The 60,948-nt window shown below is 43.4% G+C and overlaps 2 protein-coding genes across 2 annotated transcripts; one reads left to right on the top strand and one right to left on the bottom strand.

Moving 5' to 3' along the window:
• Window positions 1-1,867: 1,867 nt before the first annotated feature.
• TOGARAM2 (TOG array regulator of axonemal microtubules 2) lies at window positions 1,868-33,422 on the top strand. Its single transcript, XM_064445484.1, is given in 19 exon segments — window positions 1,868-1,892; window positions 2,178-2,309; window positions 3,251-3,367; window positions 3,818-4,053; window positions 5,632-5,804; window positions 7,043-7,089; window positions 8,902-9,092; window positions 10,029-10,182; window positions 11,375-11,539; window positions 13,631-13,772; window positions 15,359-15,464; window positions 17,193-17,428; window positions 18,630-18,788; window positions 19,865-19,982; window positions 20,917-21,020; window positions 22,365-22,569; window positions 23,747-23,963; window positions 30,210-30,296; window positions 32,585-33,422. Coding segments are annotated over 19 exon segments (2,859 nt in total). The 3' UTR covers window positions 32,830-33,422.
• An 11,494-nt stretch (window positions 33,423-44,916) lies between these two features.
• PCARE (photoreceptor cilium actin regulator) lies at window positions 44,917-53,059 on the bottom strand. Its single transcript, XM_064448604.1, has 2 exons — window positions 49,290-53,059; window positions 44,917-45,046 (listed from the first exon to the last, which is right to left on the bottom strand). Exons 1-2 carry the CDS (start codon window positions 53,057-53,059, stop codon window positions 44,917-44,919), a joined length of 3,900 nt encoding a protein of 1,299 aa, XP_064304674.1.
• Window positions 53,060-60,948: the final 7,889 nt, after the last annotated feature.

The raw sequence follows: 60,948 nt of genomic DNA, 5'->3' as shown, positions 1-60,948 counted from the left end.
ATTTATCTAGACTAACAAAAAGCGTGAAAGTCGGAAGTGGGTTAACTGTCTCAGCTAACTCCAGCCTTTCTGAAATCACTTGCTTTACTACAGATGAATGCTTTGACAGCTTTTGAGCAGAGATAAATCTCTTGGGCAGGGGGTGGAGCAGTACAGGGCCTTGCTGCAATATGAACGATTTCTATTGAAATTTGCTTGAGGATACCATTTTATCTGACTGTAAGCTTTATTGATAGTAGGGTACCTAAAGTCCTTGTACAGACATTCTTTGTTATTTGTTTTAAGCTTACAGAACACATTAATAGGGACCTGCCTTTGCTTCTTCCATAGAGTGCAGAGGCATTTTTCCTTCTGTAATAATTTAACAGAACTGTGTCTGTGATTGATCCTTCTGGCTGTATTTAGCTACCATGTGACAGTTGTTCTGTTTGCAGAGCTTTAGGGGCACCTATGAGTGGATTTTTAAAAGCAGTTCACACTGGCATCCTTCTGTACTCACTGAGGTTTATAAGACTTTTACTGCTGGCTTACCATTCTGACCTCTTCTCCTAAGGTACGCTCTGCAAAATCCCCTCTTACCTCTCGCTTGGGCCATAAGAAATGAATAAGTTTAAGGAAACACCCATTGTTTCGGTTGTCACACTGGACTTGCCCCATGAACATTACAGCTCCTTGTTATTAAATGTACGAAAGGATGCTCCTGCTGCAGCAGCAGCACTGAGTTCAGTGGGAACAACTTCAATGCGCTGCACTGTGTCCAACAGCCGTGGGTGTGGCAAGAGACTTGCCCCTGCTGCCATGCTCATACAGCCATGAAGAGAGCAGCTGCTGGGATCCAGTTAGGACGGTCTTCCTCCAGCATTTGGACTTTCTGGCCATGATTTTGACAGAATGTGGAAAATGCATAGTTTGAATATATTTTTGTGTTGGTTTAACACCTGTTAAACTGGTCATTCAACTTGACCAGTTTTGTATGCGGGAATCCCCTGTAGGCAGGGCAATGCCAGGCATCACTGACTGTCACTTGCACTAGCAGTGTTATTTTTCCATGTAGGCTCCTGATGCTGTGGGGGAACTCACCAGCAGCTGTATCAGGCCCAGTGACCAGCAGCACATCGGGTAGACTCTCATCTGCGAAGAGCCCGTCGTCCCCCTGCCATGGCAACACAAGATGATTTTGCAGCAGGTAAAGGGCTGCAGCAGACTGGAGACTTCTTCAGCTGAGCCTTGTTGCAATCCCATTCCTGCAGCCTTTGCCTGGAGGATGTTCACCTGCAGCAGCAGTGCCAGTGTCCAGGAATGCTGCTCGGCTCAGGGAGGCAGAGCGTGTACAAAAGCTGCATTCAGAGTGCTGATCACGAAACCCTGGAGATGCTGGCAAATGCAGCAGCTATTCTTCATGCTGTACAAGTGAGAACCCAGCCTTAGAGGCTGGATAATGGGGAAGATATTGGCCAGGACAAGGGACAGGGAAACACACTGTGTGTAATTTTGAATTTTCAGGAACAGCCAAGATCAGAAATTTTTTGAGGCAGGCCATGTTTATGTTGGTTTTGGGTGTCTCTTCAGTAAAGAAACCAGGGAATAAACCCCTGTAACAGTGAAGCAGAACAAAGGAGAATGTTTGGGTAGACAATTTATATCCTACAGATAGAGTAATCAAATAAGCCCAGTGAATAACTGGGACATGTAATGCAGCATGCAAACCTTCTTTTAGTTATAACTCCTGGTGATTAATTGTTTATGTCCTCATATCTTCTTTGTTGTTAAGAGAAATAAAAACCCAACAAAACCCAGCCCAAAATCGAGCAGGAATTACAGAATAAAATGACTTTAAATCTAGCTTTGGAAAGCGTCTACTTACTAGATGTTGTCAAATTCTAGAGACCATTGTGGGTTTCCTACCCTTTGAAAGGAGATGAAAGAAGTCCTGCAGTGGTGGATGGGCAATTACATATGCAAAACATATGCAAATTTGTAGAACATTCAGCTGTCAAAGTGCTGGAATGCAAGCGCTCACCAGGCAGAATACTGAGAGGTCAAACAGAACGTTGCAGAGGCTGGGACTGCAGGGCACCACTGCCATGTTAGTCTCCCATGGCAAAGGGATGTCTGTTTTTCCCTCTCCATACCAACTGCTGTGAATTTGAGTCATCTGTAATGTCCTTATTTTAAAGCTAAGTACCATGCCCCAGTTGCTGTCTACTGTTGGAGCATTCCCAAATTCAAACCCAGACACACAGCTCTATGAGGCGCAATTGTTGATTTGAACTTGCAGTTTTGTGGCAGCAGCTGGACTACTGAAGAAGGTGAGGATGGAAAGGGGTTGACTATGCAATGGCAGCCTTGTCCAAATGAAGAAAAAATGCCTGATTCTGGGGAGAAATGGTCCTTGGAGGTCAGTCCTCATGTGCTGGCTCTGTGTTAGAGTAGGTGGCTGGCAGAGTGCTGCAGGTGATCATGCCTTCCTCCAGTGGTACACATGCCATCACTTCTCTCTATCATTAGTTTATTATGCTTTCTCCATTATTGGCAGTAGCCAAATCACTACTACTGGCAGCTAGGACAGGGACTGTGGCCCAACTGGCCATAAATTGGGCATGGTAATAAGATGTGAGTTCTGTTTCTATCCTTGCTATCAATGTGTGGTCTCACCATAGGTAAATTCCCAATTCTTCTTCTGTTTGCCCATCAGATCTGACCTTGAGGATGGGAGAGTGCTGTAAAAACACTGGCAAGGTCTGCCTGCTTGCTGAGATGTCTTTCCGTTTTCCAGAAATCCCAGTAGCGCCTTGTGGGTCTTTACTAGTAGTCTTCACAGAACCCAAGTCCTGAAATGGGAATCTTTTTTTCCTCCTCTTACCAGTGGGGCTTTCAATGTCTCTCTCCTGGCTTGCTAGCTCAATGCTGTTCAGAAGAATTAAACTGATGCTAGTTTTATGAAAAATAAAAACAAACGGATCTTCTGAATTATTAAAAAAAAACCTTTAAATGCCTCACTCATTAGATAGGTTGCTTGTAAAGGTGTGAGGTCAACTAACTCACTTCTGTTTTACCTGATCTATAGCTTCTTTACAGTCCATATTAACAAACCATTTGAAGATGCATCTGAGTTTTTGGGATGGCAATAGAGTTGGGAAACCTCCTTATCCAAGGGCCATTTCTCCCCTGGGTGGCTGGGTCAGCAAGGCTAGTGTGCACAACCTCAGAACTGGGGATGGAAGTGATCTGTCCCACCTTTCTTATCAAGTCTTGATGCAGGACCCCCAAGAGAAGGATGTGAGCAGCGTTGCCCTGGAAACCATTCCGATTGAGAACAAGCTAAAGATGAGGAGGACACCTGAGGGCCTGTTAGCATCGCGGAGCGGTAAGGCAGGAGCCTGCTTGCTCTCCTGTGGGAAGAAGGGTCCTTTCCCAGCTTAGAGAGCTAGCACACATTCCCAGTGAACAGTTATCTGCATGTGTCCCCCTGATCTCAGTCCCCTGCTCTCAGTCCCCTGCATAGCCCTCCTGTTGTTGTGGGGCAGGGAGAGTAGCAGGAGGGTGTATGTACAGGTGACTTATTCTGGGTAAGCTCAGATCCATGGGCTCCCTGTTGTCTGATGGGAGCCCAGTGGTCCAGGGTGTTCCTCTGGTGGCTCTGTGGAAGTGGATAAGTGTTGCCCACTGGCCTGCTTCAAGTGGCTGGGAGCATGAGCATGTTTCCTTGTGCAGTTATTTAGAAGTTTCCAAGATATCTGTTCAATGAAATATCTACCTTCAGATGATGTACGTTTGCAGTTCTATTTCTATTATGCTTCGTGTCTCTGCTTTGCAGGCCTAATTGACTGCAGTGACCCTCAGGGGGCTACCATGAAGCCAGTAGTTTCCAGGTCAGCTTCCCAGAGTTGCCTGGTAACCTCTGAGCCCATGCCTCCCATCCAGAACAGGCGTCCTTCTTCAGAGCCCAGCAGGGTGAGCAACGGAGAGCTGGAGCATGGGGAAAATGGCACCAGCTGTGATGACAGCGATGGGAATAACGAGCAGCCAGTGTCAGACGGAAAAGGATATAATGTAAGGAAACCAAGCCAAATCACGTGTGGGGCATCCTCAGTTTATTTCTTGTAGGCAGAGTTTTGAGATCTTCTTTCCCTGTGGTGTGAGCCCAGTGAAGCATCTGAGCCAGGGAAGAGCTCAGCTGGACATTGCATTTCAGGCTCTCTTTGCAACATGCATACTGCAGACTTCGTGTCCTCAGTGTATATCAAAAGGAGAAGAGGTTTTCGAATAGTTTCTGTGCTCTCTAGTGGCTCCTGCTGTGTTCTGTGACTAAGAAAATATCAGCAACCTGTGGGATCAACTAAATGTACCTAATCTGGTCAAGTATATCCTTCTACAGTTAGTAAAATACACATATCTGTGAACCAACTGTACATTGCTGTTACTGTTGCAGACACACCAGTGTCTTCGTGGCTTTTTATATCAGATCTGTCTAGTTTACATGGAAAAAGATGTTTTCTGGAGCAGGCAGTCCTGAAAACTCAGCTTTAGTTTGTCTCAGCTTTTGAGTTGTACAGCCATATCCTTCTGCACAGTTATCTCTAATATTTCTAGACTTCACCAGCCCCTGCACAACTTTATCCTCTCCCATGGGTCTGCCCAGGGGTAAGTGATAGGAACTGGCAATTCTGGCCATGGGGCATAGAGTCAATACCCCATCCACTTGATTGCCTGTGCAGGAGGGGCAGAAGCTGCAGTTGGATTGGTTTTGCTGTGGTGGGCAGGACAAGGCAGATAAATAACTTTTGTAAACAGGATAACCAATAAAAGGCTAGTGTACTTCATTTCAGCCTTGCAGATACAGGACCAAATGTATCCCTGACATTAAGTCTGTTGGTTTCACCGGTGTTTGACCAGGTCCTTATTTGCCTCTTTAGCTGAGACAAGAATGATGGGATACTAAGGAAGAGCATGCATCTTCCCCTGCTCCCTCCAACCCCCTTCCTAGCCATGGCAGGGGGAGCCTGAAGTAATTCCAGCAGGCAGAGAGACCTTGCACAGAGCAGCAGGGTAGAGAGCTCTGCTGAACTTAATAAATGACAGTGAGGCTGAGAGGATGAATTGTGTGGGAGCTGGAAAGCACCAAGCATCCGGGAGAGCACATTAGCATCTGGGCTGAAAGGCTGGTGGGGGATTGTAGGAAGGGCAGAAGCAGAAAAATTATGGTCTTGAGAAAAGCAGGTTTTGTCAGCATGCAAAATGTCTTTGTGGGGGCTTGGCTGCGGTTCAGCAATGGCTGGTAGGCACTCCAGGAGCAGGGAGAGGATAGTGATCTAAACTCATTCCCATACCATCAGAAAGGCTAACAGAGACAATGGCACCCCAGAACATCCTTATACCAAGCAGATGGATGCCAGGTGGGAATGTAGCCACTGCCAGAGCAGTGAGTGAGGGAGAGAGCTGGCAACGGCATGTGACATGGTCTCTGCCTCACCACTTCCCCTTCCATTGCCCATCCTAGGCCAAGCTGCCCCATCAGTTTGGCTTTTCTTTTCCTGTCAAGTCCTACCTAAAAGCATAGCTAAACTTCTCATGGTATCAAAGGGGGAAGGCTGGATGCTTGAGCTGACCACTACCTTCTACTGTTCCCAGGCTTCCCTGCCACCCTTGTATTGCAGTGGGGATGGGAAGAAGTCACTGGGAGTGGTTTTAATTCCCCCTATCCCCAAGTCAGAGAGACCATCTGAAGGGGATCCTGGCAGCGAAGCAGTGTCTCTCCCAAGCTCCCCCAAGGACCTGGTTTTCCAAGAGACCCTGGAGATGAGGTAAGCCAAGGCGTCTGTTTGTCCGACATGCTGTTCACCTCGTACTTCTTGTATTGTGAGGTTATTTTCCACAGTCAGCTCTCTAATATATTTACGGAAACTTCTGTGCTTTCACCATTTTGCATATCTATGGTGATCCAGCATAATGACAAAACATACACTCTAAGAGCAGGGGCGGTAGGGGAGAGGAGGAGGGAAGACTGAAGAGGACTTTAAAAGCAGGTCCTCTGCTGGACTCTGATACTGATTCATTCTGTAATCTTTGTGGTGCCATTTGGGGACTGTATTGCAGGGATCTGAATACAGCATCTGGTTTTGTGTATGATCTTTGTCTGCCTGTTTCTATACCTGCAAGAATATGTTAGGGTAAATACTGACTATTGTATAGCCATCTGCAAATTCAGATGCTGCTTCTGTAAATGTTAGTTGTAACTTCTCTGTGTTTGGGCCTTCACTGTGAAATGAGAGCCCAGATAAATTTCAGTTTATAGATGTATAATCCTATAGGTGTTTAATATTTACATATGGTTTTAAGGTCAAAGGGGGCAAGGTGTTAGAGGACAGTTATAGGGCTGTAACTAATGGAAAGATATTTGCTTGGCTATGCATGGGGAAATCTAGCTGTCAATCTTATCCTAGCTATAACAATAAATAGGGAGTCATAGAAATATAGTTCCAATTTAAAAGCTTCAGCAGGGCTTTTAAAGTGCAATCTGAATATACTTACCTACTAGTTGAGTTGGAAAACCCCTTTTTCTTCTTGAAAGAGCAGGGAGGTGTAAAAACATTATCAGGAGGCAGCAGTGGTATTATCATGTGTAACAAGATACTGTCATCAGCTGAAGTCATGACCAGGCAAATTAGGCTTCTGCAACAGTGTAAAGGTAGCTCCCCTCAATACAGACTTATGCCTGGCTTAACATTTCTTGCTGCTTCAGAAAGGGTGTATGTAATGGTGAGAACCACTTAGCTCCAAAAGGAGAGACAGCAGAATTTAATAGTTAAGGCCCAAATTGAAGAATTACTCCTGTGTTTCAGCTGGAGCTTGATGAGCTCTGTGTGACTCCAGCAACTGAAAGTTTAATGGCAATTAATCAGCTTTGTGTATTGTTGGTTTTATGGGCTGCATTTCCTCCTTCATAAGAATAACCACGCTAAGATTGATTTCCTCCCTTAATACTACCCTCCCTTCTTTTTCCTATCTCCTCATATATTCTTTTGTCCTAATTTTTTTTAAGGCCAAGATCAGGTAGCGGAAGTGAAGATGCAACTCTTCAATATCTAGGTAGGTACGCAAGGCAAGGCTATCCTAAAGTAACCATGGGAATCCTGACCCATAGTTCGGTTGAAAACCATGCTGTAATTTTTTTTGATTTCTTGATGTGCTTACATGGCTCCCTCAGAGCCCAGTCACTGGGAGATGTGCTCTGGTGATCCAGTGAAAATGATTCCAGCATCAGATTATGTATGGCAGGAGCTGGAGAGGTACCTTGGGGCCCCAGAAATGCACAGAAGGAATAGAAAGTGTTCCTCTACCTCACACTCATACCTTTTTATCTCCCTGCAAGCTCTCTAATGTTACAAAGGTTAGAGAAAAGTGAGGCCTTTCACACGAAATGAGAAATGTTCCCACTCCTTCCTGCTACACTTGAAGGAGAAAACTTTCCCTTGGAGCAGTTTCTGAACTGAACCCTTTGAGATCTGAAGTAGATTCATCAACATTGCCTATTTTTGCACTGGGAGAAACAGTGAAACCTCATGTGATAGGAAGTCCTTGTGAATTTTCCATTTACAGAGAAAGAGACTTAACAAAGGATCCAGCCTATGCAGGATCTGAGCTTTCTGTCCTCTTAAAGCACAAGACTAAACTAAATACTGAGTAGCGAACTGAGGTTTGCTTTGTACAACTCATTTACCTCAAACCACATGTGCTAGGTTTATGATTACAAATCTCTTCCCCCTACTCTATCTGCATTTGTCAGTATTGCAAACTGAGGCTGGGGTAGGAGACGCCTACTGGCTTCTCCCCCATCCCTGCCTTGCATTATCACTAGCAATAAGAGTTCTGCAAGAAAAAATGCAGTGTCTGGTGCATCTGTGTCAGCCAACACTTCCAATTTGAAAACCTGAATGACACTGTTGCTGTCCCTTTGCCATCTGTGCGTTTGTATCGATCGGAGAGAATTTAACAAATAATTTTTGCTGATGCAGAAAAAAGGATAAGATCCGCTAGTCCCTCAGCTCAGTGTTAGCTCTGCCAAATAATGGGCATGCCCCATAGGAATGATTCCTTTATTGCTGGTATGCAGGTAGGAAGCTGAATGCAACTAGGAAGAAGTATTGCTGAGTAAGTAAGGTGACATTTTTGCTGGATACAGTCTGGACTAAAAATGAGCTACATCATTAAACCATGTCTGTCTCTCTTATTTTTGACTTGACCATTCCACTGGGAAAAAAAATCCTGATTTAAGAAAGTTATTACATTTTTACTTGGCTATCACATGATTTTGTCATCTGTGAAGCCATGTAATGATTAGTTCTCTGAGTTCTAACAGCTCTGCTGGAGAGTATTTCAGAATGATCTGCACTGTGCTATTCCCATTAAGAAAAATCAACCTTTAGTCAGGCTTCCCAGAAAGTGGGCTGATCTGCTACAATTTAGAATGAAACTCCTTGGGGAAAATTAATCTCTACTTCAAGAACACAAGAAATCCGAAGCTTTTCATTAAATGACCTCTAAAATATTCCAGCAAAGAGGAGGAAGTGTTGATTCTTACCTCTACAAAGGCATATAGCTATTAAAATCTAGTTCTTTTAGTAACTGGGAAAAAGAGGATGTTTACTAAAAGCAAAATGGATAGGAACAGATAAGAATCTTTTTGGCAAGGTCTATCTCAATCTCTCTGCTCTTCTCTATTAAACACAGCTGCTCCCAAGAAACCAAGGGCTGAGGCCTTTATCATGCAGTAAGTTTGGGTCTGATGGCCAACAAAGTAATGTCATTTCTGCTAGTGCAATACGGTAGTACCCTGTCTGTTTGGAGAGGTGATATGTTCCTTGCTGTTCTCATACACAGTCTATATCTGTGTCTTATCAGAGCTCCAGAGTGTGCAGCCCGTCTTGCCTCTTCTCCAGCATCATGCTTTTGGAGGCATGAAGCCTGCTGGACATTTATGTGAACGTGTGCCCCAGCTAACAGGCTTCCCTCTCAGCCAGGCCAACAAGATGGACTATCCCGTGAACCCTCCCCTTCTGAGTGATGACGACTTGAAGGACAGCAATGGAAGGGTAAGGGCTAAGGACAGGTGTTTGTAGGCTTCCCTTCAGTGCTTAGAACAAATTGTCACTAAAAATCATAGTCGGCTTCTCCTGGGGAGTGGATTCTCTTGGGAATACATTTGATAGCTACAGAGCAATTGCTTGAGTATTTTCACTTGTGCAGAAGTCACTGGTTGGGAGAATATGCTAAGGTTGTGCAAGAAGCATTCTTTATGTATGAAGGCCAGTTTAGAGCAGATCTGAATGGCAGAGCAAGTTACACATAGGTGAACATGTGCAAAGTGCATGCTCAGAAGCACACGAGCAAATATTATAATGTTGAGTGTAAGCAAGGCTGCAAAATAAAATGGGAAAGCTTGCTTTTCCTTGGTTACCTTTCTTGCTGTATCTCACAACCCTCTCATTCTCAATTTCTCTATTCTGCATCAATGTTTCTCCAACTTGTTTTCACATGACTCCTTTTTTGGACTCCTGTGTTCTCAAAGAGCAGCTGAGTCCTTCAGAAGCAAGGAAGAGAGAAGTAGCTGCAATTACTGGCTGTGAGTGTTAAGAAACAGCAAATTACCTCTCATTGCTGGTTATTGCAGATGGTTTTTATTCCCCTGCCTTGGCCTGTAGGAACTGAACTGCCTGTTCACTGGTAATTTGAGCTCTTCATAAGTCTTGGAACACTCCGATGACTCTCTTGGCTCAAGCAGGGCTTCCTGACATAGATTGAGAAACCATATCTTGGACTAGCAGAAGGTTATGGCAATGAAGTGTTACACATCACTGGGTGTAACTGTATGCCAAGGTGAGGAAAGGAGGAATTCCTCTGAAACTATTGGGATGTATACGGAGCTGCATTAAAGAAGGTGACACTCTACCACTGTGTTCCCGATGAGGTGTTGTATATGGTTTGCATATCTTTCTCTACGGTCCATGATGTATTTCCATTGCATCTAGATCCATATTATCTTGTCAAAATCAGCTCAGAAGAAAATACACCAGAAGCGAATGAGAGAGTTGGCACTTCTGCGTAGAGAGAGGGAGAAAGAGAGAGAAAAGTCTTTGCACCTCACTAGACACAGTGGTGACCCTGAGGATGCAACCAAAGAAAGTAAGTGGTTGCTATAGTTGTGGGCCTTTTTGTTCACTTGCTTGCTATTTGCATAGTGTTGCAAATGTCTGTGAAATCAGACTGGAAGGCTGTTACACTTGTATCTGAGTGGAAGTTAGAATAGGTTTTATTTCTGTTTTCAAAAGAAAAATACAGAGGCATGAAGTGTCTTGCTTGTGGCACACACTGAGTCAGTCACAGAATATCACCTTCTCCCATTCTCCTATAAAGTCTTTCAGACTAGATAATTCTGTCTTGCAAACTACACTGGGTCTTCAAACTCTTTAATTGAGAGTAGCCTCCAGGAAAGGTGAATGAGTGAGTCCAAAAGAATGCTTTTCAACCAAGGTGCAACCTCGAAGAAACAAAATTAAACTATTTCTAATTAAAGCACAAAAGATCTTGCTCACGTGATAGGACAGATTATCCTGCTCACACCACTCCCTGCTGAGGAGCTCACACTGCAGAGCTGTGCTGGAGCCCTGAGCCAGCATTTATGCTTTAACCACCCAAGCAAGCAGCGTTATTGACTTAATTGAAGCTGACAGGCTCCGACTGTACTGCTGCACATACTATCATGAGTGCAGCAGCAGGGAACTTAAGAGTCAGCACTCAGCCCAAGGGCATCGGTCAGTTATCTGCTCTTTTCTTGCTATTGTTTTGTGAAGTACTGGTGAGGAGTGCTGAGGTCAGAGCCCCAGAAATGTAACTTTCCTATCCAGCCTCTGAAACAGGAAAGCAAAAGAAAAGTGGTATGAGTTTTCCTCTCATTTCTTAGGGAAACCATGATTGCATTTGGTTTTAAACTAAAAGAGGGTAGATTTAGACTAGGTGTAAGGATGAAGTTTTTTATGATGAGGGTGGTGAAACACTGGAATAGGTTGCCCAGAGAAGCTGTCGATGCCCCATCATTGGAGGTATTCAAGGTCAGGTTGGACAGGGCTCTGAGCAACCTGATCTAGTTGAAGACGTCCCTGCTCATTGCAGGGTTTGGACTAGGTCCCTTTAAAGGTCTTTTCGAACCCAAACTATTCTATGATTCTGTGATCACTGTCCCACGTTAGTGTGCGACTGTTATGCTTGGATTTGTCTGGGACAACAAAGGGATGTTATTCAGCTCCAACAAGATTTCTATCCCTTTCCAAGCCTGTCCAGCACTCTCCACTTACAAGGTCCTTTTTGGTCTCTGCAGGCTTTGTTCTACCGCCTATCAATGGGACAGCTTCCGTTTCCCATAACATGAGCAATATACGCAGAGAGCGTGCTGGTACTGCCCTGAGGAAGCGGGTCAACAGGCCCTCACTGCCCAGCATCCCCATCATCAGCCAGGGTGGCAGCTTCCCGCGCAGCTCCTCAGGTAAGCCCACTCTGCTCCAGCCCCTGCACCAGCTCTTTCCTTGTACAAGGAGCACAAACTGCCTCATTCCTCAACCACAAGTAGGATCTTGGGCCCAAAGCCTGTCCTGAGGATTGAGACCAAACATGCTTTGGACCCACTCTAGCTTGGTGATACTGGAGCAGTTGGTTCTTACAGATCCATTGGAAAGTTGAGCTGAATAAAGTAGTGGTAAAGGTTTAAGCTCTAGCTTTTGCCCATACTGATAGTCCAAAATATAATACTGGTCCCAGGAGGCAGCTGTAACTGCAGGGCTGAGCTCCAGTGCAGCCTGGCAGGGTGTGCTCACTGTGAACGTATGTGTACCACCATGATCAATTAGCCACCCATTGCCTCGGCCCTCTGCCTGTGCTGTTGTCTGGCTCTCCAGCCAGCTTTTCTGCTATCACAGCAAGGGTTTTCTCTGCATAGAAATTAGTGACTTGGTACAATCATGCTGTTGCACCTAGAAGTGCTCAGCGGCTTCTAGCCTCTCTCATCCTACCACCTGTGGTGCAAACTGGGAACAAGCAGTGCCTTTTCTGTCACCTCACTCAAATATGGCAGCTGTGCGTAGCAGATGACATACAGGAGAGGCTGCCTGGTGCTCCCAGGCTGCTTGCTACCTGCGAGAAACATACAGCAGCTAGTGAATCCATAGTGATTCTCATCTTTCCTTTGTGGGTAGCCTACCTTGTGTTATGACCCAGAGTAGTGTGACTTAAGAAAAAGGGAGCTAGAAATTATACTTTGCATTGTCTTTCCTAGCGATGCTACTCTGATTTTCAAAACTGACCAGAATGCTCCATTCATATTGAATATGGATGTGTATATCTACATACTTGTGCAGTGGAATCACTGATGTCAGTGACAGTGATATCAGTGACATTCAAATTAGTGCCCATCTAATATTTTGACTTTACAGTTCTTCCATACTCCATACTTTATAGAACATGCAAGGTAGCATAAAAACCCTACAGAGTTCATAGCAGTTCATCTAGATTCTGTGCAATATTTATACTCAATACTTTTAGACAACTCAGATATTTTCATCTACACTTTAGAAAATGAGCTTTTGAGTGCAAGACATGAAATTTCTTGACCTACGGTGCTTTTGATGAAAAATAGGCTTCATAACAAATGCATTTGTCATCTGAATTTTCTTATACCTTGTATATTTATCATCAAGAGAGTGTGTTTGCCAACAATTTGCATCTATATTTACATATTTTTATTCTCGGTTCGCATTTGGAAGGCACTTTTGTCACAACTACCTAGAATAGAAATTGTATTTTTCCACAAGAGAAAGCTTAGGCATTGCACAGTTTGCGAACAAGTACATTTGATGACATATAAATTTCACCTCAGCATCTTCAAAATATAGCCAGTGGGTACCTCTGAAATAGTAAATATTCATAACACTTGGAAAATAGCAAAATCCATGAACTACTACTTTCCCAAGAGTATGCTAAAACGTATGTACACTCAGCTGCCTGCTGTCTAGAATACTTGAAGTAAATGGAAACAGAGGCACTGTCAGATTTAGAGGGTCAGGTATCACTGTTCCCCGGTGGTTGCTCCTTAGGGATTTGCTCAAGCCCAGCAGGGCTCAGTTGTTCAGGCTTGGTGCTCACTGTAGGCAGCTGGGATTGTTTCCTTGGAAAGTTACAGTGTGCCTCTGTCCCCAGTGCTCCAGGTAACAGGGAGGTGGTACAGAGAGCTATGTGGACATTTCAGGAGCTTACTCCCAGGGTAGTAAGTCTTGCTGGGTGGCACTGGCTCCCCATGAGTGTGAGCTCTGTGGTACTATAAATCTGCAAGCTGGCTGTGGTACCTATATAGGCTTGGGAGCTGTCTCTGTGTGTGCAATTTTCAGGTATACACAAGGAGCTGGTGCCCATCTGGGGGTGACTGGGAGATAGCTGGGTGCTGGGCTCAGCAGGGAAGTCTCTGAACCAATGCCAGTTCACACCCATATGTAATCTTGGCTGGGAGAGTGGGTTGCAGTCTGCTCAGTGGTGGAGTGTCTTGCTCTGGGGTATGCAATGCTGCTATCTGATCCTATCTTTACAGCAAATTCACTGTCGACCATTGGTCTGGACTTCCTGGAGTGGGGAGATGAGACAGAGTGTGGGGACACCCAGGAAGTCAGACCCTTCCCTAACCCACAGCAGGGGCTGCTCAACGCGCTCACATGGCTCAGCAGTGATGACTGGTAAGAAAGCACCCTGTTCACTTTGTCTCCCTCTTAGTGTAAAGCCAAGTTAGAAACATTTTTTTTCTAGTGCCTCTGAGCCCAGATAGCCCAGATGTCCAAAGGGAACCAGTGAAACCACTCCAGAGCAATGACAGTGTAAAGATGTGAGGGCAGCCTTTTATTTGCCATGGTCAGTAGCAGTGCTACAGCAGGTTCATGTTGCTTCATAGCTTTGCCTTCTGCTCCATGTAGCTGCAAATGAAATCTTCAGGGAAGAGAGTAAGTTGTGGAACAAGATGATTTGCTGGCTGAAGCCAGAAGCAGGATGGAAGCAGTCTTGAGTTTAGAGATTTGGGGGCCTCAGGTCACCGGCCCAGGTGGGATTGAGTAAGGATTTACCTCTGACCCTCTTGCTTGCAGCAGCAGGAGACAGGGCTTCCCTGTGACCTGCTGCACGAGTCCCAGCGCCACCTACATGGAGTTCCTGTTTCTGAGAAATGGACTGAGATGCAATGCAGTTGCTCAGCCTGTCATTTCTCCTGAAGGGCTCATGGCAGAAGACAAGGAAAATAAAAAAAGAATCCTTTAGGAATCTTGCACTTTTAGAATTAAACTTTTTCCTCCTCACTGCTTAAAATGGGCTGAAGATGTTTTGTTGATAACCACAGTGTGTCCTGAAATTAGACACAGCCAGGAGGAGACTACAAATTTCAGGTGATATTGGTTGTCAGCATACACTCACTAGGGCTCCATTCACAGTGGGATAACCATGAAAAAAATCTTACTTGTACTTTCACTTTGTTTTGCTCCCTCTCTTCCCTGTTACTGTTTGGTGCCCTGTGAGGTGCAGAGAGCTGCTGCGGGTGTGAGGGGTCCAGGTTACACTCAGGAACCCTAGTGGGGATGGGTCCCCAGTCTTGCCCTGCAGCCCTGGTGAACCAGGGACTGCATCATGTGCCTTCATGTAGGTCATGTCCTTCACAAAGAAAGGGCTAAAAGATGTGTGGTTTTGCTACTTTTAAATAACACGTTGCTGTTGTAGTTGTTATTTTAAGTAGGGATTTTCTGGAAAATCCAGCATTTTGGCTATTCTTTCCCAGGTGTGGAATCTTTTAGGACATACTGCTTTTTTGGGGGGGGTGGGGAGGGGACATAGAACTAGATTGCAGAGTGCAAACTCAGCTATGGAGTGGCACTGCAGACTCTCACTCCTGAACTGCCTTCTGGGGATGGTGAGGAGGGAAAATGCCCCAGTAATAGCCAGGCAGGACTGTATCTCGGGGACAGGGTCCAGAGAGGGTGCAAGAAAGAGAAACATGGTACAGTGTCACAGCTTCTAAGAAGCAGTGACATAGGGACTTTTGTGCCAAGGATTTTGGAAAGGCTGTCTTGTTTAATGGCTACAAATTAACACATTCACTCTGAAAACATCTATTTGCATTTTGGATTTCTGTATGCTTTTGACCGCATAAACGAGTTCCACAATTAAGTGCTGTATGAGAAGCACCTCCCTTTGTTTGAGCAGACACCCTGGTAATTTCCGAGGGTGCTGCCTAGTTCTTGGGTGGTGAGAAAAATCAATCATTTTGGTAATTGCCTTTCAGGCAGCAGAAGGCGAAGGCGCTCTTCAGCATCAGACGCCTGGCTATCTGCCATTTACAAGTCCTTCTCTGCCGACGTCATGATGTTTCCCTGGCAGTTTGCAAAGAGGTAAGAACATTGTGTTTAATTGCATCTCATGTACCTATGTACATAGAATAGATATGTTCTTGTTCATTTACATGTGTGCTCAGTGTCTGCCTTGATTACTATTTCTAGACCTCATCTTTCTAATAGCTATGTCACCTATCTATATGATCTCTCTGTACATGTAGCTATATTTACTAGTATGTAGGGCATCTGTCTCTCTCCTCTTTGAGCTAGGTGTCATTATAATGCAATATACAAATGCAGAATCTCAGTCACTAAACAGGTGATTTGCCACAGCCCAAATCTCTGCCCAAGCTGTAATTAAACACTGCAGCTTTTGCCTCCCAGCTTCCTCCTCCTCCTCCTCAGCATCTTGGGGGATTGACTGCAGGTATTTACTTTCCAGTGTTTCCTGATTATGTCTTCTCCTTCTCCCTTTTTGCATGCTTTATGCTAATTTGCCCATTCCACTGATCTGTTGCCTCTGTGCACCAGTGGAATTTTGCACTGCAGGCACTGGGTGTGTGGAACATCCTGGCTGTGGGGTTTGCAGGGCAGTCATGCACAGCTTCACTGTCTCATCTCTCATTTAACAGAGAGGTCTCAGCCTAAGCTCCTTAATAAAATCTGTGGCTATATTTCCAACTTGGCACTTGCCTGTGGCCTGAGCCAGCTGCCTTGTACTCTTAATACATGATTGTCGAATATATTAAATTTTCCTTTGCTCACAGAAGACAGTAAGACTTAAATAATTTCCATGAAAATCAGTCCTTCTATCCAATATTTAATGATGTCAGAGGCTTGAATGCCCCTTGTGTTGTTGGACTCTTCAAAACTTTCTGTTTAGATATGCAGGACTCAGATTCTCCCACTCTGAGATCAGGGTTAGAGGAAAAAGTCCTTTCAGCTTAGCTCATCTGATTTTATATCACTTTTACATTTCTGAGGAAATGTCTTCCTTTTTGTTCTACATACTCATGTGCAGAGACATCTTTCAGCTTTCATTTCAGTCCAGTCCCAGGTTTTGCTTTCACAAGCAATTCTAGCACTTATGTTTTTCATTTTTACTAGCAGGCACAACTAAATCTAGCAGAAAGGACCACTGGCCTGTCCAAAGTATCTTTCAAATGAAGCACATGACTCTCACATGCTTCTTCCTTACCCCTGGGGGAGGGCCTTTTGGAAGCAGGGATCACTCCAGAGCCGCAGTGAATGCTGTAAAACCCCACTGATCACAGCTGTAATTACATGTGATCTCCAGGATCCTTCAGTGCCTTGAGTCCAACAGCTAGGGTTCTTCTTAGTAGACAGAGCAGCAGATGGACTCAAGTCCCTGCTGTGAATTAGTCTGTAGACTTAAGCCCGTATTTTCTGTTTCCTTGTTGAGTGTTCAAACTGTCAGTGCTGCAATTTTTAACTGGAGGAAACTACTACTTTTCCTCTATCTTCTCTTTATGAATTGTGGCTTCATAGTTTAAAAACAGCCGTTGTTTTAATTTTTTTTGTTTGTTTTCAATAGAAGGGCCTAAAATCAAAGCAGTGTACGTTATAGGCTAAGTAGCACACTTTGTTCTAGGTGAAACAATACTTTTTAGGCCTGCAGTCTCATTAAAACTGTATTGTATAATGGGTATTATACCAGTATTACTGCACACAGTGAGAAGCCTTCTTGTGTCCTGGGACGTTTGTCATGGGGAACTGATTTTCTTTACAAGGTGGTTCTTACATTTCCCCTTATGACTTCACCAGGTGAACAACCTCCGCTCGAAGGTGTCTCGCTTTGCCATCAGCACTCTTGGAGAGCTCTTCAGGACCGTGAAGAATCACATGGACCACGAGGTGGATGAGGTTGTTCGGGTCTTGCTCCAGAAGATGGGGGACTCCAGCGAGTTCATTCAGAAAGCAGCCAATCGATCCCTGGGGATCATGGTGCAGAGTGTGACTCCTGCACGAGCAATGACTGCTCTCATGGCTAGTGGAATCCAGTATGTCATTCTTCTCTTAGTGATATCCTTCACCTTAAATTGTGTGGGTAGGGGGAAGAGATGGGAGGCAGAAGGGCAATGATGGGAGGGAAGGGTCCTTTCTTCTGCATCTTGTGTGCACTTGGTGATTAGATTCTCTGATCAGCCTTGCTCCCTTCCTCTTGTCATCTACTTCTGCCCTACTGCAGCCTATTTCTCACAGTCTGCCAGCGCTGCCTAGACATGGTAAATGATGGGGAAGTGAAAGTCCCTGCAAAGGGTGGTGACACAGCCTTGTGGCTTTGCAGGAAGAGGGACAATGGTAATTCCAGCGGTGAGCGCCCTTTGATATTTCACAACACTAACCACAGAGGTGCTGGAAAAAACATGCATCATCATTATGCCATTAACTTTAGAGAAATAAGGAGGCTAATTGATGGGACATGGAGCACACAAGGAAGAACCCGCTGGGTGCTGCACAGCCTGCTCAGCAGGCACAGCTCCTTCCGAGAGGAGGCTGTCTGACTGTCATGTCCTTAGAGCTCCACTTTTGATTCAGATTGACGTTGCGTGTCAGCCTTGAGATGGTGAGTCACTTAACAGGCACCTTCACAGGCCGACTCCCATAGGATAGCTGAAGCAAATGCTGCCTTAAAATACTAGTGCTGTGCCTGATAGTTTCAAAAAGGCACAACCTGGCTAAAATGTCTGCTACACTCTGCAGCCTTTGAAAAGGGTAAAACGGTAAAACGTACCTCTTGCCAAGCCTCAAAGAACAAACTGGCTGCATTGCTGGATATTCTGCAGCTTCACACCCCACAGAGTTTTTCCCCCCATTTGATTTTTTTCAAGGGTCTGCAGATTTGGAGATAAACAGGTGGGACAAGCCCCAGTCCTGTTGCAGCTCTGCCTGTATAGTGGGAGCTCTCTTATGAGTCAGCATAAATTATCTTTCCCACTTTCTCAGAGATAGTTTCAGGAAAGAAGTTGAGTATCAAAGAGTCTAGGGAGACTGAATTCCTCCCTCTTCCTTGCAGGAAGCCCCTCTGTACAATGCCAACTTTGTGTTTATCTGAGGACAGGATCTTCTACGGGTGGCTAAAACTGCAGCAAGAACACAGGTCTCTCTCCCCTGGCAATGACAGGGAGCATGCTATGACCGAGGCCTGTGCTTCTGGCCCTGCTTTTCCCTCTGCCCCAGGGTTTGTCCTCTTGTTTCCAGGCACCGCAATGCCCTGGTGCGGAAGTGTGCGGCCGAACACCTACTGACTGCAATGAAGCAAATTGGAGCCGACAAGCTCCTCTCGGGCACACGTGATAGTATAGAGCTGCTGGTGCGCAAGCTGGTGAAGCTTGCTCAGGACTGTCATCAGGATACAAGGTGATGATCTTCATTTCACCTCCTAAAGTTTGAAAACTGATTGATGTCTGGCTATAAATGATAAAACCACAAAAGGGTGGAAAGTAAAGTAAATAAGAAGAAAGTTACTTCACAGTGTGGATAACGTTGTCTGGGGAAATGACTCTACTGGGTAATGTGAGGTTGTCCAGCAAGAAGGACTAGTGCCAAATTCCTGTGACTTGAATGATTCTTTATTCAGATCAGCTGAGCTCAGATTAGTCAGTCAAACAATTTTGTTTGGCCTATGTGTGCAATGCAAAGCTGAAGCATTGGCTGCTGTTTGTCACTGAAGGATCCCAAGCATTTATTTCTGGTAAGGTTAAGACTGTCCTAGAAAAATTCCAGCTGTTTTTAACCAATGTATTCAGACTTTCTAAACCTCTTCTGCAGATTTAGTTGCCTGGGATAGTCACAAATTTTTCTTTACATCATTGTATAATGTTGTCTGTGGCTGAACAGCCTCCAAATTTCCTCTTGAATATACCTGTAGTTTCATAGTAGCAAAACCAACCAACCAACCCCCCCCCCAAAAAGTTACTTTGATTATTAATTTAAATTCCCATTAATAGATGTCATGAATACACGAGCAATTAGCTGCCATGAGCATACATGTAGTATAGAATAATAAAGAGTAAGTATGAGGTGATTTGTCCTAGCTTCTCTGCCAGTTAAAGAAAGGTAAATTATTGTGCAATGGCAGCAAAACACTGCAGTTAGCCATGACAGCAAAGCAGGAGATGTGCTTCGCTGTCCCATGGGATCCTGCAATCCCAGAGAAGCATAACCACAATTTCAGAGTGAAATTGTATTTTCTTGTTGCCCTGTGTTTTCTTCTTGTTTCTTGTGTACAGTTGGCAGCATTGTACAGTGACAATGAGTGGAGGTTTCTCTCTCTGCTGAATAGGTAATACCTTCTCATGAAGGTGTTACACTTGACGCGTTTAAAATATGAACTTATTTTATTAATGCTTTTCCTTTGTTTATTCAAAAGGCTAGGGAGAAGAGACAGTAATAGTCTATAGAAAAAACAGTCATTTCTCTCTTTCCTGTGTTAGGTGTTATGGACGGAAGATGCTGAAGATACTGATGAGTCATCGAAAATTTGATAAGTATTTGAAACAGTCAGCCCCCTCACGTGACTTGGAAGATGTTATGGCAACAATTAAGCAGAAAGTAAGTGCTTGGCAGGAGAAAAGTCTCCTTTATGCAAGTACTGAGGTTGCTAATATGAGATTAAACATACCCAATCTTCCTTTATCTCATTCTTCCACTGAATCATTTTGCTCCTGGGAATGAACTGTTGATCCTTAGCCTGTTTATCTGCAGACAGTGAAGGAACTAGTATGGTTAGAAATATGGGTGTATTTTGAATATATGAAAGGGAAGTAGGAGAAAATGGTTTTACCTTCAAGCATAAAACCCCAACACTGCCACCACACCCTAATAAAGCAAGGAAGTGAGACTAGTGCTTCAGAAGATAATAGAGTCTTTGCAACAGACGAAGGAAGTACTAGTGCCAAGAAAATTTCAAAATATACAAAAGATGCACAAGGCTATCATAATTAGTACACTTATTGTCTGTATTCTGGGAATACTGCCCTGCTGTCATGCACTGTGGAGCTGGAATAAGCTTTGTGAATTCAGCATGCAGTGGAAAATCATCCCTATTTTTTTTTCATTCCTCTCCATTTACATCCTAGAAAGGAATGTGCCTTTGTGCAGGAATAGGGACAGTGTGTGTGAACCAAATAATCTCCCAACACAATGGGCCAACCTGCAAAGAGTCTAAAAGTTTGCCACTATTCCCTTTAAGAAGTCTTGTTCCCTACCAGTTTGCATTATTCCCATTTGTCCTCAAGATTAATGAATTCAGGATTTCATACTGCTGCCCATTATGGTAGCACCTATAACCTGCCTTGGGTTATTGAAAACAAGTTGTAGACATTACACTGAATCTCTGGCCTGCCTCCCTCTCTAAGTTAATGCATGTTTTCCTAAGCCTTTCTTCATGGTAGTGATCCTGGTTTTAACTTGTGTTTTAAACAAGTAATTCCCTCTTTTATCTTCTATAGATTCATGGGTTTTTTATATATATATATTCGTGTAGGGAATAGATGACCATAAATATGGACCTCCATCTGCCAAGGACCACAGAAAGCCTAGGAACAGTGGCTTGACAATGCCCCAGGACAACCTGACTACTAATAGCGGGTATGGAACACTTCTGTTGTATCTGACAAAGCACATAACAAACTTTACATGTCTCTTCCTCAGTACATCTTTCTGGTGGAGATGAGCTGTGACCGAAATTCTTTCCTTGCCCCACAAATCTTCTATGAGAAAAAATGTCTACTTCTGCATTAGGCTGAACACAGGTTCTCTGGAGGGTTTTCCACAAAAACAGAGAGAGGAAGAGACAACCACTGGGTGCAACTCAGAAGATCCAGTGCAGTGGTGAGGACAGTGTTGTGGGAGGGTTGCGTATCTGCTGTTTGATCTGGGACAAGTAATTTCAATCATAGTGTTCTTATTTGAGTGGAGTCTTTTTCAGATGGGTGGTTTGATGAGAAGTCCCAGTCTAGAACCAAGATGCCATTCCCAAAATTATTACTTTTCATGCATGTGGTTTGGCCTGGCTAAATCATTGTTTTCTGACCCTCAGACAGTACCAGGAAGACAATTAATGAGCAGTTCTGGTTGACAGATGTCTCAACGCAGACTTTTTCTGTAGCTATTCATGTCATTCAGACCTATTACTGGTTGGTTGATGGACAGCATGTTTTTTCCCATGTGCTGCAATCAGCATTCAAGATAGGAATTTGGTCCTTGCTGTGTCCCCATGCCAGTGGGAGAGCTACTTGTACCTGTTCTCCTCTGATAACAGAGTGGATTTATTTAGCTCAGTTGTGCTCAGTGGTGGCAGGAAGGTGACTACACACCTCACTAACATAGTAAGGATCTCCCCATGGTCATGGCACAGAGATGTTGATCCAAGAGAACTGTTTCCATTGGGTTTGTTAAGCTGTGGATGCAGTTCCTAGGGAAGCAATAATGTGAGCACATTAGTGGGATGGCTGGCTTCTGTTTTTAATCTCTGTTACTGATCCTTTGGATCCTTTCAGATATGCCACTTAATCTCTCTGGGTAGGGTTCATCTGTTCAGATGCATTTCCAGACTCCCATACCTGTTGTGGAGGCACTTCTCCAGAGTAATTAATTTCCTTGTAAAACAGACTCCTCCCATAAGATGAGGCATTTAAACTTTGAAGTAGTGCCTATTCTTCCCCACAAAGGGATGCTAGATAAGTACCTGGGAAGAAACCTGAAGATAAATGAGATGAATCCCATCCTCTGTGCCTTGGTCTTCCTAAGTAAGCACTAGTGATAATGTTACTTGCAGATTGTCTCCTGTAATGATTGTCATCAGATCAAAGGTGCTTTTCAGATCAGGACCTAGCTGAAATCACATTATTAGGAAGTCTCCTTAAGATGTTTTCCTCACAATTAACTGAAGATACTATCACCAAAAGGTCTTACCTTGGTTTTATTTTCCAGTTTGAGGTCTGGCTCTGATGTACATGTTTTACCCCATGAGACAATCCATTGTGTGTCATTTCGGACTGCGGAAGAGACTGAGCAGCTCAAAGAGCTTATCAGGCTCCTGACAGCTAAAGACTTCCAGACACGAATACAGGGAGTGGTGTTCCTCCTAGACCACTGCAAAAGCAGCCCCCATTTCATCTCCACTAATATTATCCAGGTATGTAGGGCGTCTCTATTTCTCTCTTCCCAAGCCTCTACCAGTAAAATCCATTCAGTGTGTCTTGGCACTACATACTAGTTGTTTGGGACAGGCCGGTTCCTTCTTACCCAAGATAATTTAATTCAACTCCAGGCTTCAGGGCAAGTTCAGTTCAGATGTATTTCTCTGGCAGGTGCCTACTGGTGCATCATGAGGTGATGACAGAATTTACTGTTGCCGTAACTTCTGCTGTCTCCTGCTACCAATTAGATTGAAATAAAGGAAATCCACCCACTGAAAGCTTGGCATTTATCCTCTGAAAGAAAAATGGGTTGGGATGGGAGAGAGAAGTATAAGGCTGGGTTGACTTAAAAACAGATTTTTTTTTCTTTGTTTTTTCAAGGGATGTTCCTGTAAACTTCATCTTGCCTTGCACAGATACAACTCTGCCTATTCACTTCCATCCGCATCCTTTTCCTGCTTGGAAAAGGCTGTTCTCACCATTCCTGGCTGTCTTTTTTTCTTTTTGGAAAGAGGAGGAAAATAGCTAGAGACAGTTCTTCTCTTCCTTCTCCTCCCAGAAGCTGCTTTTTCCACTTTTCCAGAAAATGGTGCCTGATAATGTGGCTGTCAAGGAACTGAACCTGCTCTAATGAGAACTGCAGAGCACATTAAACTTCAGAAGTCTACCTGTTAGCCACACAAATGGTCTGGATCCTGAAGAGTTTATCAGACCCCTGCACTCCTCCAGATGCAGGTTCTGAGACAGATAAAACAAACTTTGATCTCATCGAGCCACAGTTTTGGCAAAATCAAAACTAGCCTCTGTACCTGAGAGAACTTTATGGAAAAAATGGGCATTGTAAATACCCCTTTTCATACTTCTATGCCAAAGATACTATTTTACATTATTAAAATGGGATTAATTTAATGATTTATAGGTAAAAAGAAACACCATATGAACTATACTGTCCCCACCCAGACCTCTTAATAAAATATGAAAATCTTTTCAACCAGATGAGGCTGTGCAACCACTACAGTGAGTAGCCCACAGGAAAACAGTCAAATTGTGCTAACAAGCTCTGACCTGACAGAAAGGATCACATTCATCTTTTGCATTGCTGGGTTCTTGTTTCTATATCCCTTCTTGAAACAAAGACATTTTAATCCAGCTTTCATATTGTTTTCTTAACAGATTTTTGATGTTTTTGTCCTGAGACTTCAGGATTGCAACAAGAAAGTGAACCAGCAGGCACTGGAGGCACTGGCTTTGATGACGCCCATGCTCAGAGATGTCTTACACCCAGTGCTGGTCCCTCTGGTAGCAGCAGTCACTGACAACCTGAACTCAAAGCATGCAGGGATTTATACCGCAGCTGTGAAAGTGCTGGAAGCATTCATTGCTCACCTAGGTAAGGCTAACCTCGGACACCGACTCTCCTCAACCGTGGTTTCTCCATCTCAGAGTCAAGTGAACACTGAGTTGGTAGCTGTTGTCATCTGTGGAAATATCCAGCTGCTGCAAGGTTTTTATGAAGTCCTGCCTGCCTTTCTATTCTTTCTATTCCAATCTGTTGTATCATGTTGTGATATGCAGCTGAATGGATGCTTCTTATCACCTGGATCATATATCTGTTTATTAACTCAGTAGAGAGGACATTATAGAGATTATTTTAAGTTCCTGCCAGAAGAGCGTAAGGGAAGTGACTAGCATCTGTCATGACTGTTTTTCCCCCTCTCTCCTGCGAAACTGCATGTGTTTTGTTTTTATTGAATTGGGTTTCTCAGATCTGCAGTCTGTTAAGTTTATATCCACTAAAACAAGATGAAAAGAATGTGCTTTTTCCTTGAAACGCATGGTGGGAAGGGTGGTGGAGGCTTTTTGCTCTTGCTGGGCTTCATTCCATGCTCTGGCAGTGGCGGGCCTCCTGAGCTGATGTCTGGCCCTTGCTGACACCAGTATGAAAAGCTTTGAACTCTGTTACTCATTTGACAGTTTTAGGTGGTAGTTTAGCCATGTAAAGCCCAAAGGAAAACGTCCTTTTGAATTCAGAGACTGAGACCTCGAATTTAATAAGATACTGTGTTATGAAGGATCATAGCGGATATCAGATGAAGGATGAAATGCTTGTTCCATAGTCAGGCTGAAGGTCTCCACATGTGTGGGGTTAGAAATGCCTTGGCTTCCTTCTTCCAGAAGGGTCAGGAGCCCATTATCATCACCTTTTCTGGATGCTTGAGCATGGGGCTGCAAGTATGCTTGCTGATGTTAAATATATACCTGCAGTAGAGGGAGGGTGAGGTGCTGATCTGCATTGTCTCTGGAACCATATGGCTTGCTACAGGTTGTGCTGCCTACCAGGGTCATGCTGAAGCTCTCAGGGATTCTCAGGCTTGTTTCAGCTGGTAGGACCTGCCCTGCAGAGTATACCTCCAGCCCATCCCTTATTGCTGTCCAAAAGCTATGGGTTTGCATGCTCTGGACTGGCAAATATAGTGGCAAATATAGTTCCTCCATGGGTAATACTACAGAAGTCTACACTGATGTCTTTACGGTTCATCAAAACAGCTTTTAACAGCTACTTTTGGGTCAGTGCATTTGGAATTATTCACCTGTGATCTGTCCTAGAAACTGTATGCATGTGGCTAGTATGTATTTCTTAAAATCATATGGAGATACTACCCTGAAGTTAGCTCCTTGCTTCCCCTCACCTGTCACAGGCCTCAATTTGCCTTAATTTGGAGGCAGTAACCTAAAAATAAGGGAGTCAGAAAAGCAGAAATAAAAAGATGTGAATAAAGTAGAATGGGTTTATACTAACATTTTTTTTTCTCTCACTTCAGTTTTATGGTTGGTATTAATGATTCACCACACTGAGAACATGGATAGACAACTGGGTGGCCCTCTAAGTGAAGAAGGGGCTGGTAGGGTTGGATGCAGCCAGAGGACATGGTTGAAAACAAAGACCCAAGTCTGTAGCAAGTGTTCTTTGTGACTCTTAGGTTATTCTTATGCACTTTATTTTAGGTAGCTGGATTTGCTGGAGGATCCAGCTGCAAGGATCTAGCAGAGAGGTGTTGATGTTACCTGGTTTTCATTTTGCACACATTTCCATCAGGGAGGAAGACTCATGCTGCTCTGTGTAGCTAACAGGAGGTATTTACGTCTGCCCGCTGAAACCTCAGTGTAGTGTTTAAAGTTTGGTGAGATGGATCCAGGTCTGAATTTCCCTCTTGATTCAGAAACACTCTGGCAATACTTTTGCTACCACTGTCATTGCTGCAGCTGTGACCAGAAGTTTCTGGTCCCTGGGGCTCTTCATCTGCTGTTTACTCCAGCTCTGACTTCTGTTGAAATGTGAGATGAGAGCTGGTGTGTGTGTACTTATGCATGCAGGGAGTTTGGTTTTGGAAAGATGAAGGCCATCAATGAAAGTGTTCACCAGGAGTTTTTTTTACACTGATGAAAATCTACCACAGACAAACAGGCTCCACATAAAGTGTTTGGGTTCTATGATTGATGCCACGTTTGCAGATCACTTGTGTCATTTATACTAGATATCAAAGGACTTGAATTCCTGCCAGCTGTAACTGGTGAGCTGTGGTGGTGTAGTCCTTACATACCAGTTCCCAGTCAGGTTTGAACGCATACCAGCATTTCCCCAAAGTCCCAGGAGCCTTTGGCTCTGTGCTGTTGTCTGCTTTGGTACAGAAGGAGCTGAACAATAAATCCTGGAGTACAACTTTGCTAGAACTCAGGGACAAAGGGAGTTTTGGAGGTTGTTTGGGCCCAATTTGACTTCCCAAATGAATTGCTTTGCTGTTGGTGCAAAGGGACACTGGCCCATCAGAGCTTCTGTAGAACTGCTTCCTGGAAGGCTCTACATTATAGGCATCAGCTGGTCCTGTCTATTTTCCACCTTTCTTCTTTGTTGTCTTTTTTTTTTTTTAAAGGGAATTTATGATTTCCCAAGTTCATTTCTTTAAAACAAACAGGTATAAATCCAGCTGTAAATGATGGCTTGTTCCACATGTTGTTCTGCATGGGGCAAGATTGCTATAGCCAATAACTACATAGCCAAGGTCTGCTGTAAATTCCCTTGCCACATAGATTTATGTCAGCTGTGAAAATGCAGCACTGGGTGAACATGCCTGAAAAATTTAGTGTTGAAGGGACAGGTCTTAAAGGGGAATTAACAACTTTCTCCACATCAGCTGCTTTGCAAACTCAGGGAACTTGCTGACCCACTGCCTTTCTGTGTCTCAGGTATAGGGTTGTTCCTGACCATGAAGTGGGGAGAAGGGTGTGAGACCTGTACTGCTCTTGGCCCTTACATGTTTTTTGTGGTGACTGGGAGAGGTTGGGGAAAAGTTGCAGAATCCTGCTAAGAGAGGATGTGGCAAACAGATCCCTTCAGGGTTTTGTATGGAGCGTTCTGTCATTCCCCTCTCACCAATTCTGAGAGATCACTGTAAATTTTCTATGCTGGCAGATGTCAGGACAGGAGCAAGGCACATCTGTCTCTCTTCACACAGACTTTACCCAGAGACAGGTTCAAGCAAACAAGGAGGGATATATTTTTTTTGGTTCTGTTCATTTTTATGGACATTTGCAAAAATTCAAACAGGCAACTGAATCACAAATGTTTCAAAATTCAACACCTAGAGCTTTAGTGGGGGAAGGTAGGCTCTACTGGAAGAATGCATGAGTGAAACCTTCCCATAGGCTTTAAAATTGTCTGCCTTTACAATTTAAAATCAAGCGCGAATGACAAACTCCCCCCAGAACTCTAAATCTAAAGGATTGTGTAATGTTCCTAGCTTAGAGTAAGTGAATACAACATCTTGCCCCATTGCTCCACTGAGTTTCAGAGCTGAGCCCAGCTATTGCTCTGAGACTTTGTTGACATGCCTCAGATTCTGAGTTTTAAGAGAAACTTCATCTGTCATGTTTGATGATCCAGGCAAAAATGCAGGCTGATTAGAAAATTACTTGATCACTTGATGTAAAAACAAAAAAAAACCAACCCCTAAACCAGAAATAACTCCCCTCTTCCCGAGACCAAAATTCTATGTACAAACAAACTGATTTGCTCCCAAATAAAGCCTGAATCATTTATTTAGCTTAACCCTTACAGTGGCTTGGACATCCCCAGCTGAAGGCTACACACATTCATTAGCTGTGACCTGGGACCTTAATCCGACTTGAGGGAGCCACCTTGTAGATGGGGCGAATCAGCAAACCAAACTCGAGTGCGATGGGACCAAGACATAGATCTTGCTCTCCTCTGACATCTCTCTGACCCTGCCCTCTTTCATGAAAGAAATGTCCTTCACATGGCCACTGCCTGACGCCAGGGTGTGGAGTCAGGCCAGCAGCCCGGGTAGCTCCCAGAGGAACCAGACCTCTGCAAGAGGGCAAGGGAAATTTCCCCTGCAGGTGTTAACATAGCAAAGAGAGGGGGCCACAATAAAAATGAGAGCACAGAGAAGCAGATTCTTCTTTTGCTCAGACTGCAAATGCTGGGCTGCCTGTCCTGTGGCCAAGAGGTTTAGCCAATATGTAGTGCAGAGAATTAAAGCTGAGTTAATAAGAACTGAACTGCCTGCTGCCTTGTTTTCTCTAAAAACCATTAAAAGTTCCTCTGTCTGTAGGTCTCAAGGCAGCTAAAGTTATGGTTGGGTAATTTTGTTATTGACTTGAGCTTTAGTGTTTCAAAATGCACAGGGCATTTGAAACTTCTACAGACAGCTGGAAGTAGCCTTGGTTCTTATGGGGGACTTCAACCACCCTGATATTTGCTGGAAAACAACACGGCGAGGCGTGTGTGATCCAGGAGGTTCCTGCAGAGCATCGAGGATAAGTTTTTGACACAGGTGGTGGAGTAGCCAACGAGGCGAGATGTGCTGCTGGACCTTATACTAAAACAAAGAAGGTCTAGTTGAGGATGTGAGGGTTGGGGGTAGCTTTGGCTGCAGTGACCATGAGATGGTGGAGTTCAGGATTCTGTGTTGTAGAAGCAAGGCAACAAGTAGGATTACAACCCTGGACTGCAGGAGAGATAACTTTGGCCTCTTCAAAGACCTTCTTGGAGGAATCCCATGGGCTAGGGCTCTAGAAGGTAGGAGGTCCAAGAGAGATGGTCAATATTCAAGTAGCACTTTCCCCAAGCTCAAGAAAAACTTATTTACTGGAACAGGCTGCCAAGAGAGTTCGTGGCATCTCCTTCTCTGGAAATATCCAAAGCCCACCTGGACGCAGTCCTGTGCACCCTGGTGTAGGTGTGCCTGCTCAAGCAGGGGGGTTGGACAGGATGATCTCTAGAGGTCCCTTCCAACTCCTACCATTCTGTGATTCTGTGAAACCCTTAAATTGAAACATGAATAGTGCCTATACACGTAGCTTCCTAAAAACTAAGCAAACAAACAGTTCCTCCTCACCCACCCAAAATCCAAGTGTTCCCCTGAAAATCTGTGTAGGTACTGATATTAAAGATTAATTACTTCACTGAAGTAATCTTAAAGTGCTCCTTCAAGATCTCCAGATCTCAGGGCATTTTTTTTCAAAGCAGCAGCTGTAGGGTAAATCCCTGGGGAGGAACAGCAAGTGTGAAACAGCCTCTGCCAATACTGCAAGAGTATGAGGCAGAAAGTGAAGTGCCTATTTAAAATGGTGAATGAAGAGTGTAATTACCAAAGCAGAGCTTAATTAGGGTAGCAGGATCAGTTCTTTACTGCATGCTTGCAAGAAGATCATTAGGGACTTCCTTTTTATATCTCATGCAAAAAGGAGCACTTAATAGCACAGTGCTACTTGAAACCACTTTGGGATTTGGTTCTGTAGTGGTTCACAAAGAAGTAGGTTGCCTGCTTTATCGGTGCAACTCCTGGTGACGCCGCAAAGTGTTCTAGTGCATCCCGCGTGCATTCTGCCTCCAAGAAAAGCTTTGCTTGGCTTATTAAAGCGGTAAGACTGGAGGCTTGCAGACCAATCTGGGCAACAATTTATAAATTAAAACAAGACCCTAGGTCAATAACAGGCAGCATAGGAAAAACTAAAATATATATGACAGTCAAGTATTAGGAAATCAGTTCGTTTTCTAGTCTCTGTGCCAAGATCTGATTTCAGAGATGTTAAAAGAGCTCCCAAAGGCAGATGGTGTTGGAAATGAGCAGTAATTCTCTCTTGTAAGAGTGACTTGGAGTCTTGTCCATAGATCCCAACAGGTAACTTAAAGATTTAACACCAGCTTATCCTTAAAGTGTGAATGGATAGGTGGATTTTTGAGCATTCGCACTTTTTTCCTTAGAGAAGGGAGGAGGTCACTTCTGTAAAGCTCCGGTATGCAAAACCTTTTCACTGCTTACATGTGATTTAAATTTTGAGGGCCCTCATGTGAATAGTTTAACACAGCTCCTGTACAGCAGTCAACTTTGGATTTATAAATGTGAAATGAGAGCTTTTCTTTTTTAATTTAAAATCCTCCCAAGTAAGCCGGAAGGAAGGAAGAGGAAAAGGACTCAGAAACTGCCAGAAATTTACTTTATTTTACAAAATGCAGTTACCCCTGCCCTTTCCCCTCCATCCTTTTTATTTTTTTTTTCTTTCTTTCTTATAACCTCAGAAGAGTGAGCAGAAATAAATGTTTCTCTTTCAGATAATGCATTGTTGCTGCAAGCATTTGCCCACCGAGTGCGTTTGCTCAGCGGCCAAGCTCTGCTGGATGTCACAGAATGTCTCTCAGGTATTGCCTGCTTCAGCTATTTTCCACTTCTAAGTCAAGACATCTTCAGAGGGAATATTGAGAGGGAATGCCTCTGAACAGACAGTGCAGTAGCTCATCAAACACCAGAAGGTCCTGAGCTTGTCCCTCCTGCAAAACACACATACTAGGTGTATTTGGCAGGGGTTTGCCTGACTGCTGCAGAGGTGTGCAGCATGTGCGGTGATGGTGCTGAGCTCTCACTGGGGCATCTCAGGACCTACCTCAAGGAAAGAGAAGGGCTAAAAATACCCTGGCTGGCTTGTCTCTTTGAAGGACAGTACAGCAAAGGTCATGGAGGTCTGTAACAGGTCCCTTTTCTAAAGCAAACAACCTTCAGAAAAAATTGTGGCAACTGGTATTTCTGAGGATCAGTTTGTTTTGTCATCATGGGATTCTTGTTTTCCTGTTGGAAACTTTTGAGGCTGAATCCTGCAGAGCTTGGGGGTCATAGTGTAGGTGAAGACTCAACACACATATTACAGGTGAGGATTTTGTGCAAGGCAGGATTTGGGGGCAGAGGGACAGAAGCAGGCAGTTGAGCCTGTTAACGCACTGAGGCTTCCTGCCTGTATTGCAGATATGACCTTGGACTCTGAGCACTTCACGATGTGCAGTCTATTTCTGTATCAACGGTGTCTGACACACTACAAATGCGGCTGATAATTGATTTCGAATAGTAGCTTGCTATGTCAGCAATAGTGAAGGAATGGAAAAAATTATAATCTCAATATATACTAGAGAAGACTATTTATAGCCTTGCTTTAATTAGGGCTAATTCCATTGTTAATTAGGCCAGCATCTTTTAATCCAAGGTTTAATACACTTTGCTTCTTCATTATCAATCTCAAAAGGGCATGTTTAACCATAGTGAATAGCCTTTTCTTAAAAGGGCCTTTAAAGATAATTTGAATAAAGTAAATCTCCATAAACATAGAATTTAGTTTTACAGTTATTTTAATCTTTTTCAAATAAAGCATTTGAACATAAATTGGGACTACTTTAGAGAGAGCAGATGTTCTCTCTGGGATTTAGTGGGAACAGACAGCTCTTTCTCTTCTGAAGCTCCATAGTGACCGTTGTGTTTAATAGCATTTAAAATCAAATTGATTCCCATTTTAAAATAGGTACCATAACCCTTTTCCTGCTTACCAGAATTGTTTTTAGGTACTTTCAGGAGCCGTTTAAATGTTGATGACGGATGCTAGATTAACAGCGTAGAGAAAATGAAGGTCCTTCCACTACAGAATAATAAATGGTTACTGCATAACATTTCCACTGAACAGAAAATAAGAACTCTGTCTCTAGACCATTTCAGATTTTGATCTCTCAGCAAAATCTGCCATGCAAGGAGCCTTTTGGTAGTAAATTTTTGTTTGTATTTAATGTAGTTCAGCTCAGAAAATGAGCTGAGAGCAGACTTCAGAGGGAATGAGAGGGGGAGGGAATGCTTGTTTTTTGGTTAAATTTCAGCCCCCTGTGTAAGATTTTTCTATCTCTATTCGCCTATTTCAGGGAACATTGTGAGGGTAAATGCCATTAAACTTGTGCAATACTCAAATGCCATTCCACTTGTGAGATGTTCAAATGCCATGGCAATGGGGTCTGGGTAATTATCTAAGACATCCTGAAGTTTGAAACAGCTCTTCATTAGAAGCCACCAAGTATGAGGGGAAAAAAGCTCAAATTAGACCATTCTGCCAAAGACATCAGTTAGTCACTGATGTTTCGAATAAAGCTGTCAAGCAGCACACATCTTTTGTGGGCTGGAGTTTTGAAGTGTGGTATAGTACTGCTGTTTGCTGTGTGCCACTGAGCAAAGGGAACTGCCAGATTAGATTTTTGGCATTTTTCATCAAAGGTCACAAAAAAGTAATCATCCTTTTTATTAGAAATCTTTCAATTACCTCTCTAAGCTGCATTTCAAAATCTTCAGCAGCTGGTTTAGCCAACTTCTTAATGGAAATAAACGGCTATTTGACATTTTTGTCATTTGTAATGCAAAAGCAGACAGTGAATTGATTTACAAAATGTGTATGATTCACTTTGCTAAGTCTATCATGGATACAAAGCCTCTGATTTGGAGAAATTAAGGTCTTTAGAAGTTGGTTGTTCTGTTCAGTGGATGATCAGCCACTGTTGCCTGTTTCTGGATCACCAGGCTCTTGGCGCTTGCTTATATTAGCCAGAAAAGGCTTCTAAGAACCAAAAATAAAGATAGGTACTTGTTTGCATTATGGCTATTAAGAAGCATGTCTCTCTTTTGGCAGTGCTTGTGGCATCTGTTTATCCCATGAAACCCCGAGCTGCCAAGCGCTATGCCCTACCCGTGCTTTGGTTCTTCCTGGGAAATAGGGCCCTGCCTGTCCGAAGTGGCAATGTCAGGGCTGTGGTCATCAAGCTTGCAGCGATCCTCTACCAGCTGATGGGCTCCAGCCTGAAGGAGCATGCTGCCAGCCAGCCTCAGCATGTGGCGAAAAACCTCTGGGAAGTTTTGGACCTGAACATCGGGTGAAGGCTTGGTGTGATCCAGGAAGCTGATGTGGGACAGGCAAAGTTGGATGTGGTGGTGGCATTTGTTTTATTCTCTTTGTTTGAAGAATGGGTTTTACCCTACAGTTTATAGGAACAGATAGACATAGTATGTTTTGATGTAGGCTTTTAAAAAATAATAAAAAATAAAAGGAAGTATTGTCAAAAGTTTTATATCTTGAGCTTGTCTTTCCTAAGAAGCTTGCATAGACACCAAAAAAATAAAACCCATGTGTAAGATGCAATTTTTAACTGTAAAAAGGAAAAGAATATATTTATATATGTACTTAGAGAGTAAGAGATGTGTATATATATATTTACGTACAAAGTAAGAGATGGGCTTTGGAAGCATTTGGGCTACAGGATTAGATGGCTTGATCTGGGAAGCAGAGAATGAGAAACCAGGACCTGCTAGCCCGGAGGATATGTGGTGGAGTTATAGGAGGATGTGCAGTTTACTGTATGTGCCAGTGTACGCCATAGGTGAGAAGCTGTGAAGCTACCACGTGGCCCCTTTACAAGACTCTGGTAGCTGCTGGTGCAACTGCAGATACCCGAGATGTCCATGTCAAGCTCAGACCCCCAGTCCCGTGACAGCAAAAATCTCCCCAGCTGCACTAAAACTTTCTTCCCATTTCAGGTGATGCATCTTGTCTGTAGTCCCCTGTGCTCCCCCATGCAATGGGCTCATGTGGCAAGGTGTCTGGTGCCATTTGACTGCCTCACAGCACCTTGGGGCACCCCTGGTGAGGTGCAGGAGCGGGGCTTGGGGCAGGGGGCTCTGCCATCTTGCAGGGGGTGCTGCGCAGGCTGAAGGTGTCCTACAGAAGCTGCCGGGAGGTAAGCTGTGGGCAGGCATCATGGGACCAGGTACAATTTTTAAATATATATACATTTCCTAAATGTCTTCTCTTTTTTTGTGAAGTGTTTGCCTTATATGTGGACCAATAAAGCACTTCTGAACCTAAGATTCAGGAAACAGAGCGAGGAAGGGATGTGCCAGTCCTTTACCGTACAAAGGTTTGGAAGCATGAAGAGGAGAAATGATGAGACAGAAAGAGAGGAAGGGCTGAAAGCAGCAGATGTCAGTGCATCTGCATAATCAGATAAGAAAACAGAGAAGCCTGGTCTATGTTCATATAATCGCAATATACCGGCATTGAGTTTTGAAAGAAAGAAAAATGGAATTTTTGGGAAGAAGAAAAATCTGAGAATAATGCCATGAAACACACAGGGTCGATGGAAGGTTAAAAGAGCCTTGACAGGTTCTTGGCAGGTACAAGGACCTCGTATGAGGCTGGGAGGCCATACAACACTCCAGGGAGATCTGCTCATCCCAGGGGTCTTGGGATCTTACATTTATTTGCTGTGTTGTTTGGTATGTCTGAAGCTATACAGGACTCCAACTTGCCAGATACTATTGTTGCACTGGGTCACCTCTTAAGGAATATCTTTTTCTTTTTAGTACAGTACTAAAGCAGCAAAATTATTTAGTAGACTCTTCTAAAACAGTTTTTGCTGCTCTTTTTTGTTTTTAACTCCCAACTTTTGATAGGAGGGAGCACTCAGGAACACATCTCTGTGAGTCTTGGCATGTGACCTAGGCAAGGGACCTGGCTCTGAAACACAGGTGTCCCTGGTGATCCTGCAGAGCCTAGTGGAAGCCATAGTCCTTGCAGATCTGCTAGAGCATTTTGGAGTTTAACATCTCAAGAAATTTATAACAGCTTACCAGAAAGAGGAACAGCCTGGTAGCATGCAGTTGCTTTGCGGGTGTGATCGGGCTCTGCACAGTATATGTGTGCGCCCAGATGCTGAGGGTGAAATGCTGGAGAATGTTAGAGGGTGGTGGAGTTTAAATAGCAGATCTGGAACTATGGTCACTTCATTAAGCACCTGCAGTTTGCTACTGCCGGAGTTCCATTTTAACAGGTAACTTTATTTTTTCTTTTAAGTGATTCGCCTCTCTAGAGGGCCTCCTGGTTTTACCTCTTCTACATCAAAAGTTGTTCTCACTGTTTCCTTCCTCTGCAGATCTCTCCCTCTGGAGCCCGGTAAACACTGCTCTGTGCAGGCTGCTTTTGCTGGGCTGAATAAAAGCTCTTTGGTTTTACATTCTCTTTGGCTGTGCTTGGGCCCTTGGGAACACGGGGGGAAGTTTCTGCACTTGGGAGAAAAACACTTGTGTGCACATCATACCAGGCCTCCCAGAACCTGTTTTTATGCATTTAGTTGTAGCACTTGCAAAGTAGGTTTGAAAAGCAACACATGTAACTGGTTTCTTAACTATCTATTGGCCTCGAGCGGTTCTTTCATGCATACTGTTCCCCACAGCTGACAAGAATAAAGCGTTGCCTGCCATTGCCTATTTTCTGTCTAGGTGTTTTGGTTTTTTAACTCTCCAGCTGAGACAGCTTCCCCATGAGAGGGGCACTTCTACCACAGTGAGATCATATTTGCCTGACAATGTGACTGCCTGCAGTGACAAGCAGAGGGGTTAACAGGTAGGGGTTAATTCAGCTCAGGTGAGCTCTCCTGCTATGTGTTTGCACAGGTGGTCACCTCAGAAGTTATTAAGAAGCTGCCAAGTTTTTTTGGATGATACACACAAAAGGCAGAGCAGTGTTGGTCCTTCTTCCAGTATTGGTAAGAATTTAAATATTTAATTTTTCTGAATTATTTTTTATTATAATTTTATTACAGAAGTCTCACCAGAGAGGAGACTGAAAGCTGCACTTGAAGGGCCAGTTTAATTATTGCATTTATTGTGCAGTGCAGCTGCTAACCTACACAAGTTAGTATAGCAAAATAAACCTATGGCAATATTCTTCACTGGCTTACTCTTACCCTATATACTGCCAGAGCCCCAGGACAGACCCTGGCTGTCACAGATGGCTCCCCCTGCTTGCTGAAGGTAAGAGGAGTTGTCATCAAGGGAAGGTGGGGGAGAAAAGGCAACTCTGCTTCTACCATAAAGGAGAGAATAAAGCTTACGTTCCCCTATGGAGTAGGGAGAGAATTGTCTTCTGCCATGTCCCTGTGCCAAGGGGGCATTAGAGCTCTGAAGCTGCGTGAGTGGAGAGACTGGTGCAATGTAGTCTGAATCCAGTCTGCAAAATTCATTTTTTCCACCAATGGGCATTTCCTTCTCACCAAGAGTCAAAGCACATGCCTGGTGGTGTGGCTCATCTGCTCTTCAGAGTGCTTGTGCCATGCAAACGTGTTAGCTGGACCCTGAATCTCCCTGTGGAAATGCAATCGTAAAACCCTGCAGGAAGGTAAATGCATGAACTTGGCAGTGCCAAGAGGACTCTGGGGATGGTATGGAAAAATAAGGCAAATAGGGAGGGTGGCCAGGGAGGGAGGACAAGGAAGGAAGGATGGACCTGAAGGGTTGAGCGGAGGCTGAAGGTTCCCGTTATAAATAATGTCGATGCTGCCTTGTGGTGCTGCTGTGGGAGGTGGAGCAGAGAATTAAAGAATGCACCTGAAAGGTGCTGCTTTTGCAGAAATGCAGCTGGGTCATGGAGTGTAACAAGGTGATTCTGGTAGAACTTGCTCTTGCCAAGGTTAAAGGTGGGCTTGGGAACCAGCTGCTGAAGTGTCTCTCTCCAGCAGAAGGAGGGGGAGGTGCACCGAGGTAGCTATTTTCATCCTTGTTAAATAGTGATGATGGGAATAAAAGTGGTTGCATTGCTACCAAATCTCTGACAGCTGACACTGAATCCTGATACTGTGATACTGCCTTTGATACTGGCAGAGGTGAGAAAACAACTCCAGCTAAAATTAGAGTTGACCTGAACTTTTAAGCCTCCACTCTGCCTTGGTATCTTTAGCTGAAAAAAACAGTAACTTTGGCCAACAAACTGCCCCTGTGTATCCTTAAAATTCCCCCCAATAGTTTTTGAATGCAACTGGCAGTGGTAAAGGAGCTTGTAAAGCCTCTCTCTGTGCTAATAGCTGTGCCCTGGATAAATGAAGACTATGCTACTTTCACAGCTGTTTAACACGTTTCACCTCTGCTGCATTTGAAAGCAGAAAGTAAAAACTCTGTCCCCTTTGGAGACTGCAGTGAAGGCTGCAGGATGGTCAGGTCTGTGGCTACCCGCTGCTGGGACCTGGAAAGGATGCACGTGCCCAGAGGCCAGCGCTGCAGTTATGCCCAGGCTTTCACACGTAGCCTAAAATTTCATGTCCCTGTGGTTTGACTGCTGCTCCTTTGGCTTCCTCTACAGACACATGCACATCTATACACGTGTCTACATGTGGAGATGCTTCCTTCGCAGAATATTCCTCCTCCGTGTGTGCTGTCAGTGTGTATAAATATATCAGGCTATAAAACTGCTCAGTGTTGACACATCTGTGTCAGTGCAAATATTTAAATAGTAGTACATGTTATTTCAAGAAGGGAAATCGGTGATACTAATAAGATGACTTTCCTATGGACATAATTGTGGCAACACTAGGATCTCTATTGCTTTGACTGCCGTATTATTCTGGCAGTTTTCATTTTCAGCCTTACATCGTGCAAACAAAGCATGCTCCTGTTTCCCCAGGGAACAGCCTCCCTCCAGCTGAATCAGCCTGATGGCTCTGGTAGGTGCCCTGGCAGGCTGGACCTCTGCAGCTGTGGGACCTCCCTGCACAGTCCGGCAGCTGCTGGCAGGTACTGCTTTTTCATTCTCCAGTGATCCTGCAACTAATACTCCATTGAAGATAATGGTAACAGCATGACCCTCTTCTGGTCCTGCCCAGGGCTGACAGTAGTTCATGTTTCATGCCTGTAGGAAGCTATTTTTTAGCAAACTTACAGATTGCTCTTGGCCCAGTAAGTGTTGGCCAAGTGCAAATCCAACAAGGAATAAATCTGTCCCACCATATCCTTTCCTCACTGGTCCTCTCCTCCTCTTCCTCTTTTCCAAGACTTCTTTGAGTCATCTGCTGCCGCTATTGATTATTCAGCGTTATGATGGTGTCATTTATTTACATGTTTTGGGGACAATGTACCTGAGAGGTCCTGCATAGAATAAAGTTTTCTAAGGAGGTGTATTCTTTGCTCACAATAAGCCTGAGCAAACAAAACTTGGCCCAAATCCCAAAGCTATGCACATTTGCAATCTGAGTCATTTCTGGCTCATAGCTGTCTTCAATCACAATTTTATATGTAAGAAAAGGAAATGTATTTCACTGGGAATAGATGCACTGCTTTTGAAAAGGCATATATATATACGTATATTTACCCGGGACAGCAGGCAAGCAAAGCTGTTGTAACTTGTTTGCAGAAGGATAGGTTGACTGTGAGGCCAACAACAGGTGAGAAGGGTTTCTCAAATCTATTTATACTCCAGCCTGGGTGCCGTTCAGCCCAGAGCTATGTGATAATTTATTGCTGTGGGCCAGTGTTTGCCAGCGTAATGAATTCCTGCGTAGCTGGAACAAGCTCTTCTGGGTTCAGCTCTGACTCTTGGTGGACTGCGTGATCATTGACAATGCTGCCTTTTAAGAAATTATTTATCAGTTTCATTTCATAATCATTTGAATCTGTTACACTTACATTTTAATTCGTAGCTGCCATTATTCCTCTGCCTTGGGGAAAAACACTTCACAGCCCAGTGCAAACCATAACATTTTGACAGCAAAGCCTGCATGTTTGCCAGTTTGTGATGTTACAGAAGAAAATGCATGTGTGATGTGTTAATTAGGCTTTCTGAAGGAAAAACATCTATTTTATGTGGCTGCGTGTGCTTGCTTAGCTATGGGTCTAATCCTGGTCTCTGTATAAGGCCCAGGCAGGGTAGCACGTTGCAGGGAAGAACAGAATCCCCTCTTGAGTCCATAGGGTTACCATTACCAGCACAGTGAATTTGTCCTTTTGGGTTTTCCCTGGAGCCAAAATTAGAGAAATAAACCCTTTACCCCCCTCCTTGCCCCAATATTCTCTCAAATCTTTATAATGCATTGCAGTAAAGACAGTGAAACTTTACACCTACCTGCACCCCCACGGTTTGAAGGGTGGTATTTTTTTTCCCCCTTAAAGTCATTGTTCTTTCTTAGTCTTTAGACATGGTAATAAACAAATGTGGATGACGCATGGTCCTCCTGATGATGCTTTGAAGTACTTGTAAGTGCTTGGCTTACAAAACTAAATTTAGATATAGCTCGGGTCTTGGCTCAGTTTTGTGCAAATTTAGGAGGAAAAAAAATTTGACGCAGAAAACTTGAGATAATTGGATCCAATGGGCCCTGTGCCAGCGTTCTGCTTAGCTTTTTGCAGGGCTGGCTTGTCATCCCCAAATGGGTGGGTGGGAGATGGTCAGCACCAGCGCTGTTGCTTTGTGCTTCTGGAGCATATCATTCTCCTGTCAAGCATTGTATGAAGAATTGAGAAACTCACACAATTCCTCGCCTCCTTTTTGCTGTAAGGAGTCTAAATTAAACCCATCAAAGGACTCTTAAAGTTATTAGTACATAGTACATAATAATTAGTGTTAGTACATGATAATTAGTTATTATGTATTTAAAGAAGTACCTTTCTATTTTTGCTGGTTTGTAAACAGCTGCTGGAAAGGTTACAAAAAGCTTCCCCATGTGTTGGGAGTAGACAGGCTGCAGAGCTGTTGGTGAGCCAAGGGAAACTCGGAATACACCAAGCACCTAAATGCCTACTGCACTCCTCGTGCTGTGCCATTTTCAGTGGCTTTTTTTTCCTGTACAAAACCTTAATCTAGCTACTTGGCTGTCAAGCGAACCTTGTGGGGCTGGAAATGTGAAATTGCTGACTTGCCAGGGCTAGCAGAGCTCAGAGATGCAGAACGTGCTTTCTCCCTCTCTTGGCTATTGGTAGGATAAATAGTTCTGAAGTACTGAGTTTTTCAACAAGAAGGATGTAGTATTGTAATTTTTTTAATTGTCCATGGTGTTTTCTAGATTATTTAATTTGCACTTTGGAGATTCCCTGTTATCAGCTGTTGTTAATATGCTGTGTGGATTGATACGAAATTTGTCTAAGACTCAGAATTAGGTAACGGCTTACCAAGAGTTCTGTGTCTCACTAGCTGCTTAAGTGCAGAGCACTGTGTGACAGCAGGGCATCCCTGATGCTCTCCGTTCCCTGGCTTATCCACATGAAAAACTGTGCTATGGAAACCTACTTGTATGCCAGGTCTCTTATGATAATTAATGCATGTATGTATATGCATGCGTTTCCTCTGAAATATAAAGATGAAAGGATCTGCATGGAATCAAAGTTGTCGATAAAAACATCAATATTCAAAAAAAGTCCAGAAATATGCATCGCCTTGTGCCCTGACTGTCCACACGTTAGCTATATATACAAGCAAAGAGACACAAAGCTTCAAAGTGAAACAAAACATTAAAAAAAAAAAAAAAAAGCAGTTATATTGTACTGGCAGGTTTAATTTCCAGTTTGGATGTAGGAGATATTAAACTGATATTAGTTATAAGAGGCGGTGAGGCTGCAAGATGGAAATTGCCCTGTTAGGTTGACTTCTTAGAGTCACATTTAAAAGCCAAGCAGCTAGTGAATTTGTTGGTTTATGGTTTCTCTGGAGAGTCATCTCGGCCTTGCTACATATCTTTGTGTGTCTGCTGGAATGCCTGGAAAGTTTTGTTCACAGCTTTACGTTTTCTGCTCTGGGGAAGGACGGGTCTTTGTTCGCACCCTTCGGCTTCAGCTTTCGTTCATTCTTACATTAAAGACCCAGTGGCTCAGTAGTAGTAATAATAAATGAAGGGCAGCCTATAACATTGAAAGCTTTCAGTTTCTTTTTAATTGCTGTATAATCAACTCATCTATGCCTCAAGGAAAACTTTATTAAAACAGGAGGGATTAATATGGAGTAAGATAGCCTTATCGTCCCTTTCTCCTTTCAAATAACCTTGATAAAGGGTGAGCTCTATACAGTCTACCTTGAGAAATCCTCACAGGGTTACTTAATGCGGTCACACAGTTGTATATTAGTAAAGAAAGAGAAAAGAATATGAGGAGAGGTAAGAGGCCAGATTTTGAAATTCAGCACATCAGTAAAGTGGAGAGCAATTAGGGATCGTGAAGGCTGTAGATAAATTTGTGCTAGCAATGGTGGAACAGGAATAGAGGCAGGGTGGGCAGGTATGAGATGAACAGAAATACGATCAAATGGATAAGATGGTCCTGGGTCCTGATCACCTTGCCCTGCCAAGTATTTACTGTCTGTATCTGCACATTGCTTTTTGACATTCATATTTTCATTATTCATCCAAAATAAGCAGTGGGCAAGAAATGCAAACTTCGGGTCTTTGCAGCCATTTTTCAGATGGCCCAATATACAGTTATGAGTTTGTATTAACTTTCATGTTTACCCGAGGACAACATGGAAGTGAGCCCCTAACCCATGCTGTAAGCATTATGAAACCTTCCAGATCTTGCCCAGGAAAATCAAAATCTCAGTTTGAGGTTCATAGCTGCACCATGCAGCTATACATGCTGTAGTCATGATGGCACTGAGTGTATCTGATGTGGAACGATTAATGATTTGCTAATCTAGAAGGATTTTTCTTCAGATGTTGGCAGATCCTTACTGATGAGACGTGACAGTAAGAACAGGTTACTTTATCTCTGTGCAGTGGTTTCTTTCCTTCCTAACTATAGCAAAGAGGATAACTTCTGAGAATATTCCTCTTAATGATTAAACTTCATAAAGGATTATGAAATGCTTTGGAAGTTAAGAGGTGTGGCAGTGCAAATACTGTAGTGTACTGGTTTTATTGGTAACCTGCATGGCATTGTCAACCGTATTGCTACTGTCTGGGGTAGTTCTTGAAGTCAAAAGAAGCAACTGGAGTATGTCTAGTGCTTTTGTACTCTAGTCATCTTCAGGCACTGAGGGTATGAAATGACAGATCCCTTAAAGGATTGAGATTTGAGCAGTGTCACTGGAAGCAAGGGCAGCTGCCAGCTTGTTAAAGGTCTGCAGATAAAGTGCAGCACAGAGCTGCTAGCTGCTGTTTTCGCGGCTACGAAGCCCTGGCTGAAAAACTGGTACTGCTTCACACTGAGCTCAGCCCCGCTGCAATGAGACTCCACCGCAGTGGGTGCACTCCTGTTTTAACCCTTAGGACAAAACCACTGTGCCGTGCTTGAGTTAGCTGTGCTTGTGTGCAGAAGCTCTACTGAACCGAGTACAAAATTGCTGGGTGGCTCAAGCTTAAATTGAGGGGGAGGAAGGGTGGAAACACAGCTGGTCTGCCAGTGTCCAGGCTGCATCTTGTAGCCTGAAAGACAGATTTGCTTAATGGAAACGCAACCTAAATGAATTGATGTGCCAGTAAAACATAAAACACGACAGGTTTGTATTGTGGTAGGGAGGAAGCAAATGGACTTTTTATAGCACAGGGCACTAATTGGTGCACTAAGGAAGGAATCAGTAGTATAACATTGGGCTAAGATTTAAGCTGGTTGCATACAGAATGTAAGAGAGATCAAACTCATACCTTGCATATAAAAACTCTGATTTATTTACATCAGTAGAAAATAAATCTTAAAGTTGAGTATGGTCTTATAAAACAATTGTATTCCAGAAATGTTGTATTAATGAAAAATGGAAGTGTTGACCAAAAAACCTGTAAAAAAGAAGTTGGTTTTTTAAAAAAAAGTAGCCAGCCAAACTATCATTTCCTGCATGCTATAGTTACTCTTAATCTCATGTTTGCAATACAAATTGAAGGTAAACACCTTTTTTTGCATTAGTCCTGTAGATTTCCTGTACTGAAGAGAATCTGTTAGCTGTGTGTAGTCATGAGATCACATTACAAACTTGCAGATTGCTCCCGGAGAAGCTCTGTTTCTTGAATATAATGTTCAGTTTGCTGCAGCATCCTTAGGGCAGCATCAGAATCCTTCAGCAGCTGCAGTGTTTAGGTGGGGGTGTGTTTGCAATGAGCCTCCTGATGACCACAGCCTTAGTTCAAGCTGGGAGAGATGCTGTGGTAGGGTGCCAGCTCATGTACCACGGCGTCAGGGGAGCCTGGTTTTGGGGGAAAGATGCTTTGGCTGACTCCATGTCCAGATAGCACACGTGTGAGGAGGTTTCCAGCTTGATTGCTGAAGTGTTGCTCCGTGTGCTGTTGTAGCTCCTACACCACAGAAGGACTTGATGCTTGGGGGATATAAATATATACTTTCTCTTACCACCCACCATGGATGCTGGGAAATTTCAGCACAAAGCCATAAAGAGACAAAATGATCGTAGTACCTGGGCAGAAGCTGTCCTCCCATTCTGTTACGTTTTCATCTTCAAAGCTTTGCATTCAGGCATGCAAGGTGCTGGTTTTCTGCTGTCATGTTTCTGGTTTGTTTCTATTCTGGGTGGTTGTTTCCAGCAAAACAGACAAACGCACAGACAAATGTGCAAATGCAATTATGTTTTTATGCAGCTGGGAGAGATGCGGGGGGAGACTGGCCTGCAGAGTTTGCCCTACCGATGATCTTTGCAGTACCTCCCTTGTGATTTCCTAATTTAACAGAGGTTGGTGTATCTGCCTGTGTGATTACAAGGTGGATCTGTTGACATCTAGCTGTATGCTATGGGCATGGCTGCTTTGCCACCTCGAGATCACAAACCCCTGACATGATCCAAAGCATCTATTCATTGCAAGTTGCTTCCTTCTATTCAATACCTCACCTTAAATATGACAATTAAGGTTTCCTTGTGTCTCTGTCATAAAATGGCACTGAGATAGCTGAAGAAGGATGGTTGTGATTAAGGCACTAGACTGAAACTCAGGACTTCAGTATCCAGAGGGTTCCCTTCTACAGCATAAGGTGAGCCTCAGTTCCCCCATCATGAAAGTGGGCAGGAAGGGTCAAAAATCCTGTGTGAAGGTGAATTGCCCATATACCACCATCACGAAAACTGCAGGAAAAATTAAAACTATTCTTATCAAAATAGGACAAAAATGTCTTTTCTTCTGGATCTTGTTCTGGGCTAAAGTTGCATATGAAAACACATCAAATTAAATGAATTTAAATTACACTAATTAAAAGTTGCATCATAATTGTGATGATAAATTAGGTGAGCAAGATCCAGTAAATTCTGAAACTATATTCCAGTGGGTGCTGTAAAAGCCTAGGATTAATTGACTGTAAATAACTTGTGTTTTTGTTAACAAGAATCTGTCTAGACCTTTCAGTGAAATTACAATAAACCCCCTCAAAATGCATAAATCAGAAAGAATATAAACCTCTTTTGGGGAGAACCGGATTCTCTATGCTAGCATTCTCTTTTCTTAAAAAAAAAACAACAACAAACATGTCCTGAGGTGCCTCAGGATTTATAATGTTGTTTGATTGGGCTATTACAAAACTACTCTAATCAGGATTAAGCCTTGTACCCGGGAAACTAAAGGTGATGAGATTACATGATAATCAAAGGTGATTTAGAAGATCAAAGCCTTTTTGAGGGAATAAGATCCCTAATTTTATTCCTTTAAAATGGGTTATTTTGTTTTAACTTGCATTGACCTTATTTTCTCTCTGCACATTGATAAATACCTAGTATAAAGATGTGGCTTTGGTGAAGCCATTGATGTTTTTGCAATAAAACTCAATTGGTTCCAGATTTTACCTCCCCCCGGAAATGTCACAACAGCCACTTTTTACATAACTGAAACTGTGATGCCTCCTGAATAAATAACATGTCAAATAACAATGATTTCTGAATGTTTTTTAACTCCTTTATCTAAACAGTGAAACAAAGGACTTGGCTACATGCCCTGTCTTTATTGAATCAGTTTGCCTTGGACTCACCCAACTGCAAAGTATTTCCTTCGCACAGTGTAAATCTTTGAGTTAAGCCATTAAATGCAATCCCAAGGAGAAGCAGCTGGCTACCACTCGGCTGATATTTCCTGAGGTTGTTTGGGTCAGTTTGGGTTTTTGGATGCAATGCCATCATATTGTTTCCTTGCAAGAAAAAATGAAGCCACACTTTGGGGGCTCAGGTAAGGCTGCTTCCTCCATCCAGGGCCTCTGGCCTTGCTCATGCCTCTGCCTTCACAGGTGCTTCTGCTGTCAGTCCCTCTGCAGCCCCTGGCCCACAACATAGAGCTCAGGATGGGAAGCAGATCTGTTGGATTCTTTGATTTCAGGGACACAAGGGCTGTTCCAAGAGTCGCCTGCTTTTCTAGGACTCTCATCCAAGCTGCAGAATGAAAGATGCTTAAGTTGAGAGGCTAATCAATTGTGACTTTTTAAAACAGCAATTATTAGACCACTTTAACCCACAATGCACAAATGCTGCATGATACTATGTCATCCCCTGTCTTCTCCTGTGTATGTGCTCTTTATATGTACCATCCAGATTTTAATCTTGTGTTGCCAAATGCTCTATGCTGTCCGCTCCAAAAACTTTCTTGGGAAGCAAAAATTTTGTTGGTTTAACAGTGGATCAATATGAATCTGGGTTCACTTGCAGATGGAGACAGATTTGAGAGAAAAGTGTTGTTCCAAACTCTGCTGGAGGAAAGGTTTTACCTCTGTTACGCACCTGCTCGGAGTGGTTACGGTGATTTCTGAGTATGCCAAATGGACTGTGGGATGTATATTCTGGTGGTATAAATCTGTCACTCTGGAGGCAGGAGAACTGAGACACAGAATGTGTAAATGAAGTTTCTGAGGTCGCACTGGCAATCTCTAGGGGCACAGGGAGTTTATGAATCAAGACTGATTATAGCAGTGGAGCTAGTCAGGAATATCTCGCGCCGTGGGCCTTCACGCTGAAACGTGCCCTGTGTTGCTGTAACTAATTAAAGTGGTTTAAGGTCAACATAAGGATATATTCCAGAGTTGTCTGTGAGTCATTATTGTATTCTAAGTACAGAAACTGCTAAACTGAATTAGCTTTCAACTACAGACAAGCAGTTACGTTCCTATTCTGGCTGCTAGGACTTTAATGATTTGATCTGCTGAATGAAGAGATTTGCAATATGTGACCAGTCATGAAACTAAACCAGATTCAAATATCCCCCAACTGCAGAAGGTCTCACTTGGGCTACTTGCTTTGGGCTTGATTCAGTCAATCCAATCCATTCTCAAGCCCTCCTTGAACAATATCTTAAAGGCAATAGCATTTAATCTTCTATCTCTGCTCTATCTCCTGGGAGATTAGCAGTCTCAATGAAATATTATTTCGTTTAACCGCAGACACAGAAATCCTATTACAGATGAACAGGATTTCTACGAGCAGAGCAATTGATAAGATGCCAATAACTGCTGATTGCTGTCAAATGACCAAGCTTAGAAACCAGCGAAGTTAGTTCAGTCTATCCATCCACAGGCTGTCCAAATGGGAACCTGTAGTACTGACTTGAGCACTGAAACCTGAAACTCCTGTCCAGGTACCCTAAGGCTAAACACAAAAGCTCTAGCTCCAGCCCTAGGTTGGGCTAATGATGTTTTAAGTCCTGATACCCCTTCATGCATGCGATGGGCAGGAGACGTGCTTGGGAAAGGAACGCTTTTTGCCTTCTAGGGGAGCAGTGAGTGTGCAGGAGACGTGCAAATCTATGCACAGCACTGACATTTAATGCCTGGCAATGCCAGCTAGCAAAATGAGATGGAAGTCGCCTCTTTTTTTTGTTATTTCTGCTAAAATGGGGTGGGTGGGAGAGGGCACTCAGCTGCTGGATGAAGAATATGTTGCTTGTACAAGTTCCTACCTTTAGTAATTGCTTCTCAGCAAATGGATGTTTTAATTGGGCATGGAAAAAGTGGAGACATATATCCTGGAGTTCAGGGGCATGGGAGAAACTGTCTAACTCACTGATTTTCAAAACGTTTTACCTATAAAAGCGTGATGCTATTGCAGGTTTGCCACTTTCTTCCCTCATTCCTGTGACTAGTGCTTGAAGCTGCTAATAGCACATAAAAACCCCACACAGACCAAAAAAAAAGGCATTGTTATACTTGGTGAGGTAGAGCAAGGGAAGGAATGAAGCAAAGGAGACTGTTGGCTGAGTGGGAATAGCTTGTGAATTTGAGACTGGATGCAAACTTGGCCAGAATGAGGAGGTTTAGGTATACAACGTCTGTTTTAGGGAGAGATTTTGAAATTTCCCTCTGTCAGCTGAATGAATTGCAAAGCAGAGGAAGCCCTGGATGCTTAATGAACTTGAAGGAGAAAGGTGGATCAGAGTGTTGTGGTTCCCCTGTTATGGCATCTGCTATAAGAGCCGGGGTCACCATCCGTGCACGGGGATGTGGTGCTCACAGTTGTGGCAACCGCTCCAGTCCTCAGCAGGAGGAGAAGACCAGCAGTGATGTGAGGGGCTCTCAGAGCTTTTGCCACATGCTGATTCCTAACAGGGTCCTTCTCTGCCTATTGACACTCTTGCTGTGATATTCATATTAGGCCATTCAATGCAAGGTCTGTAAAAGTTCACTCCAAGCAGCTTATTTTAAGTGTGAGAAAACACACAGTGATGTATTGCATCTTAGAACACTGCATCTGGTAATTAATGGGCTAAATTTCTCTTTTGATTATATTGATATAAATTTGGATTCAGTAGGACTACTTTTGATGTCCATTTGTATAAATGGTAAGCCAAATTTGGCTCAAGATATATTTTGTTCTTCCAAATTGCTGTGCATCATAACACTAAGATATATAGGGTTTTTTTTTCATGAAAGGGATGATTTTATTTACAGTGGTTTTTTTATATTACTCTCTATGCTCTGACAGACTACCATAGAAAGATAATACACCCCATCAAAGCATAAATTAGCCAACAATTTATAATAGACTGTTTTTAAAATCGATCCGTAAAACTGCCAGGGCTTTTGTCTTGCAAGGTGTGACATAGAGCTTCTTTTGAAAACATTTATTCCTGCTAGCAGGCTCTGGATTAGACAAAGCTGACTTCACACAGTACACAACAACAACAGAAAACCCAATAACAATATACAGGACTAATTTAAGAATTCTTCAAATGTCAGAATATAATGCATTATTAGAATAGGGAATGAAAAATGGTTTGCATTTTTCAGTGTTTTTGCATGTTTTGTTCAGCGTGTTCCTTTTTTGTCAGTGTGTGAAACTTGGTCTTTATTCTGTCTTCAGGGAGGGAATGCCTGGACACCTGACTTCAGTATCCACGGCTGTCCCTGTACTCACAACACACCGAGTGCTTGTGCACTTACAAGTGCAATTTTATCTCCTGTTAGGCTGGTCTTGCGATCCCTGCTCATGGGGATGATTCATGTGATTTCAGCTGTTCTGTGGCAAGAGTAAAAATACTCCTTGCATGAGGAAAGGTTACCTGAGAAGGGTCTTAATCCTCTTGCGTAGCTTAGATCTTAATGCACTTAGACATCCTCATATCCTAAGAAACTAGAATAACAACACTCTGTACTTCCAGGTTGTTACGCTGATCTTTGAGTACTCCCAAATACACATTTCTGTTTCCTGGCTGGTGTATTGGGTTTGCGTGGCAGGGTTTTGGTAGCGGGGTGGGAGCTACAGGGGTGGCTTCTGTGAGAAGCTGCCAGAAGCTTCACCTATGACCGGTAGGCCCAGTGCCAGCCAGCTCCAAGATGGATCCACCGTTGGCCAAGCCCAAGCCCACCAGTGATTGTGGCAGTGCCTCTGGGATAACATATTTAAGAAAGGGTAAAAAAAACCCTGCACAACTGCAGCAGGAGAGAGGAGTGAGAATACGTGAGAGGAAAAACCCTGCAGACACCAAAGTCAGTGGAAGGGGAGCAGGTGCTCCAGGCACTGGAGCAGAGATTCCCTGCAGCCCATGGTGAAGACCATGGTGAGGTAGGCTGTCCCCCTGCAGCCCATGGAGGTCCGCAGTGGAGCAGATATCCACCTGTAGTCTGTGGATGACCCCATGTCAGAGCAGGTGGATGCCCGAAGGAGGCTGCGACCCCATGGGAAGCTCACGCTGGAGCAGGCTCCTGGCAGGACCTGTGGAGCCTCCCTTCTCATGGTTATTTAAAGATGTTTATAACCTCAGGGTTACTTCAGAGATTTTAAGAATTAAATGTGGATGCCCTTAGCCCCCCCCCCCCGCCCCAAATAAGGGGAGTTCTGTGCCATGAAACCAGCACTGAATTTTCCCTGGGGTGCCTGTCACAGCAGGTATGTAAGCGTAAGTCTTGAGTAAGCCATGGAAAGTTAACCCTTCCTTTTATTCAGGCTGGTAGTCTACTGAAATCTGGGGCAAGGCAATAGCATGAAATAGAGTATTTCACTTGGAAGGGACCTAAAACAACCACCTGTTCCAACTACAATGTTATCTTTGCCCTGCCATCTGTTCTGCACGTGAACAGGGCGCTTTTCTGGGAAATCTCTTAACAACATTAAATTCCCATCAGGAGTTTAGAAAGCCAACGCAGTGCTATACTTCTGCTTCCCTGGCCTAAAGTAGAAAGTTTCTTACCTTGCTTGGTTGAGCGCGGGTTCACTGCTGGATGTTACAGGAGCTGGAAGACGAAATTGGACCCCTGGTCGGCGGTCAGAGAAACTTCTCCTCACAAACGGCTGAGGATTGGTGGCGCTCAGGGACAGTTTTCTGGTCCGGTCTCCGGGCTGCCGGAAAAGCAGGCTGCTCTTTTGTGAAAGTAGTGAAGCTTCAGGCTGGCTGGTCACCTCCGCAGCGGGTTTGGTGGGTACCAGTGAAGGTCTGGCTTTGAATAAGGAAGAGGTGGCTGGGCAAAATATTGAATGGACGTTGCTGCCCCTTTTGGAGGAGGAGAGCTGGTGCTCGTCTCCAGCATCCAGACTAGCTCTTGGCCCTTTGTAGGAGCGGGATGGGGAGGTTGGTGGGGAGGGGGTGGTGGGGAACGGAGGGGGGCTTGCATCTCGGCGGTAGGCTGGGGAGCCCAGCAGCTGGTATGGTGCTGGTGAGCTTTGCTTGTGCCCCATGGGAGGGCTGAGCGGTTTTCGCTGCAGTGGTGGAGAGGGCAGCTTCTTCTGCGTAGGTGGGCTGGGCACCCTGGGACTTGTGGGGGGACTGGGTTTCCTCTGCATGGTGGGTGAAGTTGGTTGCAGGTTGCTAAAAGCCTGCAGAGAGTGTCGGTGTTGTGTTGGGGGACTGAAAAGACGTTTCTCCGTTGGTGGAGAAGAAGGAGGAGTTCTTGTTGGGGACACCCTCCTGGCAAATGCTGAGCCTTTTTCATTTCTCCTGACCAAATTGGGAGAACCATGCTTCTGGTATTGCACTGAAGTCGCAGGCAAATTAGGCTCCTTGCTCTCTGAGCTGTTGCTGTGTGGTTTTGAAACCCCACTGGGATTTTGAAGAGGAATAATTTTATGGGTTTGCTTGTACAAATCTGCAGCCTGTTTTCTCTGGGTTGCCAGTATCTCCTCCTGGCTAGGGATGTGCACGTTGGTAGGGTTCAGCTCCAGAGAGTACCTCTGCAGTTTCTCGTCCCCTGCTCCGGTATTCCCTAGACCTTTATTAGTGATTCCACTGGGGCCGCTGATATTTTTACTTGGCAGTAGGTCAATGGACTGAAGGGAGGCTTTCATTTTTGGGGAAACTTGTGCTCTTTTAGTTGCATGAAATTCTGTGGGGCTTTTGGCATCTTCTGAAGAGTTTCCTTCTATTCTTGCAGTTTCTTCAGGCTCAGATAAGTCAAAAGAAGTGGCCATTAACATTTCAGGTGGTGGTGGTGGCAAGTTCTCAATGTCTTCATCAGTGTCTTCCTTTGTGTCCTTCTTGCATAATTCTGAAGCTGGCGCAGGAGGAAAGGCATTTGGAAAGCTAGAAGAAACTCTGTTGGTGTTTGAAGTGTTTGTGTCTTCTACTGGTGAAATACGATGCTTAAGATTTAAAGGTGCCAGGCCTCTCTGAAAGGGAACGGTGGGTGGAATGACTGGAAGTCCAAATTTTCTGATGCACTTTATTGGTCCTAAAGATCTTAAAGGTGCGGCTTTTACAAGATCATCAGTAGGACTGAATGTTTCAATAAGTTTTTTGACAGACTGTCGGGGGGCACAGCTGCTGCCAATGAGCATTTGTGTTCCAGGAGGCTCCTTTTCTTTGCCTCCTGATGTCTCGTGGGTAGGCACAGTAGCTCTTAAAGGCCTCCTGCCTCTTTTTTCGTCCAGCTGATTGGCAGGATTTTGATCAACCATAAACAAAGGGACTTTATCCTGGTTAGGCAGGATGCTGAAATTTTTTGAGAGGCATGCCTTCAGTTTGCTAGAGGCCTTAGCTGTAACTTGCTCATCATGTAAATAAGGTGCTGTCCTTGATCTCCAAGGCTCTGGATTGTTATCTGTGTCCTTCTTCTCATAAAACATTTCCAGCCTTTTGCTGAGCTCTTTTTGAGTTCTCTGAAGCTCTAGGAGGGTCGGGTCCTCTGCCTGGCTTCTGAGGGACTCCTCTGACCTGGACCGTCGTTGCTTTCCGAAGGTTTTCTGGCTGCCCGTTGCTGTACTGGGCCTTGTTGTTAGGACTGCTCTTCCGCTCTCATCCTCTATCCATTCTTTACGCCCAGATTTAGCTGGGACAAACTTGATTTTTTCACTGATGGCATCTTTCATCTTGAGAATAATTTCATCTGTCTCTGCATTCTCTGTCCTTTTAATGGACTGCCTGTGTATGTTATCAGTAACTGCAGGTGAAGATAGGGGCCTCCTTGGCAGGGCATCCTTCCCCATATCTGATAAACTTGTGTTGTCGTCATCCTCCCCCAAGGTGCTCCCTTCATCATCGTCATCATTATCATCATCAGGGAAGTCTGTTGATTCACAGGTTTTGAAATGTTCACCTTCCTGAGTAGAGTCAGACTGGAAGGAGTTATAGGAACGGCTTTGGCTCAAGCTTGCATATTGGGCCATGGTAGAAATGCCTTCTGGTACTCCACCCTGACCAGAAGTCACTTCTCTACTCTGCACAGATGAAAAAAATATATCTTTAAAATGCCTTTCAAGTGCACAGTCGTGGGATGCAGCTGTGCCCGGTGACATTGCCCCATCACGCATGTGCTCCACTGTTCTGGCGTGCTTTTGGGACAGATGTCCGTGTGCACAGGAATCACAGCATGCTTGTCCTCCATGCTGGCTGAGAGCACTGAACTCTTTGAGGGATTCGTTGTCCACACCAATGCCACTGTCCTCAGAACAGAGAGTCCTGTCATCACTGTGGGACTGAGAGGATCCCACTGTTGAGGCTTCAAGCAGCCTTACCGCCCGTAGCAGGCGCGCATCAAAGCTATGCTTTGCTTTCAGTTTTCCTTCCAAGTTGCTTGCAGCAGACTGCAGGTAGCTGCAAGTCTCCTGCAGGGCGTCGGAGGTGAGGGAGGCCAGTGTACCACTCAGTAACTGCATTTTATTGACTGTGTACTGCAGTAGTTGTTGCAGAAGATCAGGATGCTCCTTCAGATCACCTTTTTCTGCTGGCCATGCCAGATTCCCACCTACGTCTTTGAGAAGACTTTCCCCATCATTGGCAATTTCTTCCAAGAGCTGGTTGATTTCATCAAAGCGAAGCACGAGAAAGGTTACCATCTGCTGTAGGAAGAGTTGAGTTTGGGTAGCCTGGTTGGCCATATGAAGTATAATTTCGTACTTTGAGAGGTTGGGATTTAAGTAGGCATATGCACTCTGATGAGCCTTAACAAGCAGTTCTGGGAAATCTACCTTTTTCTCTGTCTCACACATGGGCAAAATGGACTTTTCTTTAATTTTGCTAGGTCGACCTTGCTTTGCCAGCTTATGATGTTTTTGCTTCTTTCCTTTCTTTGGGATTTGCTTTGCATTGCTTTCATTCTTGTCATCCCAAATGAAAGCTGACGCTTCCGATTCACAGGAGCTTTGCTTTCTGATCTGTATGGCCTCAGCGATACGTTTTTGAGACTCAATCAGTTCGGACATAACAACTTCAGCATCTGTGGCTGTCCTCTCAATTTTCTTGTCTGCCCTGGAAATCTGGGGATCTGAATGAGCCTTGGAAGATAACTGCAAATTATCATTTTCATCCTGCTTTGATAGTTTATCCTCCTTTTCTCTCAGGTAGTCTTTCCTCTGGATTCCATGTTGGTGGAATTCATCAATATTGTAGCAAGATGAACCTTTAACAAGCAGTGGGATTCCTTTATCTCCTGGATCGATACGCAAAATACTTTTGGGTTTGTTCAAAGCCTTAAGACCACTTCTTGCAATAGTATTAGCAACCTCACTGTGAGAGGGTGTGCAGCCCATCCTTTCTGCGTCTTTGGCTTTATTTTTGATTAAAAATCCAGATAAACCAGGGAAAATACAAAAAAGAATCGAACTCACTGTTCCATCCTGAACTGCAGACCGGACTTTTTCTCATGAGCTTTCCATCACGATCCCAGTTTTGTTGTCAGTTTTCATTGCCATTTGCCTCGAAATCTCACGTGCTTACTGCCCAGGATCTTCTCTTGGAGTTGTGCACTGTCCCATTGTACATTCCCACTCAGGTTTTGTTCTTCAATTCAAAAAAGGAGTGTGAAAGCTTTGCTGGATTTAGAGCTAATGGATTAAGAGGACTTGCGTTGCCTCACTTCTGTCTTGACAGATGTCCACTACAAATAAGATTTTAAGCTCATTAGGGTAAGCAGGCACCAGCCAGTCAGCACTCATGTTGTATTTATAAAGGCAGATTTTCTTCTGCGCTATGGGAGGAGAAAGGACTTGGTACCTGTCCCTCCTTTTTTCCTTTGTTGTAAAAGCATAACATGCATTGAATGCAGAGATCCAAATGAAGAGACTGTATTTGGAAAGCTTTTTGAAGGGAAATTATTTGAACACGTGTGTAAGTGCCAGTAGATACTCCTTAGTCAAGAGGAAGTTGACTGTGACTGAGTACATGTCCGCTGGAGAGTACAAGACATGAAATCAAATGGGTTAGAGATGCCTGTTAGAATTTTGCATGAGGGACTTCAAAATTTTCCCCTCCTTGCGAGTGACAAGCTGTTTACTCTTCCCTTCTGAGACTTCCAAATGAGATTTTTATTTTTTAGTTCCCTTTGGAAGAAAATTCTTAGAAAGTATTTTTTTTCTCTTCTAGATAGCCCAACCTGAAAAGCCAAACTGCACAATAACAGTATTTGTAGAATAAGTTTTGCATATGTTGTTAAGATGGTGTCTGCATCTAGTGGATCTAAACTGTAGAATTTCAGATTAAAAAATAATTAAATGAAAAGCCATTTTTTTCCTTCCTCTGAGTGTCCTGGGATAAAATTTGAATGTGTTCTTTGCAGTCACAAAAGTGGCTTGCTTACTTGTATTTCTTTTTCATTGGCTAGAGCTTAGTTCTCTTAACTGCAAGACTTTGTGTTAGAACTCTAAGAAAAAAAGCTAACAAATTAAAAATATACACCCATTTCTGGGAAAAAAAACCAACTGCTGTTTGAATCACTTCTGAGGTCAGTACGTGACAGAATAATCCCGCTCTGAAAGAGAAATGAAAGAAGTCAAAGTAGGAATTGGATGAAGCAGAAGATACATGCCTTTTCCAAGTATTTATTTATGAAGGGTGGTATTTGGTTGAGGGTGATAACAGCAATCACCCCCCAATTTCCCTCTTCATTACCCAGACTGGCCTACGTGGATTTGTCTTTTAATTTCTGGATGCAGCTTTTCTACAGAGTGTTACCATTTCTCAGTGTCGCAAAGGTTACAGACAACAGTGGCCAACTCTAATGCTGGCTAGAAGCCTACAGCTTTTTTCTAGCAATGTGATTTCTAACTGTGTGGTCATGGGTATCTCGTCTGATTTCCAAAAATCTTTGCGTGCTGCCAAGCCTATAAAACAGACTTTAAGGAACTGATTACATGATTTGTTCCTTGGTGCTGGACTGCAATAGCTGAGTATCTGCATAGAAAGTTGTTATGCTCTGTAGACTGGTCGTTTAAATCTCATTTTCTGTTCAACAGGGGCACCAAAATTACCTGTTTTACAGGGGACAAGGCATGACAGTGATTCCCAGGAAAATTTTTAAAACTCTATGTGCTTTCTCTAAAGTAATTTTTCTAGAACACATAAATTGTACTTAATATACATGATGGCATAGCAATTTCCCTCAATGTTTTTCTGGAAAGAATCAGGTAATTACTTCTTGGCTCTGCTTCTTGCAAGTCACTGCTGCTCACAAGCTCACTGGCTGCTTCTGCATCTTGCCATGATGTGGTTTCTACACGATGGTCCCAGCTCTTTTCACATTCCCTTTTAGGCACATATCTAATGTGTTCAAAGTGGAGAAATGGAGCAGATTTAGGCAGCTGCTTACCCTAGTAATCTGAACAGTCAGGATGCTATAGCCCTCCACAGTAAGTCAAGGAAAACACAGATCAAGCAACTAGCCTTAGTGCACCTCTTCTGTTTACAGTGGGAGTTGAGAGATATCCTTATGTAGCTGCATAATATTTGTGCTATAAAATCTCTTGGGACTTTTCTTCAAAAAGCAGCTCCAACAGTTCCATTGTTTGCACTGGGAATTTTGGCGGTTAACTCCATGTGAGTTGTTTGTTGTATCTGGGAAGTTCTTTTTCTTCACTATTTCCTTTGATTTTACAGTCATGTCACTTTTGTTTGAGTTGTTTTTTTCTTTTCTTCTAATTATTTTCAGGCCATGCATTAGCATCTTACTGGAAATACATGCATGGCTAGAAAAATGCAAAACCCTGGCTTATGATTATTTATTATGTACTCATTTATTATTTGAAACATTAATATTAAACCAATATTCAGTTTATTGTTTATTTCTTATGAAATAGAGATCCAGGGTAATGGAAAATGTGTTTCTAACAAGGCTTCTGTTTTATCCTAACTTTAATTGCAGTTTGCATGTATATGCAATAGGACTATTTAATGTTGTGTCAAATTTTTTAGCTTCTGTGAGAGAGCAGGGACTTTGGTGCACCTCTTTTCAACCACTTATGAAACTGAATTTTCCTCATCAATATTCTTGGTACTAAGTAGCTATGTATTTCTTTGAATGTCTGAGGCACTTTAGAAAAACCCAGATGCTTTACCTCATAGAAAATGATAAAGAAAATGCTTTGTCTCACGGTCACGCAACAAAAGAGAAGACAAAATGGGTAAGTTAGGTAAAAAAAGCAGTGGTAGAAGAGAATACTGATGAGGAAAATGATAGGGAAATATTTTTTAGTGTAAGGGGATTAGATTAATTTGTAATCTGTAATTTATAATTGCTTTATGTTGATGTTATTCCTAGTGCAGTTACTATAGTAATGTATTTTGGTTTACAGTGCTACTGTTTGCAGGGCACAAGTTGAAAAGGGGAAGAGTCATGTTCAAGCAGATGCCCAAGTGTTGTAACCGGTGAACTTGCTGACAAGCGATTTTACAAGTGCACCAGATGAACACAAAACTATGTTTGAGGAACAGACCCTAGGAATGCACCAAAAATAAGATAATTAAGAGATTAAGGGAGGCTTTCCCTTGCATGTGGACTTTGGGTACATTGCCTTTGTTCTTCCTTTTATATACTTTCTTCCTACCGTTAAAACCGGCAGTATTCTCATTTTGAGGGAGCTGCCTGGTCACGCAGTGCTCCTGAAGGGAAGAACTTAAATGTTCAAATCCTGTCAGACATAGCTGGTGCAACAGATGATAAAAACCAAAGACTAGTCTGAAAGTGGCACTGTAAGTGCCCTGGAAAAGGCAAGAATAAGGTCAGAACCTGGACAGAGATGTGCAGTACTCAGACCCCAGAGGTGTTACCAGTGCTGTAACTGTGGGATGGATTTTAGGGCCTTATGAAGAAAGAGTCAGTCGATGAGAAACTGTATGAAATTTCAGTGTAAAACTAGTAACATAAGCTTAAAAATTTTAGAAACATGGAAAAATTATGAGAGACTGCTTTTGAGAGGTTGCAGGATTTAAAAGGGGAATGCACATAAATGTTCATATTGGGTCTTAAAAATTTAAGGTTTGTATTTGTGGATGACTTCTGGGGAAATGGAATTTCTGCTCACTGAGGAATTACGAAGAGCTTGAGTGATAACAACAACTTTAAAGAGCTATTTTACTCTGAAAGAAACCTGTTTTTTCTTCTTTTATATCACCAAATTGAATATAAGCAGGGAGCTGCTCATATTGCTGGCCTAGATAGCACTAAGTAAATAAGAAATTGCTGCTTTTTATTTCAGCTTCTTCTGCAGAGCTAATGCTGTTCTGGGAGATGGAGTAGATTCTCTCCCTTCTGTAATCACTAACTGAAATACATACAAAGCTTCATCCTGTTTTCCCTGTGGAAAACTGTTGACAGTGGTAAGGAATAGGAATATCATGGTTTGAAGGAAATCTAGTTCGAGAGAATTAAATGAAATCAGTGAGTCTACACAGAGTCTTTATTAGTGGTGATGGTGCAAGTGAAAGACAAAATTCATGTTGACTCTGGGTGAGGAATAAACTTTGCAGAACTGGCTGTCTGAAGCTCAACTCATGCCTTCTCTTTTTTTATTTCTGACATGCTTCAGACATTGCATGAGATAATAAATATGAACTCAGTGCTTTCAAACACCTGTTTTGCAAGAGCAGAACTTTTTTTCCTTTTAAAGAGCAGCAGGACAAGAAAAAACAGTTGTTGAAAACAGGTAGGAAAGTGGTTTCATTTTCCAGCAAAAATACTTCATAAAGGAATTAACAGAGGAAGAAATATAAGTTGGAACACTCAGTTGACCCAAAGGAGTCAAGAAAAATTGTATGAGTTTAACACCACTTGAGCATAGCAGTAGTTTTGTGAGGTCTATTTATATTCGTATGTTATTTTTAGAATGCATGTTCTGGTCACTTGGTCATAGTTTCTCTTTGCTGAGAAATCCATGGGCATTTAAAAGCTTACTACCTGTCGTAACTAATACATTCACTGATGTTTGCAATGGTTAAGATAGTGACTGCCAAAAGGTAAGAGTTAGAACCAAGAATTGTGTGAAACAGCATAAAGCTTTAAGAATAGATTTTCTGAGTTACGCAAATCTAGAAGGGGACAGTCCCATCAGCCTAGTCAGTCATTACATCAGTTCTCACAAGTGGAAGCAGGTTGTGGTGTAATTTCAAGGAAATCGAGTTCCTATCAGATGAGGGACTGGTAATTCAAAAGGCAGGCAGTGGCTTCTGTAATTTCTAGTGGAAGGTGTGGTAGAATTGATTTGGGATCCAGAAGTGAGGTCTAGGTGATTCGCATTCCTGAAAAATACCCCAGGATGCTATAGAAAAGAGAGCAGCTATTTAGCCTCATGCTTCTTCCAGTACCCAGTAGGTTCCCTCCTCTAAATCGTCTCAGGGTTTCCATTAACGTTGAGATAAATAGAGGATTCCTCCTGGCTTCCTCTCGCAGAGTGTCTCAAACCACAATGTGTGCACTGATAGCTGTGTGAAACCACGTCAAACCCGCAGGTAGCCTGGAGCATGGCAGCTGCTGCCCAGCAGTATGGTGTGCCGGGGCAGCCGTCTTGGCGCGAGTCCTGACGCGTGCGTGTGGGGAGCAGGCATTTACTCTGAAGAGGAGATGATCTTTCACTGCCTGGGCACTAATGAGAGAGGAGCCAAGTGGCTCTTGATGAAGTGCTAGGCTCGAGGATGTGAATCCAGAAACTCTGAGGAGCTGGGAGTTGGCACACCTAGTAGAAACTGGAAAGGGCAATTTACAAGGCTGGGCACTGGCTGATGCCTGGAGGGAGGAAGGGTGGTGTGTCTCTCAGGAAATAATGGGCAGGGCTTGAAAAACTGACAATGACCTCTTTTGTAGGATAGCCTCTTTTGTAGGATAGAAATGTCCTGACTGCAGGTTGATGTACACCTTCCTGGTTTCACACCCAGCTCTGAGGGTAGCTCCTGGAGTATCCGTCATCTTTTGAACCTGCTTGCGGTCCCAAAGCCCTGCTGAAAGTGCTACGTAATTGTGCTCACTTTCAGAACCTCTCTGCTGCCCTAGTCCTCGCTCTAGAGTGGCTCCACCTGAAGCTACAATGTCTTCCAAAGCCATTTAAATGATCCCTTTCCTCTGACATGTATATTTGTGAAGATGAAGGAACAGGTTAGTAATGCCCTATTTCTGCCCAAAGGAGAGAAAAGAAATGAAAAAATATTTTAGTTAAACAGGCTTGTTGCTCACAAGCATTGTTTCCCCATCTTCCTCCCGAGGTGCTCATTGCTGCTGCACCCATTGTTTTGAGCTCTCCAGGTGCTCAGCAACTTTGCTGCACTTGGCAGCACCGAATGAGTCAGACAGGATAGGCTGAACACGCTTTTATTTAGACTTGTATCCTGGCACGTAGGAGTGGCTGGAAAACATATTGTGAAAAGGCACAGAATGAGGTTTAAAGATTATTTTTTTTAAATTTCCATTGCAGGGCCTAGAGGTAGAAGTCAGGACAGGCAGGGGTTTTGTCAGGCAATGGTGACCAGTCTCCTTTGCCATTGCAGCACAAAGTCACAGGACTCACTCTGAGCTAAAATATTTGGAGTTTTTGCCTTTACTGCTCCAACCAGAAGGATGATCTAGAACCTGAGATGCTTGGTTAGGTGCTTGCTTTCATTTTCTAGCATAAAAGTGTTCACACAGTTTTATCTTCATATTCAATATTACCTTTGAATTCACTCAATATTTTCTATGGTTTATGGCAGATGGCAACCATACCCTCTGTCTCAGCTTTCATTCTGCTGCATTAAACAAGCCACGCTCTGGTAACCTCCTAAAATAGAGTGTTCTTTTTCTTGACTGCCCTAGCAAATAATCTCTAGATGTGCACGTTTAGCTTCCTCTCACTGAAGAAGGGTGGTCAGAACCACGTGCAATTTCCCAGGGAGATGGCAGAACCTACAGCAGGAAAGTGTTCATGCCAGCAAGTCTCCAGTTATGCATCCTAAGATAAGTGTTTGCTTTTTATGCCATTGCATTGTATTGGTAATGACAATTACCAATATTGGTAATGACAGCTGTGTAGCTGTCAACTACAGTCGCATCTTTCTCTTCCTCCGTCACTTCCATACGATGATCCCGTACATCAACCTTATTAGTTCATCCCTTTTTAAGAGCAATTCTTTCAATTTTTTTTGGTCTCATCAGTTTGCTGTTTTTTCTGCCAAAATCATTAAAGGAAAATATGAAACAAAGATTAGTGCCAAGGGTAATACCCCAGGATGTCACCAGTAACCTCCCTCAGGCCAGTATGTTCCACTCAACTCTACTCAACTCTGTTTCCCCCTGTACTTGCGCTTCACCCCCATTGAAGTTCTCCTAAATTCTGGTCTTCTCCAGAATTGCTAGTAATTTCCATTTCAGGCACTTCACTAAAATCCATTATTCAGTATCAGCCATAAAACATTTCCTTTGCCCAGAACATCAAGCATCTCAAAAAAGACAGACATCAACTGCCAATCCTAAGCTCCCATTTGATCTCATTTATATCCATGTCTCTGGTTATACTTCAAATTCTTTTTCTAAAGTACCCTTGAGGTGAAAATAGCAGGCCTGCATTTTCTGGGATCACAGTTTTTCTTTGCCTTTTCTGAAGTATGGAACATTTCTAAGAAATGGAAGAATGATCTTAGCTCTTCTCTAGACATCTGTTTACTATCAAAACTGCAACTCCATGTTCCACTTCTTTCGGTTTTCAAGTCTCCGTGATCTGACAGCACTTGCAGCTCTTGACTTTTCCAGTACTTCATTTGAGGTAATTTCCACTTGTCATTCCCATTATTTGTCCTGCTCCCCCCTTCCCTGACCCCCTACCCAATAATATTATCACTCAAAAAACAACAACAAAAACCAGATTATAAACATCAGGTATATTTACTTAATAGTGATCCCCATTGAGCATAAAAATATAGCAGGACTTGTCTGAGTTTTTGTCCAGGTCTAGTTCCTCTCAAGTAGCCTGGGCTCAAGCTATATGAAAATGGTTTTACCACTGCATCGGTTTCTTAGAGATTACCAGTCTTTGGATTTAGATCCTTATTAGGTTGACAGCACCAGATAAGCACCCCATGAAAAGCCCCCTTGGAAATCGCTACTTTTGTTCCTCCAACTGGTTATGAAAATAACTGGGAAGCCCAGATTTCTGAGTTCTGAGCCTAAATCTACCAGGGATTATGT

Source organism: Phalacrocorax carbo, chromosome 3 (genome assembly GCF_963921805.1).
Source record: "Phalacrocorax carbo chromosome 3, bPhaCar2.1, whole genome shotgun sequence".
In the NCBI taxonomy this organism is placed as follows: domain Eukaryota; kingdom Metazoa; phylum Chordata; class Aves; order Suliformes; family Phalacrocoracidae; genus Phalacrocorax; species Phalacrocorax carbo.
Note: the sequence above shows the minus strand (reverse complement) of the source record. Positions and strands in the feature narration are given on the sequence as shown.

Coding starts and splice junctions, on each gene's coding strand:
- PCARE (XM_064448604.1), bottom strand. CDS start 53,059: ATGGGCTGCACACCCTCTCACAGTGAGGTTGCTAATACTATTGCAAGA. Junction 45,047..49,289: donor CCCGCGCTCAACCAAGCAAG/GTAAGAAACTTT, acceptor TTCATTCTGCAG/CTTGGATGAGAGTCCTAGAA.